The sequence below is a fragment of the Chiloscyllium plagiosum genome, unplaced genomic scaffold (genome assembly GCF_037043375.1).
Source record: "Chiloscyllium plagiosum isolate Xiang-an unplaced genomic scaffold, Cpla_swu_hap1 HiC_scaffold_6, whole genome shotgun sequence".
NCBI lineage: Eukaryota > Metazoa > Chordata > Chondrichthyes > Orectolobiformes > Hemiscylliidae > Chiloscyllium > Chiloscyllium plagiosum.
In genome coordinates, this window is record NW_028270144.1 from 65003761 (window position 1) to 65068230 (window position 64470).

The 64470-nt window shown below is 41.0% G+C and overlaps 1 protein-coding gene across 2 annotated transcripts; it reads right to left on the reverse strand.

The window, feature by feature from the left end:
* Positions 1-3671: 3671 nt before the first annotated feature.
* LOC122550614 (ankyrin repeat domain-containing protein 42-like) lies at positions 3672-43528 on the reverse strand. 2 transcript variants are annotated; one of them, XM_043691634.2, is made up of 12 exons: positions 43394-43528; positions 40400-40560; positions 32676-32783; positions 29609-29728; positions 26140-26275; positions 19191-19391; positions 18371-18496; positions 12852-12957; positions 10873-11042; positions 10165-10291; positions 8880-9012; positions 3672-4277 (listed from the first exon to the last, which is right to left on the reverse strand). In XM_043691634.2, exons 1-12 carry the CDS (start codon positions 43419-43421, stop codon positions 4092-4094), a joined length of 1602 nt encoding a protein of 533 aa, XP_043547569.2. In that variant the 5' UTR covers positions 43422-43528; the 3' UTR covers positions 3672-4091. The 2 variants fall into 2 exon arrangements, with proteins under 2 accessions (XP_043547569.2, XP_087844190.1); XM_087988064.1 differs by having other exon boundaries at positions 26098-26275.
* Between the last annotated feature and the right edge of the window lie 20942 nt (positions 43529-64470).

Below are 64470 nucleotides of genomic sequence, written 5' to 3' on the forward strand. Positions count from 1 at the left end.
TTCCAAATCAATAACTGAACCCTAGCCACATTTCAAGAAAGGCTTTGCTCTGTATTTTCACGTTAGGATGGATGTCCGGCTTTACAATATCACTTTGAGCAAAAGACTGCAGTTGCCTCGAGAGATTGAAGAAGTTGAGATTGTTCTCATTGGAACAGAGAAAGTTAATGGGCAATTTTAATAGAAATGTTCAAAATCATGAAAGTTCTGATAGAGAAAATTTGAAAGTATTGCAAAAACTTGAGGAGGGAGGCCTGATTTTTCTTTTTTACACAGCAAATTATAATCTGAAATGCAATCCCTAAAACAGTGATTCAAGCGTAACTTGCTGTCAGCATCACAGATGTCAATCGACAAAGAAACACAATAAAAATATCGAGCACCGTTGTCAAATTGCATGCATCAGGTGGCATTCCATAGTTCTGAGACTTCAATGGTACATTCTTCTGGTAAAAGGTGAATTTATAATGAAAGAAAAGGAGGAAATATTACATTAACTTTGCTTCTGCACTATCATAATAATTGCTATCTGTCCTTTCCAGATAGCGTTCACTGTGAGCCCACCTTTACAGCTGCTGTTTTTCTCCTGGCTGTCAGCTAGTTGCTTGTATTTGAATATTAGCTGCAGTGATAGTCAACACACCAGCTAGCCCATTGACCCATAAGACACCTGTGCTCAAAATGTTTTCCAATTTAAAAATTGTGTTGCACCAATAGTGAGAACACATTCCCTTCCCTCCCCATGCCCCTTTTGTTCTCTCCCATACTCTCCCCTTCGCAACTTCTTTCACTGCTTCACTTTTCCTCCCTTCTCCATTTCTCCCCACATCTACCCATGACCATTCATCCTCCTTGTTTTTTGTTCTCCTTCCTGCGTTCTACTCATCCTTCTTGACGCAGGCCCTCCACTAAAGGCCAGCAAACTAGAATTAGAAAAATCAAGTCTTCACATCATCAGAACTCAAAACAGCATTGCTAAAGCTTTACAAGCAACATGGCATGTTACACAGAAATTTTTAATTATTTTCAAAATATAAATTAAAATGTCTTTCATCATTTTCAAATATTAATATTTATGAAAATATCAAGTTTTGACAGTTAAATAATTCTGCATCTAAATTAATAGCACAGTTCAAAATAGATTTCTAAGCACATTTGATTCACATTATGAGTGCAAGTGACCTGCTGTAGAAGTACTTTGATTGTGTTCCAAACTCTCAAATGTAAACATTGGGCTGGATTTTTCTGGTGGAAGAAAGAAAGTTGGGTTGATAAACTTCCTGGCTAGGACATGTCTTCTTTTAAAGAGGTCACACCCATTTTACCTTCATTCCACGGGAGGTCGGCTGAGTACTATTGGGCTTGCTTTTCCAGCCACAGACCAGAAGTGGTAACAGGAAGCCAGATGAGGTGGTTGGAAATTCCTGCCATTGTTCATTTGGACTTTGGTCTAATCTTAAAGGTGAACGATGATGCCTCAAATCCATATACCTGTTCCACACTACATACCTACATTTGCTCCTTCATAAACTCTGATCACCCATTCCCCCTTCTTTGACCCTTCATTGTACCATGATCCTTCTTAAACCAAGGCATCCTCCATAGGCACCCACACAGTATCCACTGTGGGCAGAGCTCAGTCAATAAAATGTATATTAGCATATGAACATATGAATTAAGAGCAGTTATAGAACATATAGCCCCTTGAGCCTGCACTACAATTCAATCAATCATCAGAGCCATACATACTGGAGAGAATCTAACCATTGCCCCTCAACAAGGGGGCAGCACAGTGGCTCAGTGGTTAGTACTGTTGCCTCACAGTGCCAGGGACCCAGGTTCGATTTCAGCCTCAGGTGACTGTCTATGTGAAGTTTGCACATTCCCCCCATGTCTGTGAGGATTTCTTCCAGGTGCTCCGGTTTCCTCCCACAGTGTGCATTAATCAGAGGGAAATGGGTCTGGGTGGGTTACTCTTTGGAAGGTCGGTGTAGACTTGTTGGGCCGAAGGGCCTGTTTCCACACTAAGTAATCTAATCAAACATTCAATGACATTACCACCACTGAATCCCATGTTCTCAATATGCTGGGGGTTACTATTGACCAGAAATTGAACTAGACCTGTAATTAAAAAAAAACCGTGGTTACAACAACAGGTCAGAGGCTCGGCGTCTACAGCGAGTAACATACTTTCTGATTCTCCAAAGTCTGTACAAGTCAGGAGTGTGATGGAATAGTCTCCATTTGCCTGAATGAGTGCAGATCCAACAACAATCAAGAAGCTTAACATCATCCAGGAAAAAGCAGCTTTTAAGACCAATGCTCATTAGCAGCAATGTGTACACTTATAAGATGCACTGCAGAGTTTCACTAAAGCTCCTGAGGCAACATTTTCCAAGCCTGTACCACTACTATCTAGAAGACCAAAATATATGGGAGCACCACCAGCTGCAAATTCCCCTCTGAACCACTCCGCATCCTGATTTGAATGTTTACATCCCCTGAATGAATTTTTAAAAATCGAAGCTGATCTATTTGTGTTTCAAATTCCCCATTCCCAGTTACCTCCAATAATCCTAGATTCCTTAGCCTAACAAGAGTTTATAAATCTCCTCCCAGAAAAATGAAATGACACCATTTCTGTTGTGTCTTCCAAGGTACAAAGTTTCAAAGTCACACAACACTCACAGAAACAAAAATTCTCTTGACTTCTGTCCTAAAAGGACGACTCTTAATTTTTGAACGGTGTCCCCTCATTCTGCACTCACCCAGGACAGGAAACATCCTTTCCAGCTGGTCAATGCATTCAGGATCTTATACACGTCAATCAAGTCACTATCACTATTCTAAACTCCAATGCAAACAAGCTCAGCGTCTCCAACTTATCATCATGTGACAACTTGCTGATTCCAGGTATCAATCCAATAAACTTCCTCTGAACTACCTCTAATATTGTCACACCCTTAAATAAGGAGATGAAAACTGCAGCTAAGAAATATAGTCTCAATTCTGCTGCAAGAGTTCCAAACATGTTATGTTTTTTACACAGAGAGTGGTAGGAGTCTCGAAGGCACTGCCAAGTGTGGTGGTGGAGGCAGTTACAATAGGGGTGTTTAAGGAGCTTTTAGATAAATGCATGAATATGCAAGGAAAGGAGGGATATGGACGAAGGTCAAGTGAAAGGGATTACTTTAGTTTGGCGTCATGTTTGGCACAACACCTGTGCTAGCTTCACTGCTCTGTGTTCTATGTTCTATGCAGCACATACTTAAGAAGGACAATGAAATTCTAGCCTTTGTTACAAGAGGAATTGAACATAAATGTAAGGATGTTATGCTTCAGTAATACAGGAATTATTGAGACTATATCTAGATTAGATTAGATTCACTTTCACTGATGAAGGGCTTTTGCCCGGAATGTCGATTTTCCTGCTCCTCGGATGCTGCCTGAACTGCCAGCACCACTCTAATCCAAAATCTAGTTTCAAGCATCTGCAGTCCTTGTTTTTACCTATCTTGCATATAGTATCTAACTATTGAAACTGAACAATTTATTTTATGCATTTTACCGCCTAACAACAACAGAATTACAGGAGCAACTGGATAATTATTTTTGGCTTCTCACACAGGACAGGGGATTCCTCACGATGAATGACTCCTGAGGTGCCATGAATCACGAATACTTGCACAACAAAATGCAGAAATATTTAAACTGTTTATTCCCCAAAGGAACCTGCAAGGGTGGGAGAGCTACCTATACCTTAACCTGCAGCAACTAACATTTCAGGAAAACTGGATGGAAATCCCAGAATCAAGCCCCAAACCCCATTTTTATAAGGAGCTCTCAAGTGAGTCTGACTGAACAAAACATTTGAGTTAAACTGTCTAATCAATCAGTGTAAAATTGTTGATTTAAAAGTGGAACAAATACCAAAGATATACATAAGAATAAAAAAATCAGGAAAAGAATATTTTCAACCAGCAATAGAATTATTTCCAAAATTTTCACCCACATTATGAAATAGTACAATGATAGCAGTCAGTTTTTCTATAATTAGAGACAATATGAGAGCAATATATGTGCAGGTAAGTTTATGGTCTAGATTTGATTACAGATTTAAACGTGCCTATGGCAAAGGGTTCTGGAGTATCAGAGTGGTCTGGGTTTGGCACTGTTCCTGTCAAAGGAACACGTCGCACAAACACACCTCCAGAATTGGTCACCTGTTTCTTTTTTCCTTTTCTTTTCCCTTTAACAGGCTCTTCCAAAGTTTCTTCCTGTGTAAGACAAAGAGAAAAATGTCTAAACTTTTTTTGGGAAAAGTAATGATTTTAGGAAAATTAAAAAAGGGCTATTCTGCTCTAGCAAGCATCATCTGTCTTTGCAATAACAGTGGTGTGCATCAGTACAAGTGTAAAGTCATTACATAATTAAGTGCTGTACAACGTAAAATCTAGTACACTATGGGTTAGCGTCAGGGAAAATGACCATCAAAACACTAAGGTTACTTAAAACAAGCAATTAGTTAATTAGTGCCCTACAAGTGAGGAACCCTGCCACACCAAACCAATCTAGATACTGACATATGCTTGTCTCTTAATACATCCTAAGATGGCCTACCAGGACATTTTAACAAAGCAATCACTGTGGAACTCAGGACGACCAAATCCAGTGAATTCAGTCAAATTTAGGAACTGCTGCCTAGTTTGGTAGAAATTTCCCATGGATTACTCAAGGCTTAACCTGACAATCATCTCACAGAGAACACTTATTAAACAACATCTCAGAACCTCCTTCAGTATCCCTGGCATATCCTTCCCAATCACAGAGGTCGATTGATCAGAGCTAGTGGCTAAAAGATATACAGTTGGGAGTCCTCAACATAGACTCTAAACCTCATTACATCCCAAAAGCTTCATGGGATCAAACAAGATAAATTGCTAATGTAAAAATACAAAGTAGTAGAAAAACGCAGCTAGTATGGCTGCATCCTGTGAAGAGAGAAACATTTAAAGTTTTGAGTTCAATGTGGACTTTTTTTTTATTTGTTCACAGAATACGAGCAAAACTGGCTAGTCATGCAGTTATTGCCCATCTCTAGTTACTGCAATGCATCTTATAAATGATACACAACTGCTGTCACTGTGTATTGGTGGATGGAGTTCAGTTTTATGAGTGTCGATGGAGCTGCTAAGCAAATGAAATATTTTCCATCATAATCTTGACTTGTAGGGGTAGTGAACAAATCTAAGGGAAGCAGGGGGTGAGTTACTCCCTTCAGAATTCCCCGCCTCAGCTCTTGTATTCATAATATTTATGTGGCAAGTCCAGTTCAGTTTCTGGTCAATCATAACTTCCAATGATAACTTTTGGCAGTGGAAAATTTAGCAATGGTAATGCTATTGAATATCAAACGATGATGGTTAAATTCTCTCTTGGACAAGATGGCCATTGTCTTGCGCTTGTGTAGCATGAGTCTAAGCCTGGTTATTGTCCAGGTTTTTGTTTCAGTACCTAAATGATGCTGAACATTGTACAATCATCAGTGAACAACCCAATTCTGACCTCATGATGAGCAGCAGATGATGGTTGGACCTGGGACACTGCCTTGAGGAACTCCTGCAGTGAGGTCCTGTGGCTGAGGTGACTGATCTCTAACAACCAAACCATGAATACTATTGAGAAAAACACATTTTGTTGCTGCTTTTCATCTTCCACTTAATCAGACAATGCACAAGAATTGTGTGGCACTGAAAAAGCACAGCAAGTCAGGCCCGAAACGTCTACTCTCCTGCTCCTCGGATGTTGCCTGACCTGCTGTGCTTTTTCAGCACCACACTTTTCGACTCTGACTCTCTAGCATCTGCAGTCCTCATTTTCTCCTAATTCACAAGAATAGTATTGTCATGGAAAAACAAACACTTGCATTGTTGGAGAGGGGGTAATGATTGGTTGATAAATAGAATCTAATTAGTGGAGGCATAGCCATGAACGATGCACCAATTAGTTGATGACTAACAGCTAACTGACAGGCTTCGTATTAAATTTTAAACAAAGCAGGTTGTCTCTGATTTGCTAATTCCTCAGGGCAATGTCTTGACCAGAGAATGGCTCTCATTTATTTTGCTGGGATGAAACACATGCTGTGTCTAAGATATACACAGTACTGTCTATGCTTGTGTGTGTTTTGTCTGCAAAGAACAAGATCCTGCGTATTAACCCTTACATTAATTATCACCATTGCTCTTTAACATTCCCTTGGCCTTTCCTTCTTTTCCACTTGCTCTTCTCCAACTTTGCTTTTACAATAAAATATCAATCATTTTCCCATTTCTCTCTTCAGTTCTAAAGAATCATCATACTCAATTAGATACATTAACTCTGTTTCTCTCACCAAAGTTGCTGCAAAACCTGCCGAGTTTCACAAGAACTTTCTTTTTTTTTAATTTATGATTTCTGCATCTGCAGCATTTTGCTTTTGTTTTAGAGACCAATTACTATCAACAGACCCCACCACAATCAACTGATCAATCATTATTCCTCAACATTGAAACCCATTTGAGGGAGAACCAAACAAAAGGTACACGAAATACCATGGACACAGAATTTCAAGCACCAATACCATAAGTAGTTAATTAGAATATTACTGATACATGACTGACAAAGCTGGAAAACCTAGCCTCCAACAAATGGTGAGTGCACTAACATGAGTAAGCAAGCTAGCTGACCTCATTCTCACCAACCTAGCTATTGAAAGAGAGGAAGAGCATAGATGAACATTTCAGAAACTAAATTTGGCACACTTTAAAATGAGGCATCAATCCATCGAGTCTGCAACATGGGGTTCCCAGTATGATCGAAGACAAAAGCAGCAGGATAGAGAACACTATGTTCCACAACCAAAATCAGAACAAAAGTGCTATAGTCCTGCAATACCAAGTCATGAATAATGTCACACAAATCATACAGCTAACAGAAGGAAAACTGAGTTCACGAACATTCCCATAAATGATGATGATGGAACCTAGTATCTCATTGCAAAAGCCAATTTGAAGTGTTTTTAAAGATCTTAAGAAAATTGCACCAAATAGATGATGCTACTTAGCACCTTTCTGAGAGATAACCATCATTATATTTGTGTGCAGACCATTTGTTTCATTCTTTAGTGACATGAAGCCAAGTGTACTGGATACATCAATCACTGTGGGTCTGCACAAAATCTCAGCCAGATTGTCCATGTCCTGCATATCAGAACTAAGCATTCTGCATAACCATGATTATGAAGATCGGAAGGTTCACTAACATCCTTTTGGGAAGGCAATCTGCTGTCCTTATCCAGTTGGGCCTACATTTGATTCCAGATCCACAGAATCACAGAAATGTGATGGACTCTCAATGGCTTTCTGAAATGTCTTCAGAGAGCCAATCAATTCAAGGGCAATTAGAGATGTGCAACATATACAGGGGCATCCATATCCCATGGGAGAATAAAAAAGGTAGGAAGGCAGCTAGGAGAGCAATGGAATAGCCATGTTAAGAGAAAACAAATGCTTGGATGAAAGTTTCAGCAGATTAATTGAAATAGGAACTAACCATTCCCCAAAGCCTGTTGTTCAAATGCAGATGTGACATGAGAATTAATTAACAATTTTTAACTTGGATCAGGTAAGTTCCTTTGCATGGAAGGAATATGAGAAATCTAACCTCATGAAAACATCAAAGAAAGCAAATAGAAGGCACAAAATAAAACCATTGGCAAGTAAAAGCAAAGACTTTTTAAAAATTACACACTTTTGAGAGAAGAACATTTCCCTAGAAGAATTCAACCAATTAAAGACCAAATGGGTAATGTGTGTGGTGGCAGAAGATGAGAGCTTGGTTCTTAATAAATATTTGGGTCATCCTTCATAAAAAGGGGACAAATTGCAGACACTGTAGATCAGGCAGAGTGTAAATACTGCACTGTATTGATATATTGAAACAGGAGATATTAAGAGATGTGACATCTTTGAAACAATATACCAGTTCCTGTTGAACAATACCTCTGGGCTGTTAGGAGGACCAAGGGTAATAGCAGAGACTCTAACCATCATTTTCTAATTTTTTTCAGGTTGGTATCATGGTGTCAGAGGATAGGAGGTCAGCTAATAAACCATTGCTTAAAAACAGAGAAGGGGCTTGATCAAATAATTACTGGTTAATCAGCCCAGCTGCAGGAAAATCCTGAGGTGTGATATAAATCATCATGTAGAAAATCATTAATTAATCAAGGACAAGGATCTGGGAAATAGTAGGAAGGCTAATGAGAGCAGCACATTTGACTTAGTCGACATGGTTCTTAACAGGGTTTTTGACAAGTTCACACAATGGCAAACAGAAAGTGTCAAGTTGAATCTGAAATTGGGTCACTGCTAGTTATTAAAGGGTAATTAATGTTAAATGGTGTTGTTTTGGTATCGGAAGGTTGTTTCCAGTGTGGTTCAGTGAGGCTCAGTTCTGTTTATGGTATACACCAATTATTTCGACTTAAAGGTAGGGGGTCTCAAAAGACAGTTTGAAGATAACACCAAAATTTGATCTCTAATTGATAGTGAAGAAGAAAGCTGTAGACTGCAGAAGATTAAGCTTAGGGTCTGTCAGAACCATTTAACTCCAGACCTCATAACAGTCTGAGCTCAAGCACAGATGCAAGGACTAATTGCCAAATGAGAGATGAAAGGAACTACTTTTTCAGTAGATTCATTCATTTCAATAATGACAGAAACAATTACTGATTTCAGAACTCAATTTGTTAAAGGTCTCCTAAAAGACTAAATAAAGTAACACTAAAATACTGAAAACTGATCATTAAACTAGCTGAACTAATATAACCCTCTCACCACAGAGCCATCAGATGTCTTCAGTTTTTCCAGACACTGATTTAGGTGGCCTATCTCGGCTCGACAATCATCCAGCTGGCACTCCAGCTTCTCCCGGCGAAGACGTTCATACTCCAGTTGAGCCTGCAACACTCTGTATGAAGAAAAATGCCAATCTGTATCATCCTTTCGTTACACCACAAGTATGTCTCACTACATAATAAAAATAATGAGAACATTGGTAGTGATACCTCACACAACCCCCTCCTTCTCAAACAGAATTACAGAAGTCATCTGTCATTGATACTCAGGAAGAACAAATACGTGTGGACTTTGCTGTGCAATGACCAAGGGTGGAAGTCTTGCTGACTTTTTCTTTCTTAGCCAAATGTTGCTGCTATAAATTGTAATATCCAAAATTCTATCTTGACTGTCTCCTTACAGTGAAAGGAAACAGCAGATTCATACAGAAGCAAAAGGGAATGTGCATGGTCATTTGCATTACAGACCCTCAACGACAGGTAACTGTCGTTTAGTCTAGCTGCTCACCTTGCAAAATAAAGTGATCATCAATTAAAATCAAGGTTGGGCTCCAAATGCTTTCCTCCACCCTAATGAGGTTCATTTATCAATGTAGATTGCAAACTAGAAATTAAATTCAATTTGGTGCTTTTGGAAACCATGGAAATCTTGTTTTTTAAGTGCTGTATTAACAATAAGACAGCCATGCAATGGCAATATTTTCCTTATCTGTGTCTAGTGGAGGTTTGCAGCACTACCAAGTGACATTCATCAGGTTCAATAAAGCTTTTTCAGCACTTTAGTGTGAGAAGGTTTTCTCCTATAACTGAAAAATACAGCTGAGCTGACGAACTAGTGACAGATGACACATGAGGTCACATCCTACTACAACTGCTTAGGAGCAGCTGGAAATTGCACTCTTATAGTATTCAACTCAGTCCATCTGAGTTAGAACAATGAAGAGAGGCAGCATTGCATCATATAAAATTTAAATTAAAAGTTAACTAAATTACAGTTGGCTCAGCTTCTCAAATAGCTATGCTAAATAACAAATTATTTAATTAACAAGAGAATGAATAAATAAACTTTAGCTTAATATTACATGTTCAGCAACATGTTTCTGGTGAGAAACCTCAATTTGATTCCCATCTATTTAATTCAATGGACCGGAAGTTTTGGGTAGTCTAGCCCCTATTTCTTGACATGCAGCAAGTGACATTCTTTGCTGACAGAACATACTGTGAAAATTATTTCATAGCAATAAAAAGTTGCACTTGACAGCTACCTTTCTGCTTCTTTCTCTTCCTTCTGCCGGAGGTGATCTTCCTCCTGCATGCCTCCAAGTTGTCTGTAGTTGCTTTTTGCAATTTCTAATAACCGTTCAAATTTTTCAATCTTTTCATAGGCCCTCACTGCATGGGTGAACACAAGATGTTGAGTAAGCATAAAATACTGATTTGTAGCATGAGAGTAGGAAATACTGAAATTAGGTCTTAAAATAAAGACCAATATGTATTTGAGAAAGACAAGAAAGTATGAATGTATTGGGGGAGATGACAGCATACTGGTAATGACCCTGGACTGGTAATCCAGGGATCCAAACTAATAACCAACATTATCTTTGTATCTACTCTGCGCAGAGCTGAAGGGGGTATAGTGAAGACTTGGGGAAGACAACAACATCAGAGTTCATTACATGACTTGAAGCAGGGGAGAGGTGAGAAAAGACAGCAGAGGGGAACATAACTTCTGCTAAAACAAGTAGAGAAGGTAGTGTCTATATTACAAAGGGCTGCAAATTGATTGATGATACATTTGCACTTTTTTTCCTGGACAGTTTTTAAATTATTTAAATGTCATGTCAATAACTCACTTTAGAATAAAGTGGGATAAACTGGCATGCCCCCAGTGAAAGCGTAACACAACCTGATAACGTTCCAACATAATCCGATTATATACTGCTTAATGAAGCACACAAAGAATATCAACTTACTCCTTGCTTCCTTCTTCTGAGCCCCACTCAGGTTAATGTTATCCTGATTATCTGTACTTGATTCTATAACATGTTGGTGAAAGAAGTTGAGATTGTCTTTACTCAGTTCTTCATCAGAATCATCATCTATGCCTCCACCCAGAAGATTAACTGCTGCCAACTGGGAAAATCTGTAATGCAGTAATCCAAGGATTAGTTTGTGCTCGACCTGCCCTATACAAGCATAAGAATTGTTTACGGTTTGAACCCAACTTGCACAATTACTACCAGGTCACCCAGGAAACCAGGTACAGCTGCTCTGTTCTTATAGGATATCTGTAAAGATCATGTTTGGCACTCAAATTCTTGATGTTCCACGACAAGACCTTGATAAAGAATTTCTAAGTGTGTACTACACCACCAGTCAGCCAGAGGGCCAAGTCTAATTAGAAATGCCTATGTCAATATAAGCAAGACAATAATGAAGGCCCAGAAAATACACACTCCAATTTTCAGGATCCTATTCCATTTTATAAGAGCATGGGTGGAGTCAAGCAGACAATCTCCATCCACAAGATTTCCTGAAAACATGAGCATTTTGATTGTCTCTAGATTTTGGCCTAACTTTCGACTGTTGATGAATGCTAAGATTGTAAGGTAAAAGACAATATATATTTGAGAAAACAAAGATGGGGAAATGGTTGCATTGAACTAATAATCCAGAGGCCTAGACGAATGCTGTGGTCCAGATCACGACAGCAGGTGGAATTTGAACTCATGCTGTTTTGCTGAATATCCATGGATTTTCAAAGCCATGAAGTAAAATCAAATCACAACTGCTAATAGTGGCAATTTCTCAACTCTCCAAACAGGAAACGTTTAGTTTCAAAATAACATACATTCCCAACTGTTATCTTTTTCTAGATTTATTTCTGTAACATTATGTCAACTGAAATAATAGACGATTTGGACAATCAGGTGATGGCTTTTGTTGAGCATTAACATTCAGCAATACAACAGTCTGTTTAAAGATGAGAAACAGAAACAGCAAATAGAATTTGAGTTATGTAATAGTGATTTGAGACATCCATTTCCATGCCTTTTTAATCAAAGGTTACTCTTGCAGTGTAACTGCAACCATTGAAGTACTGACCACTTTTCCTTTTAAGTTAAGTATCGTCAAATGTTATACAGTCATAGAGATGTACTGCATGGAAACAGACCCTTCGGTCCAACCCGTCTATGCCGACCAGATACCCCAACCCAATCTAGTCCCACCTGCCAGCACCCGGCTTATATCCCTCTGAACCCTTCCTATTCATATACCCATTCCAACAAGTCAGCTCTTTAAATATTAGACCCAAAAGAGGAATGTCATCTCCAAACGTCAGGCTATTCTGCTGAGTATGTTGCACAGAAGAGTGGCCTGCAAGTACCTAATATCATCCCCTTAAGACTGGGCAACAAGCAACCTATTGGTACCTTCTGCATGCATACAAGTAAAGCTGTATGGAAATCTGATGAAACTGTCATACAATCTAATCACATGCACTTCATTAACAAACCTATTTGGACACATGAATGAATTATGCTTACTGGCTGGGACTCTATGAAGTCAGTTCAAGAGTTTAGATTCTGCACATATTACCTAATCATTGTAACTGTAAAAGGTCACCACCTATTTCAGTTTGTTATTAAAGTAACTTAAATAATTAAAATAAGGTAACATAAAAAATGAAACGTTTGGCAGAGACTAAGCAAAGACGATCTTAAAATTCGCAAACAAAACCAGAACTTGTTGGAGAAACTCAGCAGGTCTGGCAGCATCTCTGGGAAGAAAGTTAATGTTTCAAGTTCAATGACTGTTAAAATTCTCATATTGCTGAACATGGCAAAGATATGGTTCACCACCAAGTTGAAAGTCTGCCCCATCATTGCAGATGAAATTAAAAGATCGAACATTTTTAAAGGTACTACAGTTTTAACAACTAATTGATTACCTCTTAGCCACATCCTTTGGTGTCTCTCCAGCATCATTTCTGATGTGATGGTCTGCTCCCATTTCTATAAGCCATTGCAGGCAACCAATGTGTCCTTGCCCAGCAGCTAAGAATTGTACAGACTAGTGTCAGTCACATTTAATTCAATTTTACCATTAAGAAAAAAAAACATAATTTTTGTCCAAGAATTGTTACTGACCCTGTATCTTCTGTAAGAGAGCTATTTAGTATTAATTAATGATGTTCAAACTAATATTATTGCGACTCAAGGTTTACAGCTATGGAAGTAAGCGTTTCAAGGCAATCTTATGGTGGCATTTTAACGTTGCTGCTCTCTTGAGGAACTGAGAAGCCTGACAACATTTGTAAATCATTAACATTAACTGAGTGGGACCTGATAACCTTAGCATACACTCAGCAGAGGACCTATCTAGTCTGTAGCTTGCCTTTGTAATAATCAGAGGAACAGAGATTATTCACCGGGCCCTACAAAGAAAACTTGGGCACTTCTGCCTGAGTTCTCCACTTAACTATTTCCTAAAACCTAAAAACCTTCCCTCCATAACTAACATGGCTGCCAGGTTACCTTAAGCCACCCAATCTTAGTCATCCTGAAGCAAGCAAACTGCTTCTGGATTCTTTTTCAAGAAGTTGTTGTCAAGCCAACCAGCAGGATGTTAATGAGACTTAGTCATTAGAATGAACAGGCTGAGTGTCCTGCTTTAACTTCTGCACTGATGGAGTATCTCATTGGAAGCCCACTCAGATTTTAAACTCACTTGATTATTTATTTTAACGAAATGGTCTGCAATAGTAGTCGCAACAATGCTTGTAATGTTCCGGATTACAGCAACAGAAAGCAAAGAGAAAGTTTATTTCCCTGGATTACTACCTAGGCCTGAGCAAACTGACGTAGAATTAAGATGATCAAAAGCTGGATGCATTGCTCTATGATTGCTGTGGGAGATATAGGTTTAATTCATGTTGCACTGGCGCCAGCACTGGTGAAAGGGGAAACTGTTCCATTGGGCCAAATTTCACTTGAATTATGTTGAGACCAGTGACAATGGTGGCCTATTGGCATTGCTGGATGCCAAGGTGTGGAAAGTGCTTATCAAATTCCAGAATCTCTCCTTCAGAATACATGAAAGGTGGAATATTTGGTTGACTATGTGTGGTTTGATATATGTTTGCAATACTCAAGGATAGGCTAACTTTGTCATATACAGAGTTGAAGACATCATAATTGACTTGAAAATCTGGTACAAAGTGGGCAATCATCAGTAAACCTTGGATTCTGTATATCAATGATGGTCAATTTAATGGCAGGGAGCCAAGTGATGTTAAAGAATTTACTGTCCAGCCAGTATTTAGTATTGACAGTAATGGATCATTAACCTTTGATCAGGTGAACAGTTACCAAAAGCCATACTGTGAACAATATCGAGGTTATTCACACAGCCTTGTTTGATCCTGATCCTGATTTTTCAAAACCAAAACCAGAAATTGCTGGAAAATCTCAGCAGATCTGGCAGCATCTGTGGAGAGAAATCAGAGTTAACGTTTCAGGTCCAGTGACCCTTCCTCAGAACAGTTCCAGCAATTTCTGTTTTGGTTTCTGATTTCAGACATCCATGGTTCTTTCAGTTTTTATCCTGATTTTTCAGATTTCCCTATAAAGTTCCAGGTCTTTTTCCTCCTAAATCCATAGAATGAGTGCATGGACTCGACAAACAGACCCTGGTGAAAGCCTCTGTGTAATTTGTTTTTTTGTGGGGACCAGGGATGGCTTTTGTGAGCAAATGTCTGTCAATTTGATTACCTCAGCTGGAATACCATTTTGTTGTTTTTAATCCATTTAATTGCTTGTTGCAGCTCCCCCAATGATGGTGGCCCACCCATAGATTCTACCACAAGTTACTGGGGGATAGCTTGGACAGTATCAGCTGTTGTTGGCAATTCACCATTTGAAAAAAGCTTCACATGTCAAAACGGTTAATGCATTGTTGGATCTCTTGGGTTTTCTACTTCCACCACATGTTCTTTATCCTAGACATTTGCTTTTGAGTGTCTGCCTTATTCTGATGTGGTATTGCTTTCTTAACTTGCAACCTTGTTTTGTTGTGCCAGGCAAAGAGTTTGCTTGTTTTAGTTCAAGTTTGTCACATAACTGACACTAACAATGCTAATGATGATGATGATGCTTGAACCCAGTGGTCAAGCCCCATAGGCATCTAGGTATCTATTTGACTTTATTTGATGTCACTGTTCTGGAATCATGTTAGATGTGTGAAGATTATCCAAACTGATCTTGAGCTGCACGTGGAATTCTTTTGCTCAATGGGGCTACTTCATGACTGAGACATTCACCATCTGCTTTTGAACTTGCAGCCCTTCAATTCTTAAACCTATCCAGGTGGACATTCATTACCATGCAATCAAGTCTATTATTTGTCCAGCTAGCACATTTGTATTATGAATCAAATGATACAAACATCACTTAGCTATTTCACCCAAATGACATTATTCAGGAGATGAAATGCCTTGATTTAACATGTTGCCATCGGGTTTTGTATTTATACTTTGGAAAAAGATGAGATCATGCTGAGCACATTTTGACAGTGGGTGGATACATTTTGCATTCATTTTTCCCCAGTTCTGTTTTCCAAGGATTCTGCTTCCTACATCAGAGTCCCAGCCAACTCAGGTATTAAAGCTCCCCAGATGGATGATCCTTTATTCTTTTGAGATGGTAATGAGAACTTTATCAAGAAGAGGAGTACAGCTTTTCCTTACAATTTCTGTAAGAGTCAAGGATCAGTACATTCAAGCTGATGATTGCGACATATTAATTTCTATTGAGTTGGAGGCAGTTTCATCAGCCTCCTAATAATACAATTGGGAAGTTCTGCCAGTGCAAACAAGATCCCATTCAAAATGGCAAAACCCAACTCCACGAGTACATTGGTTACTGTCGGTTTTGCCTTTCCAGCAAGAGATATGTGACTTTGCTTATTCCTTCAGCTGACGCATCCTTGTGAGGGGGTCTTTATGATAGCTAACATGATTTTACCACAGGTCTTTCTTTTTTGAATGTCGCTCTTGAGATTATGAGTGTTCAGACATTCCAACTTGCAAAACATAATAAATTCTCTTTCAGTACTGTTGAAGAAAGACATTTTTCAAAGCTTTTCATTTCAAAAGAATACAAACCCAAGAGGAAAACCAACAGTTATATTTTTTTTTTTCTTTTTTTTTTCCCACCACCAGGAAGATAGGAAAACACCCGGGTGGCCAGTGACAAACACTGCCCTTCACATCAAGGGACAGTGCTGTGTGATCAAAACAGTGAGGGGGAGGGTAGGGACTAAATCAAAATAGAATTGGAGGGAGAAATGATGCACTCCACTCCGAACCAACAGTTATATTCCATTAGAAGACATTGTTGATTGGTTAGAAAGTGAATTCTGATTGGCGGAAGCCTTCATTAATATTAATTGACACTTATCAGCCAGGCCTTGTTTAATTTTAAACCAGGCAGGTGACCCTGATTATCAGAGTTTTGCTATTGTTGTGAGATGTTCTGGTGAGTGTAAGATGAAAAGCTTCATCAAAAGATGTTGTTTTTCATCAATACTCAAGTTCTCTACTACCAAGCAACTAAGTTTTCTTTCTTTGACCACAAAGATTGTGATCTTGCAGGATGTGTTTCTCTAGCCAAGAAAAGTTGGGATAGCCTGTTTTAAAGGCACTTTATTATAAAGATACTTTGAGCTCAGTCGGAGCAGCAGAAGGAGATATATATGAGATCAACGAGGTCAATTATAAGAGGTATACACAGAGTAGATCATGAGAATTTTTCCTCATGGTAGACCACCGGACATTAGTGAAAGGTGAGGAGCCAGTGGTTTAAATGAGATATAAAGAAAATATTTTTCTCCCGGTGGATGGTAAATATATGGAACATGCTGCCTGAGAGGATTGTGGAGGCAAGTACTCTTGCAACATCTAAAAAGCAACCGTATGAGTACTTAAATGCCAATGTATAGGAGGCTATGGACTAAGTATAGGTAAATGGCATTAATGAAGTTTGCTGTTTGTTGGTCAGCATAGACAAAGTGGGCTAAATGGTTGTTTATATGCTGCATGACTCTATGACACTTCTTCTATCATAGAGTATCTGCTACCCAAAGAAACCTCTGTTCCAGCATAAATATCCAATAAACCTCCTGCATCTGATGCCTGTGGACACCTTCTTAGGTCTGAGATTCACTCACTGTCCCCATCACCAATCCACTACTTTTAGAGGTCTTGACAAATTGACCCTGCTGAAATCTCTACATGAGTTTGTTTAATTTGGAGACCTTGGGGGTTCCACCACTGTCCAAAAAACAGGTTCTCAAAGGAATAACAAGCAAGATTATGCATCTCACTACACAACTATATTCATGATCAATCCTTCAGTAAACCCTGGTATAGTTCTGACGAATCTGAAGTGTACTGAACTCCAAGAACAATGTGATTTTCCAAATCTTTCATGCCAAAACTTGAATACATTGCTCAGATGGAGTATGATTAAACTTCCTCACTTTGAATTTGAACACTTTTGATTTAAAGGCCTACATTCAATTAGACTTTTTGATGATTGTTGATCTGAGTATTAGCTTTTGGTGATATTTACCTTGGCTTACAAATCTATTTGTTTCTCCACAGCTCCTAGTCTCTCACCACTAAGAATGAAAACCTTATTTTGACTAATTTTGTTGTGGCTGACATAATTAGGATGATCCATAAAAGCATAAATAAATGGACTCATTGTTCATTTTCTTCTATTTAGTCTATGAATTTGGGCTACTGAACAGTATGCATTTTCAGATTAAACTTCTGCATAGATCACGGGAGTTCTATTTCTTTCACAGTTGCTTGGTTACATTTTGTTGCTAATTTTCATCCAGCTCCAAATACCAGAACCAATAGAGCCTTGATTCTGATATTCCGCCTCAATAAGGTGCCTGAAGAAAACACTTCCAAAAACATCATCTTATGAATCAGTAGGAAGTTTTCCACTTAAATCCCCGTCACAACCACTCCTACACTATTTAATTGCTAATGTTGCCAAAATATTGGAAGGTTGAGTTGAGTGGAGACTGGTACAGTAAATAGTCAAAACAGTTTACTACTGAAAATGTGTTGCTGGAAAAGCGCTGCAGGTCAGGCAGCATCCAAGGAGCAGGAGAATCGACGTTTTGGGCATGAGCCCTTCTTCAGGAATCCCGAAGAAGGCTCATGCCCGAAACGTCGATTCTCCTGCTCCGTGGATGCTGCCTGACCTGCAGTGCTTTTCCAGCAACACATTTTTAGCTCTGATCTCCAGCATCTGCAGTCCTCACTTTCTCCTAAAACAGTTTACTAGTTGGCAGAGGCTTTTACCATATCAGTTTTCAAGACGTTGAAGAAATAAAATACAAAAATGCTAACAATTCTTATTGCAACCAATGTCATAGACTCATGGGGATTACCTTTATGCATGGGGGTGGAACCCTTATCATCTCTTTCATTGATGTTAATTACTCCAGATTCGACTAGCTGTCTCAGAGTCTCATGATCTCCTTTGAATGCACTTACATGAGCTGGAAATGCGAGATCTAAGAAAGGAGCAGGAAGCAGAAAAACAATAGCAGGGCATTTATCCACAATTTTTTGAATCATTACCTTCTACCCACTTAGATATGTCCACAGTTTTCCTTCATTTCACAATCAGAAGGGTAAATACATGCTGCAAGGTAATAATCCTATTCCTGAAGCAACCATCTGGGAGGTTTTAATGATAAGATCAACTCAAGCGATATCTGATTTGTTCAACATATGGCAGCACATTTTTTTTTCATCCTTTATCTCCTCTTCTTTATTTCTCATTGCGATCGCCTTAATGGAATGCCTCAGCTGTAGGCTCTCTCAGATTCTGGTCAACTACATGAGCTTTACACAACTTCACCGCATAGGAACAGGGCTAAAAAATGACAGAATATTCTGCTTCATTTGAAACACTTATATTGCTGGTTAACTTCTATTAATATCAGTTATGTAGAAGCCCATCTAGGTATTCTGCATTATTTTTATAAGGTTGGTTTTCAAAGTGTTCTGCATACTGAAATATTTTATTCATTCATCCTTCTCTGTAACATTTTTATCTGATCATCTAAGAGCTACCATTATTATACAGTGAAATAAAGAATGTTGTGTTCTGCAAAGCTGTATTTAATGTTAACAAACCACTTCTATAAACAGCACCACAATCTATAGCAACAGGCAGCGACAGCATCATTTTGTCCTGCTTACTTTCTTGATCAACTGGATGATCCCGTTCACGTTCCACAGCTAAAATGTACTGCACTATGTTGTCCTTGTAGAATCTCTTTGCAAGATCCTTTGGGGTTTCACCTTGATCATTCCTAGCCCCCAGTATCTCGGTCATGCTGTCTCCATGGCAGACAAGAAACTTAAAGCAATGCAAGTGTCCTTCCATGGCTGCAAGATGAACTATCATTAAAAGAATAACAAGATTCATTAGAAGTAGACAACATTACTGCCTTTACAATAACTCAAATATGCAACAACCAAACTGTCAATAGTACCCAGTGTCATTCACTCAACAGTATCTTAACAGTACGGCTGCATTTATTATACACAACAATTCAAATTGGTCAAGGTCTTGCCACTGCTCCATGTGCAGTGAAACCTATTGAAAAGTGCAAGTATATGGGGATTATACAAGATTGGATGCCTTCAAAATTGGATGATGAACTGGCACTCGGTCAGAGTTTTAGAGTTTTATCTCCACATTATGCATAACTTGCCTTTGAAGCATTTCCTACCCAGGGATCAGCCACACTGATAGGCTTGGCTTCCAGCCAGATACGACAGCTCCACAGTAAGCTCCAGGATCAGGTAAATCAGACCTCTGACCTTGACAGTGGGAGATGATTCTGAATAAACCTTGACACTGGGCAAGTGGCATTGTCCCAGAAGTTGGGAACACTTCTGTCCTTATTTACAACATTGTTTGAGGGCAATATGAATGGTGGTGCAGGCCCAAACGGCCGAATCGTCTACATCTGCAGCTATTTTCTTTATTTCTAATATGTCACCTAAGAGGTTGGATAGGATCTCAGCTTACTGTCTCATCTGAAAAACTGAGTCTCTGACAATGTAGCTGGTGCATTGAGGGCTAGCCTAGATTTTTGTACTCAAGTTCCGGAGCAGTCTTTGACCCAAAACTTGCTGACTCAAGCAATTATAACGCTACCAGCTGACACGTCCGCAGATTGTAGTGTCATGGTAGCATGGCTGTAACAGTGAGGGAACAATACAAAAGACTAGAACCAAACAGTTGGAATGCTCAGGCTCTGGTGGCGTAGGGTTTTTTTTTGATTGTGAGGCTTGTGGAAGTTATATGGATGACAAGGGCTGAGAACCTGATGGTGATTTTAGTTTTGAGACACTGGGCAACAGGGAGTAAATGTTGGTCAGCAAAGAAATGTTGAAAAGTAAGCAAGTTTATTAGGGGACAGCAAAGTTGCAGCAGCATTTTAGATGAACTATGTGGGTGCTATTCAGGTTCATTAGCAAGTTAGCCCTGGCTCCTGCCTGCTTCAATCAATAAATCGTTTATGCAAAATATATTGTTGTTTCAATTGAGTGCTCCACTGGACTTCACAAAAATCTCCCAGCTGCTGTTGGCCCACCACATACACAAGTTCCCTTTTCTGTAGTCAAAATTCTGACAGCACATTCAGAAGAGACAATTTCCAGCTTGACTTCGTGGTAAAGCCACCAAGTATTTTGTCCACTGTTCTTAGTTCAGCAACCTGCCTTCTTTTTCTTTACTCTAAGTCTCTGGCTATGCCAGCATTTGTTATTCATCCCTAAATGTCCTGGAGAAGGTACCAATGAGCCATCTTCTTGAACTACTGTAGTCCATAAGATGTAGGTATACCTAGAATGCTGTTAGAAAGACAGTGCAGGATTTTGACTTAATGACCGTAATATGGTTCCAAGTCATGGTGATGTGTGATTTATAGAGTCTTAGAGATTAGCGAGTTTTAAGAAGATTTGTAGCTCAGGTTGAGGTTTTGGATGTAGGTTTGCTTGCTGAGCTAAAAGGTTCATTTCCAGACATTTCGTTACCCTACGAGGTAACATCTTCAGTGGACCTCATGCGAAGCAATACTGAAAATTCCTGCTTTCTATTTATATGTTTGGGTTTCTTTGGGTTGGTGATGTCATTTCCTGTGGTGACATCACTTCCTGTTTCTTTTCTCAGGGGGTGGTAGATGGGGTCTAACTCGATGTGTTTGTTGATAAAGTTCCGATTGGAAAGCCATGCTTCTAGGAATTCTTGTGCGTGTTTTTGTTTGGCTTGTCCTAGGATGGATGTGTTGCCCCAGTCGAAATGGTGTCTTTCCTCATCTGTATGAGAGGATACTAGTGAGAGAGGGTCATGTCTTTTTGTGGCTAGTTGGTGTTCATGTATCCTGGTGGCTAGTTTTCTGCCTGTTTGTCCAATGTAGTGTTTGTTACAGTCTTTGCACAGTATTTTGTAAATGACGTTAGTTTTGCTCAGTCTGTATAGGGTCTTTCAATTTCATTAGCTGCTGTTTTAGTTTGTTACAGTCCTTGCACGGTATTTTGTAAATGACGTTAGTTTTACTCATTGTCTGTATAGAGTCTTTCAAGTTCATTAGCTGCTGTTTTAGTATTTACAAAATACCGTGCAAGGACTGTATCAAACTAAAACAGCAGCTAATGAACTTGAAAAACCCTATATAGACAATGAGCAAAACTAATGTCATTTACAAAATACTGTGCAAGGACTGTAACAAACACTACATTGGACAAACAGGCATTAAACTAGCCATCAGGATATATAAACACCTACTAGCCACAAAAAGACATGACCCTCTCTCACTAGTATCCTCACATACGGATGAGGAAGGACACCACTTCGACTGAGACAACACATCCATCCTAGGACAAGCCAAACAAAGACATGCATGAGAATTCCTAGAAGCATGGCATTCCAACCGGAACTCTATCAACAAACACATTGAGTTACATCCCATCTACATCCCCCTGAGAAAAGGAACCGGAAGTGATATCACCACAGGAAATGACATCACCAAACCAAAGAAACTGAAACATATAAATAGAAAGCAGGAATTTTCAGCATTGCATCGCATGAGGTCCACTGAAGATATTACCTGGTAAGGTAACGAAACATCTGGAAATCAACCTTTCAGCTCAGCGAGCAAACCTACATCCAAAAGTCTTAGAGATGTACAGCACAAAACAGACCCTTTGGTCCAACTCGCCCATGCTGACCAAATTAATCTCGTCTCATTTGCCAGCACTTGTCTATTTACCCTATCCATGTCCCTCATGATTTTATAAACCTCTATAAGGACACCCTTCAGCCTCCAATGGTCCAGGGAAAACAGCCCCAGCCTATTCAGCCTCTCCCTATATAGTTCAACACTCCAACCCTGGCAATATTCTTGTAAATCTTTCTGAACCGTTTCAAATTTCACAACATCCTTCCTATAGGAGAGAGACCAGAATTGCACACAATATTCCAAAAGTGGTCTAACCAATGTTATGGACAGCTGCAACATGACCTCACAACTCCTGTACTCAATGTTCTGACCAGTAAAGGAAAGCTAGCAAAGGTCTTCTTCACTATCCTATCTACCTGCGACTCCACTTTCAAGAAACTATGAACCTGCACTCTAAGGTCTCTTTGTTCAGCAATACTCCCCAGGACTTTACCATTTGGTGTATAAGTCCTGCCATGATTTCCCTTTGCAAAGTGTAGCAACTCACATTTATCTAATTTAAACACCATCTGCTACTTCCCGGAACACTGGCCCATCTGATCAAGATCCCATTGTACTCGGAGGTAATCTTCGCTATCCACTACACCTCCAACTTTAGTGTCATCTACAAACTTACTAACTATAACTCCTCTGTTCATATCCAAATTATTTAAAAAGAGATGACAAAAAGCAATGGACCCAGCACCGATCTTCGTGGCACATCACTGGTCATAGACCTCCAGTCTAAAAAGTAACTCTCCACCCCCTCTGTCTTGTACTTCCAACCCAGTTCTGTATCCAGATGGCTAGTTTTCCTTGTAGTATAAGTGATCTAGCGCAGCAGGTCAGACAGCATCCAAGGAGCAGGAGAATTGACGTTTCGGGCATGAGCCCTTCTTCAGAAATGATTCCTGAAGAAGGGCTCATGCCTGAAATGTTGATTCTCCTGCTCCTTCGATGCTGCCTGACCTGCTGCACTTTTCCAGCAACACATTTTCAGCTCTGATCTCCAGCATCTGCAGTCCTCACTTTCTCCTCTCTTATAAGTGATCTAACCTTGCCAACTAGCTAACATGAGGAATCTTCTTGAATGCCTTACTGAAGTCCATATTGATCACGTCTACCGCTATGTCCTCATCAATCCTCTTTGTTACTTCTTCAAAAAACTCAATCAAGTTAGTGAGACATGATTTCCCATGCATAATGCCATGTGGACTATCCCTAATCAGACCTTGCCTTTCCAAAACATGTAAATCCTGTCCCTCAGGATTCCCTCCAACAACTTGCCCATCACTGGTCTATAGTTCCATGGCTTGTCCTTACCACCTTTCTTAAACAGTAGCACCACATTAGCCAACCTCCAGTCTTCCAGCACCTCACCTGTGACTATCAATGATACAAATATCCCAGCAAGGGGCCCAGTAATCACTTCCCTAGCTTCCCACAGAGTTCTAGGTTACACCTGATCAGGTCCAGGGGATTTATCCACCTTTATGCGTTTTAAGATATCCAGCACCTCCTCCCCTAAAATATAGCCATTTTTCAAGATGTCACCATCTATTTCCCCACAATCTATATCTCCCATGTTCTCCTCAAATGTAAAACTAATGCAAAATACCCATTTAGTATCTCCCCCATCTCCTGCTGTTCCACACATAGGCTGCCTTGCTGATCTTTGAGGGGCCCTATTCTCTCCCTAGTTACCCTTTTGTCCTTAATGTATTTATAGAATCCCTTTAATCATCCTTACCCCTATTTCATGTTCCCTTTTTGCCCTCCTGATTTCCCTCATTAGTATACTCCTACTGCCTGTACACTCGATTCACTCGATCTCTGCTGTCTATACCTGACGTATGCTTCCTTCTTTTTCTTAACCAAAACCTCAATTTCTCTAATCATCCAGTATTCCCTACACCTACCAGCCTTGCCCTTCACCCTAACAGGAATATACTGTCTCTGGATACTCGTTGTCTCACTCCTGCAGGCCTACCGTTTTAAAGCTGTCCTCTTACCTGCGAACATCTGCCCCCAATCAACTTTTGAAAGTTCTTCCCTAATACCGGCAAAATTAGTCTTCCTCCAATTTAGAACTTCAACTTTTAGATCCAATCTATCCTTTTCCATCACTATTTTAAAACTAATAGAATTATGGTCGCTGGCCCCAAAGTGCTCCCCCACTGACATCTCAGTCACTTGCCCTGCCTGATTTCCCAAGAGTAATTCGAGTTTTGCACCTTCTCTAGTAGGTACATCCACATACTTAATCGGGAAATTTTCTTGTACACACTTTAATTCCTCTCCATCTAAACTCTTAACACTTCAGCAGTCCCAATCCATGTTTGAAAAGTTAAAATCCCCTACCATTACCACCCTATTATTCTTACAGATAACTGAGATCTCCTTACAAATCTATTTCGCAATTTCCTGCTGACCACGAGGGGGTTTATAGTACAATCCCAATATGGTGATCATCACTTTCCTTTTTCTCAGTTCTACCCAAAATAACTTCCCTGGATGTATTCCCTGGAATATCTTCCTTAAGTACAGCCATAATGTTATCCCTCAACAAAAACGCTACTCTCTCTCCTCTCTTACCCCTCTTTCTATCCCTTGCTATAGCATTTGTATCCTGGAACAATAAGCTGCCAGTCCTGTCCATCCCAGATCCACGTCTCTGTAAATGCTGTGATATTATAGAGTCATTGAGTCATACAGCACAGAAAGAGACTCTTCAGTCCAATCAGTCCATGCTGACCATAATCCCAAACTGAACTAGTCCCTAGTTCAGTTTGCCTGAACCTGCCTACTCCTGCCCCATATCTCTCCAAACCTTTCTATTCACATACTCATCCAAATATCTTTTAAAGGTTGCATCCATCACTTGCTCTGGAAGTTCATTCCACACACGAACCACCCTCTGTGTAAAAGATTTCCCCTTCATGTCTTTTTTAAATCTCTCTCCTCTCTGCTTAAAAATGTGCCTTCAAGTCTTGAAATTCCCCCATCTTACATTAAAGGCAACTACCACTAACGCTACACCCCTCATTATTTTATAATGTGGAAGTGCCAGTGTTGGACTGGGGTAGACAAAGTCAGAAGTCACATGACACTAGGTTATAGTCCAACAAGTTTATTTGAAATCACAAGCTTTCGAAGCACTTCACCTGGCGAGAGAGCAATGCTCCAAAAACTTGTGATTTCAAATAAACCTGTTGGACTATAACTCAGCGTCATGTGACTTCTGACTTCCATTATTTTTATAAAGTTCGTATTTATTAGGGATCGGTGTTCCCATGCAACTGATCTTGTCCTTCCCCTACCTTTAGAAAGTGTGATTGAAGGAACCATGGAGGGTTGTTGAAGTGCACCTTGTATTTGGTACACTGTTGTCATTGAAACATCTGTAGAACATGTGCTGATCAAAGCCAGTAATGTTTAGACTCTGCCATGAAATCAAGAGATACTAGGCAGTCCACAAACATTCTCAAGTAATCGATGTGACTCAGATCAACTCCAAGTTCACAGAGGGATCTCAAACCAAGAGGCCATTCCTAGCATTCACAAAAAGCTGTAATATTATCGTCTAAATCACAGAATGCCTCATAGCCCCTGACTCAGCCAAATACCAGCCCACCTCATGAGCACAACTATACCAACAACACTAAATAGTTTAATCTAAATCTTTGCAGAACAAAATATATGCTTATAAGAACAATAGTACAAAAGATACTTTACTGTACAATGCATTTGAACAGGAGACACATTATAGTGGACTTCAATACATCTGGTTGCTGGCTCGCAATTTATTTACAGCACTGTAATGTTACTTGAATAGCAGGTGTGGACGAAGAATTTTTTTTTTGCCAAAACCTCACCAAGTATAATTTGATGCTTTGGATACCAGGGGTTTACAGTACCTGGTAAATTGCCATCACGGTCCACCTCACTCACATCCGCTCCCCATCTGACGAGAAGCTGCAAGCAGCCCAGCCTGCCATGAAAAGCTGCATAATGGACACTCCTCCAACCAGTTTTGTCTGTTGAATTTGTGTCCTAGGAGCAAAACAAACAGAAAAATGCTATTCAATGACAAATTTCAGCAAACCTTGAGTGTATTTTGTGACCTAGCGTATCCAACTGCAGCCCTGAAAAATAAATTAGGTAATAATTTCCACAATTGTGTTCAAAATAAATGAAATCAATTCAATTTACCAAAGAACACTTAGCTAGCCAATAAAATAAGCAGCAGTTATTTTCAAAAACTATTGCACTTTCTGGGTGTCTATTTTGCTTTGTGAATACATGAATGATTATCGTTTTTCCAGAGACCATGAAATTTTCTGTAATAAAATCAACCTTAATAGTTACTTAAAGCTTCCTTACCAATGGGAAAGAGTAACACCAGTAGTGGTGATAAATGCAGGACAGAGGTGATAGGAACATGGAGGGGAGCAGCAGGAAAGACTGAACAACTGGGATAAAGGCAGCATATTGGTGAAGGGACCACAATGAGGGATGGGGGAATACAGTGGGCACGGCAACTGTCATCAGGATGCCAACTCAAGGAGTGACGTCACAAAGAAGCCCTTAGGTGATTGGCCGGATGAGATACAGCGAGGACAAAGATGGACCCGACCAGTTAATAAAATGGTGGAAAGGAGCTCCAGAGCCCGAATGATGGGTTCTGTGGCAGAAATGTCTCTTTGTTGATATTACAAGGGCCCATGGATATGAAGCATATATTGTGCTTTGACATTGACCTACAAACTATCATGACTGGAGCTCCCAGGATGGGACAATTGGGGCAAAAAGTATTCATTTTAGTTCCCATTCATCCAGTTGGAGTCTAATCGTCTCAATTATTCCCACCCTAGGTCAAAGATCTTGCTCCATCAAGACCGAAGGATAGTTAGTGAGCAACAGCCATCTCACCTTAAAAGATGTATGCACAGGTAGCTTTACATTTTCAAAGTGAATTTTAGATTTGCACGAGTTGTCTCATGGGTAATCCTAGCTGCAATAGGCCTGAATATTGCACTACCACTAACATCACTATAACAGCACTCCGGCACTATAGCATCACCAACATTGCCCTGAGTGATACACAGTTGAAATCAAGAAGCAGAATCAACTGATTTCCCTTTGGGACATGGGACAGCCGTTTATCAAGGCTGGAGGTAGAAAGCCTCCTTGGCTTCATCTGTTGCATCTAGGGTTGGTGCTATGCATTGATGGTATATATGGTGTACTGTTTCTGGGTTAGGATGAACCAAAGCGTCTCGAAGAAATTGCTTCTTTCACACGGGCTTTCTGAGACAATAGATTTTTGTTTTGTGGCAAAACCAATTTCACAAAACTGGTGGCCTACCTCAGATATACCTTCTTGAGCTGATCACGCGCGCCATGACAGCAGCTGATCATTATCTCATCCTGTCTTGTATCTCCATCAGCCCTGCCCATTAACAGCAGCAGCAGTAGAATCATTCCATAGGAAATTCAATATCAATGGATTCAAGGATTCTGTAAAGACTTTGAGAATCTCCTCAGCCACAATGAATGAATGCACTAGACCACAGCCTGCAGCATGCTACTTGTTACCATGTCATCCCAACCCTAACCTGACATGAGGCTGAAAGGCTGAGAACCAAAAAGGTTGCCAGCACAGGTGGAAATACTGGAAATGGCAGAAAATTGCTCTTGGCTTGTTTATATAGTCTCAACTGGAGAGAGGAGAGGCAGCCAGGGATATCCAAAACATTGAATCTGTAACAGCAAATACAGAGGTGTTTCCCTGCTGTCTGTCACAGGCAAGACCATTGCAAAAATCCTCCTCAGCCACTGGGAACATGAAACTGAAGAGCTCTTCTTGGAGTCACAGGACTTCCATCCATAAAACAGCACATAACTGGGAACATACCACCTACATGTTCCTCACTGTTGTGACATGGAAATATACTACAGTTCCTTCAGTATTACTGGGTCAAAATCCCGGAACTCCTTCCTTGATAGCATCATGGGTCTACCTACAGCACATGGATTGCAATGGTCAAAAAGGCAGCTCACCACTACCTTCTCAAGGACAACAAAGGGATGGACAATAAATGCTGGCCCAGTTAATGCCACCCACATAGCATGAGTGTATTTTAAAAAAGCTACATTCCCTCAGATTTTTCATACTGCCACTGCAGATCTCTGAAGTTGTGCCCAACAGTGACTTCCAGAACCACCAGTCAATGTGAACGGCATTGTGTACTCTCTAAATGGCTGCACAGCTGAGAGGGAATATTAACATCTAGAGGCAGAGTGGATGAGACCTGCAAGACAAATTCAAGAAAAATGCAGAGAGCTTTAGCAAAATCTATAAATGGCCTCCCTTGACCTCTTGCTGTCAACTGAGAGAGACCATGGACCATCCTCCTTCAAAATTAGTTCCCGACAGAAATTCACCACCATTCTCTACCAGCTGCACAACAGCATGCAAGCAGTGATCCTTATCAATAGGTCCATCACAGATCCAATGCATAATATCATAATGTCATGCTCTTCTCTATCTTCCTTCTCACAGTATTGCAAGCTCTGCACTGGTGTGAGGCTTAACTACACAAATAAGCAGGAACATGTTGAACCTACATCCAGAACAGTGAAGACCCCAAGTCCTGTTGCAAGCTGCTGCATGCAAATAATGCTTGCATGTGTGCACACTCAGAGGCTGAGTTCCAACTTATCATCGGTGTGTCCACTGAGACAAATAGGAGGGTGGACCTTAGGTTAAATAAGACAAAGGGCTTCTACCAGCCTTCTCCCATTACACAACATTGCCACAGCAAGTCTTTGGACAATTTAGATTAATTCTTCTACTTTTGGAGCCTCCTCTCATTGAGAGGAGACATTGACGATTAAATTCAACATTGGCTCCAGTGTGTCAATGCAGCTTTTGGTTATCTGAGGAACAGAGTGTTTTAAAGCCAAAGACTTCAAAACCAGCAACACACTGATGATCTACAAGGCAGCAGTATTACTAGCCCTTTTGTATATGTCAGCTGTGTGGACAATGTACAGCAGACACCTCAAACACCTTGAAAAATATTATCAATGATGCCTCCATAAAATTCTGCAATTCCAGTGACAGGGTGGGCATTCCAATATCAAAGTTCTCAGCACTTAAAATTTTGAAATCAATTCAAGTTACCTAATGCATCTTACCTGGCTATTGAAATAAACAATTTAAAAAAAAATACTTTTAAAAGTTTTTAAATGTTTACATAATCTATAGCATCTATTTTGCTTTCTACAATGAATGCTTGAATGGCCATCTTTCTTTTCCTAAAGACTCTGACATTTTCTTTCAGTAAAATCAACCCATATAGCTTAGTAACAGTTCCTTACCACCCCACTGCGAAGAATAGTCTGAAGTGTGTAGGAATGTCCATGGGCAGCAGCCAAATGCAGTGGAGTACAGCCTCTATCATCCTTTGCTGTTAAATTGACACCATTTGTTACCAGGGCCTGTGGACCAATACATGAAGACATTATACTATGCTTCTCATTGTGAAATAGAAATTTAGAAAGATTGTGGCACCAAGGAAGCCAATTGTCTGTGCTGGTTGAGGAATTCCAACCTAATCTTAATTTTAACTTTTTGGTTCATAGTCCTGTAGGTTTCAGATTTCAAATTTACATCCAAGTATTTTTAAGTGTAACTTTAGAATATTGAACATTAGAGCGCAGTACAGGTCTTCAGCCCTCGATGTTGCACCAACCTGTGAAATCAATCTGAAGCCCACCTAATCTACATCGTTCAATTTTATCTATATGTCTATCCAATGACCATTTAAATGTCGTTAACTTTGATGAGTCTACGACAGTTGCAGGCAGTGAGTTCCATGCCCCTACTAATCTCTAAGTAAAGAAACTACCTCTGACATCTGTCCTATATCTATTACCCCTCAATTTAAAGCTATGTCCTCCCGTGCTAGCCATCACCATCCGAGGAAAAAGGCTCTCATTGGTACCGTGTCTAACCCTCAGATTATCTTATATGGCTCAATTAAGTCACCTCTCAACCTTCTTCTCTCTAAGGAAAACAGCCTCAAGTCCCTCAGCCTTTCTCGTAAGACCTTCCCTCCATACCAGGCAACATCTACTAAATCTCCTCTGAACCCTTTCCAAAGCTTCCACATCCTTCCGATAATGCGGTGACCAGAACTGTACACAATACTCCAAGTGCGGCCGCACCAGAGTTCTGTACAACTGCAACATGACCTCATGGTTCCAAAACCCAATCCCTCTGCCAATAAAAGCTAACACACCGTATGCTTTCTTAACAACCCTGGGTGGCAATTTTCAGGGATCTATGTACATGGATACTGAGATCTCTCTATTCATCTACACTACCAAGAATTTGACCATTAGCCCACTACTCTTTATTCCTGTTGCTCCTTCCAAAGTGAAGCACCTCATACTTTTCTGCATTAAACCCCATTTGCCACCTCTCAGCCCAGCTCTGCAGCTTATCTATGTCCCTGCATAACCAACAACATTCTTCAGCATCATCCACAACTCTACCGACCTTCGTGTCATTCACAAATTTACCAACCTTCCTTCCACACCCTCAACCAGGTATTTATAAAAATGACAAACAGCAGTGGCCCCAAAACAGATCCTTGCAGTACACCACTAGTAACTGAATTCCAGAATGAACATTTCCCATCAACCACCACCCTCTGTCTCCTTTCAGCTAGCCAATTTCTGATCCAAACCGCGAAATCACCCTCAATCTATGTCTCCGTATTTTGTGCAATAGCTGACTGTCGGGGAACTTCATCAAACGCCTTACTGAAATCCATATGTACCACATCAACTGCTTTACCCTCATTCACCTGCTTGGTCACCTTCTCAAAGAACTCTATAAGGTTTGTAAGGCACAACCTACCCTTCACAAAACCATGTGGACTATCCCTAATCAACTTATTCCTCTCTAGATAATTATAAATCCTATCTCTTATAACCTGTTCCAACATTTTACTCACAATTGAAGGAAGGCTCACTGGTCTAAAATTAGCAGGGTTGTCTCTACTCCCCTTTTTGAACAAGGGCTCAACATTTGCTATCCTCCAGTCTTCTGGCACTCTTCCTGTAGACAATGACGACATAAAGATCAAAGCCAAAGGGCTCGGCAATCTCCTCCCTGGTTTCCCAGAGAATCCTAGGATAAATCCCATCCAGCCCAGGGGACTTATCTATTTTCACACTTTCCAGAAGTGCTAACATCTCCTCCTTGTGCATCTCAATCTCATCTACTCTAGTAGCCAGTATCTTAGTGTTCTCCTCGACAACATTGTCTTTTTCCAGTGTGAATACTAACGAAAAGTTTTCATTTAGCGCTTCCCCTATCTCTTCTGACTCCACACACGACTTCCCACTGACATCTCATGTCCTCTCCTGGCTCTTCCTAGCTCTCTCTTTAGATCTTTCCTGGTTAATTTGTAACTCTCAAGCGCCCTAACTGAGCCTTCACATCTCATCCCAACAAAAGCTGCCTTTTTCCTCTTGAATACTTCTTTAGTAAACCACGGCTCCCTTGCTCGACAACTTCTACCCTGCCTAACAGGTACATACTTATCAAAGACACAAAGTAGCTGTTCCTTGAATAAGCTCCACATTTCAACTGTGCCCATCCCCTGCAGTTTCCTTCCCATACTATGCATCCCAAATCTTGCCTAAATGTATCATAATTGCCTTTCCCTCAGCTAAAACTCTTGCCCTGCGGTATACACCTATTCCTTTTCATTACTCAAGTAAACATAACCAAATTGTGGTCACTATCACCAAAATGCTCACCTACCTCCAAATCGAACACCTGGCCGGGTTCATTACCCCGTACCAAATCTAATGTGGCCTCCCCCCTTGTTGGCCTGTCTACATACTGTGTCAGGAAACCCTCCTGCACGCATTGGACAACACTGAGCCATCTAAAGTACTCAAACTATAGTATTCCCAGTCAATATTTGGAAAGTTAAAATCCCCCATAACAACTACCCTGTCGCTCTCGCTCCTATCAAGAATCATCTTTGCTATCCTTTCTTCTACATCTCTGGAACTATTCAGAGGCCTATAGAAAATTCCCAATAGGGTGACCTCTCCTTTCCTGTTTCTAACCTCAGCCTAGACTACCTCAGCATGACCTTTCTGCTTTACAGAAAGGAATTAGGGATAAATGACGTGGAGATCTGAGAGGTGGTAAAGAGATGTGAACTTCAACCTGTTTACTGGATTGAAATAACATTTATGATTTGAAAGATTCTATTCAGTCATCCTCTCTCCTCTTCAAATTACACCTTAGCAGAAAAATGCATATAACATATGCTTGAGATTAAACCTAATTTTTCAAAATTTTGCATGGATTGAAATATTTATTTTGGGTCAGAAGAACACAAAAATAAAATTAACTTACCTGCATACAGGCATCGTGACCCCTGATGGCTGCGATATGTGCTGCTGTCCAGCCCCTGGAAGTTACATCTGTCAGATCAGCACCATGCCAAAGCAACCAGTGCAGACACTGTAATATCAAAATTGAACTGTAAATATTTGGCTTCTTTTTAATAAGGTTAGAACATATTTCTAATTTTATAATAAGTAAGGCTGGTAATGAATATCTGGATGATTATTTAAATTTTAACCATACAACAATTAATTCATTGGCAAAACAGAAATTAAAAATACTATTGAACCTTGACTATCCCAAACATATTTTAAAAAAAGATTTTTTTCCCAAAATTAACAGATAAGATGACTGATTCTTGTCCCTGTATCACCCAACCAACTCAGTCTCTTAGTATTTACACGTTAACATATGTAAAGCTAGCAATGATTTACATAATTTAACACCATTGATCAGAAATTTGGTAAAAACAGGAGATACCAGGGAGAATGAGAATGAGAAAAGCACAGCATAAGCTTTGGTTGCAGTTTTAGTGCATGTTGTAAGTTGACAATAGTAGTAATGAACATTTCTTATAATGTTATATATGAAATAAGAACAGGAATAGGCCATTTAGCCCTTTGCAACTTCCTGTCATTTAATATGATCCATCTTAGTTTTCTGCTCCTGCTTTGTCCTCATACTCTTTTATCCCCTTAGCCCTTAGAAATATATCGAACTTGTTCTTGAAAACATTCAATGTTTTGGCTTTATCCATTTCCCGTAGCAGAGAATTCCATAGGCTCACCACTCTCTGTACAAGAGGTTTCTCCTCATCTTAGTCCTAAATGGCCTACTCATATCCTTAGACTCCTATTTTTAATCCTATGCTGTGTGTTCAGGTTCAACTCTTCAATAATTTCTGCCTCCCTCGTATCTTTTTTTACATCTCCACTCTTGTGATTTGCAAACATTTTTTCTGAGAATCTCTAATATATAGTTAGTTTCTGATTCTTTACCCAATTTTTACAGGAAGGTGGGTAAGGGACCAGAAACTCAACACCGAGGATTGGCTCAGATGGGAATTGAGTGGATGGTGAGTAGGGTGATGACAGGGAGGACTGTTAGCTGGAGAGAAAGAAAGAGAGGTAATTTGCCTGGACACTTTATTCCAGGAGACCCCTTAGAATAACTCTTTTGATTTGGTCAGTGGTCAGGGACAGGAATGTGTGACTGGAAGTGAGGCAGGCAAGGGGAAGACAAGGGTCTTTGCAATTGTTCAACAACTTTGATGTTTTCCAGCACGTTTGAATGAGACAGAGGGCCATAGGGTTTGTGAAAACTGGCCATGGCATTGTGATAGAGAAAGCCTTTCAAGAGGGGGAGCAAAAAGAAATGTAGTGGTAGGAGGGAGCAGTACAGTGTGAGGGATTGGTACTATCCTCTGCAAAGAGTGGGAGTCCAGAAGGCTGTGTTATGGTTTGGAATGTCAGCTCTGGGCTGAGGTAGAACACACAGTGAAAAGGGAAGAATCTGATGGCTGGTACAAACAACATACGTAGAACAGGAAAGAAGTTTTGCTGAGGGACGATGAGAAGTGAGGTGCTAAATTAAAAAGCAAAACCTCAAATCTAATAATTTCTGGATTGCTACTAGAGTCATGTTTAAATTAGTATTATATAAATAACATTATATAAGTGAATGCATGGCTCAAAGACTGATGTAGGAGAAGTGGGTTTCAGCCTTGAGGTATTAGTATCAGTACTGGGAAAATGGAAGCACTATTGGTGGGATAGTCTACACCTGAATCGTCTGGCATTGGTGTTTTTGCCAGCCACATCACTAGGGAAGAGGACTTTAAACTGAACAATGCCAGGGAGAGTCAAGCAAATCAAGATAGAACAGCAAAATATTAATATAGAAAATGAAGATCAGAGAAGGGCAGGAAGGGGCAGAGAGCAAAAAAAAAACTAAGAATATGCCAGCAAGAGTAATAGGATTGGGTCTTGAAAATTAAGGAGTATATAACATTCAAGGAAATAGGAATACAGGTAAAGGTAAAAGAATAGCACTTCTAATTAAAGATGCTTTCGTACAATAGTTAGAAATCAGGATTTAGAATCTATGTTGGCGAAAATGAGGAATAGGAGGGGGACAAAGTCACAAGTGGGAGTGATCCTCATCTTGCAAACAGTAACTACAACATAGGAAGAAGAATTATACAAGCTGCTTGTAATAAATCTACATTATTATCTACATATAAACTGAAAAAATCAGATTGAAAATATTAGCTGTGAGGAGTTTATAGAATATTTGAAGTAGTTTTTTTTTAAATCAATATTTTTATTGAAAACCTTTTTAAATCTTTTACAAAACATCTATGTACAAAAAAAATAACACTATCAAAACTAAAAAAAGGCAGTACAACAAAGCCATAACACAGCACTATTATTAATGAACAATCCACCTTTCTACCAGAACATATCTACTTAACTTAAACTAAACTCTAAACATATTAAATAAATACTAATTTAAATTAAATTATATCTCACTACTTTATTCTATCTCACTCATCACACCTCCACTGAGGCTCCCATCTCTGGTATCCCTCCCATCTATAGTAGCCATATTCTTTTTCCCCCCGTCTCCTCCTCACGGGGACCCACAGGCACCCATACTGATTTCCATGGCTATACCATGGCTCTAATTAATATTGCTGATAAGTCAGAGTCAATACAATTTGAAAGGGCAGCCATGTCTTGTAAAACTGCTCCATTTTGTGGTGCACCACATTTGCGAGGTAGTCTTGGGGAGATGCTCCATCACCAGCCTACGCCACCCCTTAAGACCTGGTGGTTTTTCTGACATCCAATTCACTAGAATGTTCTTCCTCGCAGAATGGGTAAAAATGTTACACAATCTCTTCCTGTGTTCCCAGAGAGAGGGCAAATTTGGCAACCCCAAAAGAAGAAATACCGGATCCACGTTAATTTCAATCCCCGGAATGTCCTTTAACTTCCTTACTATAGCACTCTCTAGATTTTACATGACCAGTAGCAGTGTGAGAGAGTGCCTAGACTAATGTTACATTTGGAAAACCCTGATGACGTTCCTCTCTTGAACTTAGCTAGCCTCTCTAGTGCCATATAAGCCCTGTGTAATATCTTCCATTGCATGGCCTGTACTCTGTTACATACTGAAAATTTTCTTATATTTCCCCATATGTCTTCCCATACCTCCAATGAAATATCCTCTCCTAACTCTCAATTCCTCGATCTACAGAGTCCTTCCACGTCCCCCAGGGCACGACCTTTCTGTAAATGATATAAAGTGCTCCTATACACCGGAGTACTCTTTTCTCCACATCTGATTTGGAATACTGGACCAGGAGCGTGGTCTTCCTCTGTATATAGTTCCTTATCTGAAAGTATCGGAAAAGGTCCCTGAAAGACAATCCATATTTCTGACTTAACTGACTAAATGACATTAGGACGTCTCCCTCGAATAAATCTCCCAGACAGGAGATTCCCTTATTCTCCCATGCCTTAAAGCCGGAGTCCGTTGCCCCTAGTTTAAATACTTGGGATCCCACCAAAAGGGTAAATGGTGAGAGCTTAGACTAATTGCCCTCATCTTGCTGTAATATCCTCCAGGCTCTCACCGTATTTAAAATAATTGGGCTCTTACATTGCTGGGTCACGGATTTCATCTTATCCATAAATAATAAATTAGTTAAAGGACATCTCGACTGCAAAGCTTCAATATCAAGCCAAATCGACTCCGAATTTGCCCGTACCCAGTTTCCATCATATGTTAACAGGGCACTTATTTGGTATTTCTTCAAATCCGGAAGATCCACCCCTCCCTTACCTTGCGAAAGCTACAAATTAGTGAATTTCATTAGAGGGTGCCTGTGGCACCAAATAAAGGACCCTAGCCAACCACTGAGCCTCCATAACACTTGTCTGGTAACAACAATGGGAGCATTCTCATGGGGTACAGCAGGTGGGGAAGAACATTCATCTTAATCAGGGCTATTCGGTCCAACCATGATAACGGTAACCCCTGCCACCACTGCAAATCCTATTTTATCCTCTCTAGTAGTTGTACATAGTTAGCTTTATACAGGTGGTGGAAGGAAGAAGTAATAAAAATTCCCAAGTACAAAAAACCTTTTGACAACCATCTAAATGGGAACTGCATTCCATCCTTCAGATTAGGCACCTGCACTAATCTCCCTACTGGCATGGTTTCTGATTTTGTAAAATTGATCCTGTAACCCGAGAAACTACCATATGAATTAATTGTTTGCATCAGTCGAGGAACAGACTTCTCCGGAATGGCCAAAATCAAAAGGATGTTGTCAGCATATAGGGTGATATTATGCTCCCCCATGCCCACCCTTGGCACTACTATTTCAGGAGCCCTCCTAATAGCTTCGGCTAATGGCTCAATCACCAAGGTAAATAACAGCAGTGATTAAGGACGCCCTGAACTCTCTTCTAATATACTCAACAAATTTGCTGTCTCCTAACAAAATGGATCCATGCACCAGTGACGTGCATCCATTCCACTACCCTTGATTTTAACATCTAGATACACTGGTGCATGATCTGAAACAGCTATATTCCCAATTTTGCACGCCAATGTTCTGTCCAAACTATCAGCCGGCATAAAAAACATGTCAATTCACATATGGCACTTGTGTGGGTTGGAGTAGAATGTAAAGTCCCTTCCATTAGGGTGGATGTACCTCCACATATCCACTAGTCCCAACTCTTCACACATGTCCACCAACTGCTTAGACTGCGCGTACCTGCCAGGCCTTTTGGCACCCTGTCAACCTCTGGGTCTATTAGGTAATTAAAATCCCCTCTTATAGTCATACAGCACACCCCAAGATTCATTAATTTAGCCACTGCATCAATTAGAAATTTAAGAGGATGCACCAGGTGACAATATATATTCAAGATGCCATACTCTTCTCCATGTACGAGGGCTTTAAGAATGATAAACCGTACATGTTCATCCTTAATCTGCTCCGTTACCTGGAAAGGGAGGTTCCTTCTTACAAGTATAGCTACTCCTCTACTCTTAGAGCTGAAGGTGGAGAAAAATACCGTCATAACACCCCTGCTGCAGTTTCAGATGCTCCTCTTCAGTTAGATGCGTCTCCTGCAACAGGGCAATGTCCACTCTTTCCTTCCTAAGGCTTGATAACATCTTCTTATTTCTTTTAATAGGAGAATGGCTTCCTTTTATATTCCAGGTGCACCACCTGAGCAAATCACTAGCCATGGTCATCCAGGGCAGCCCGTGGTTTCCCAAGAGGAGGGAGCTTATCTGAGGTGTGATGAGCTACAGAGACATTAACTCTATGAGATCTAAAACCTATTCCTCTAAAAACTACTACAACTAAAAAAACCCACTACATTTAACTGAAATGAATACCCAAATAACCCCCAATTCGCTCGAGGTCTACCCCTTGCCTGTAGGGGGTACCCCTCCCAATCCTTACTACCATCTTAACTCAATCTAGCTCAGGCCGTGCCTTAGCCCCAAATGAAGAAAATCTGTTATTTACATTCTAAAAAGCTAACAATGGATGCCCATTGCCCGACCTCCACTCATCTTAACCACAGATACAGCCACCCCAATACAAAATCAAAAGGACAGCAGTTAAAAAAAAAGGAGCCTTAGATAATACCCAACCGACCGATATGTAAAAATAATTCCAATTTTACAACAGAGCTGTACATATAAAACCAATAACCACAAAAAGAAAGGGGGAGAGAGAGGTTAAAAAAGGGGCAATAAAAAAACTCATACTATTGTCCACAATGATGCCCCCTCCTCTCCCACTCCGACTCAGGTCTTTCAATTCAAAGACTTCACAAAGTCCTTCGCCTTTTCTGCGGAGTCAAAGTTATATATCGTCCCCTCATGGTTGATAAAAACTCGGCCAGGTACCTCAAGGAATATTGAATGTTCAGGTCCCTTAATTCTTTCTTGACTTCATCAAATGTCCTTCTCTTCTTAATTAGGGCTCCTGAAAAGTCCTGAAAAAATATTATCGTTCAGCCTTTGTGCTTTAAAGCTTGTGAATTCCTTCCCAGTCTTCTTGCTGTTTCAACTATTAATTGTTTTTCTTTCTCATGCAGGAGCTGCACTAGGACCGTGCAGGGGCGCAGGTCCGGGCTGCAATCCGTTGGGCCCCCTCCACGTTTAAGAAGAGCTTATGCCCGTAACATCGATTCTCCTGCTCCTTGGATGCTGCCTGACCTGCTGTGCTTTTCCAGCAACACATTTTTCAGCTCTGATCTCCAGCATCTGCAGTCCTCACTTTCCTCTCCACGTTTACCAGGCCCGACTCCAACTCCAGCCCCAGGAACTTTGGGAGCCACCCCTGCAAGAAGCCAACGAGGTCCTCGCCTTCCTGAAGACCCACTATCCGTAAGTTTTTCCTTCTATTTTTATTTTCCAGGTTGCAACTTGATCCTGAAGGACCCAAACCTGGTCTTCCAACGTTCGGATCTTTCCTCCTGAAACCTCCGCCACGGTCTCTGATGCCGCGGTCCTCTCCTCCACTGCCTCCATTCTTCGTTCCTGCAGCTGGATTTCCTGCTAATGCTTTTTCAGCATGGCAGATAGTGGCTCAACTGCTGCTTGAATCTTGGCAAACTCCAAGATTAAATGCTGTTGTCCAGTTAGATCCAAAGGGGCTGCCCCGGGAGTTTGAGCACTGGCTGCAGGCACCCTGGATGCAGTAGGGGAGTGTACTGTCTGCTGTACTCCTTTAGGTCCGTTTCCTTTATTCAATTTCATCCTGGCCTTAAAGCTTTCATACACAATTTCAGCAGCTCCAAATGATCAGCAGGTTTAAATTAATACTTTTTTCTCCCGGGGGGGGGTAAAGGTCCACCTTGCCTGGGGATATGGCACAGAGCCCAGCACAGCAGACCACTCAGACTGCCACCATCTTGGATCTCTGATGTAGTTTTTTAAAGCAGCACATTCTAGAATTGACCAAGAGTAGGTATATTATATTTGGTCATGTGACAGGATTAGTTAATGATCTTAGAGTAAAGGTAGGTCTAAGTAGCAGCAATTCTAATATGGACTGAAGAGTAGGTCTAAGATTGGATTTTAAACATAAATAACTATATGTGCACGACAGCTGAGCTGAAGTGAACTAGCATGCAAGTTGAGGAGATAAATCATTGTGAAAGCATCAGTAGACTTTTAAAGGGATATTTCATTGTACTTAGAATAAGTGCATTTCCACAATTAAGAAAAATTCCAAGTGGAGGATCCGCCATCTGTGGTTAAGCGAAGAAATCAAGGAACATATGAAACTTAAGGAAAAAGTATCTAATTACACAAAGCTAAGTGGCAGGTTAGATGACTGGTCAGATTATAAGTAACTGGAGAGAATGGCCCAAACATTAATTAGGACAAAAAAATTAGAGCATGACAGGAAATGTGAAAACAGATAGCAAATTGCAGGGAGGTAGATCATGGCTGGTTTAACTGTGGGACCGGGAAAGCAATCCTGCTCCTCCTGGCTGAGAAGCAACTATGTCAGAACACTGATCCACTCAATCCAACAACTCATTTCTCTTTAGCTGTCATTACTGACACTGGAAAACTCAACTGATAGCTGTTACATCCAATTCACTGACAAAATTTGGGGTGTACAATCTGCTGAAATTATCTAGATGCACTTATTTTAACAGACAGAAATAGTTCTTCACCTCTAAACTGTCTGAGTGCACCGCCCATTGCAATGGAGTGAATTTGTGAATGGGATCAACTTCATTAATGCTGGCTCCATTTTTTACCATCAGCTCGAGCTCCTTCACATCACCGGCTTTCACTGCATCATGAATACTGGCAAAAGACTTCTTCCTTGTAGCTGTCAAACAAAAAACAATTTCAAACAATAAATGCACAAATTATTGGCAATTAACCAACTGACTGAAGGTGGTGGCTCCATAAATATGTCCACCCTCAATGATGTGGGAGCCCAGCACATCAGTGCAAAGGACAAGGCTGAAGCATTTGCAATCATTTTCAGTCCCAAGTCCCAAGTGACTGATCCATCTCTGTTTTCTGAAGTCCCCATCATTATAGATACCTGTCTTCAACGGATTTGATTCATTCAATGTGATGTCAAAAATCAGCAGAAATCATTGAATTTGCAAAGACTATTAGCCCTAACACCCTTCTGCAGTTTAGATGATGATGATGTGGAGGTAGCCTGGGATAGAATGTACATTTAAACATGGGTATCTACACAACAATGTGGAAAATTGCCCAGGTTCCTCTTATGCATAAAACATCGGACAATTCTAACTTGACACATAACCACCCAAACTCCCCAGTCTACTTTTGATCATCAAACGGATGGCGGTACCAAAAGCACAAGTTGGGAGTGTGTTCAAACATCTCCACCTCCCTGGATGAATGCAGCTCCAATGGGCGGCATGGTGGCTCAGTGGTTAGCACTGTTGCCTCGCAGCGGTGGGGACCTGGGTTCAATTCCTGTTGTCTGGACTTTGTATATTCTCCCCGTGTTTGTATGGGTTTCCTCCGTTGTTCCAGTTTCCTCCCACAGTCCAAAGATATGCAGGTGAATTGGTGTGAATTGGTCATGCTAAATTGCCCATAGTGTTCAGGAATGTGTAGGCCAGGTACATTAATCTGGGGTAAATGTAGAGTAATAGGGTAGGGGAATGGGTCTGGGTGGGTTAATTTTCAGAAGGTCAGTGTGGACTTGTTGGATCAAACGGCCTGTTTTCCCACTGTAGGGATTCTATGAATGTTCAAGACGTTTGACAACATGCAGTTACAAAGCCGTCTGCTTCATTGCCATCTCAACCCCCACCTTTGAAAAGTCACTCCTTCCACCACAAATATGATACACACCAGTAACTCATCAAGGCTCTTCAACAACACTTTCAAACCTGTGGCATCGAGAAATTAAAAGGACAAGGGCAGCAGACACATTGGAACACTCTCACTTGCAAGTTTCCCGTGAAGTCATGCACCATCTATAATCACCGTTTCTTCCCAGTCACTAGGTCAAAATCCTAGATTCTCTTGCTAATAGCACAATAAGAGTATCTACATTATATGGACTGCAGCAATTCAAGGACATGGCACACCACAATTTCAATTAGGAATAGGTAATAATAGCCAGCAATAGCTCTATCCCATTAAATGTTTTTTTAAAAAATCATAATAGCACTTTAATCCCATTGGGCATCTTAGCATTTATGCTTTGCTCAAGTAGTACTCATCAGTTGTGCCAAGTGAAATAATTTGGAAGTTCTCATTGAGTGGGAACAGCTTTACGGATGTCTGATGCAGTCAGTCACCCAGGATTCTGTGGTTGGATAGCTTTGTGATCAAAAGTCAGCAAAAGAGCCATGGTGTTAGGCAGGCTTTCTGCAAGCAGTGAAATGAGAGTGGAGTGCAGCCACGTCTTAAACAATGCATAGTGGGGTGAGCAGCATGGAGAGTAGCGGGAAGATAACCTGATGGATACACAGTTAGCAAGGCTAGTGCTGGCTGGCAGGCGATTCAACCTTGTCCAAGAGAAAATGGTTTTTATTTGCCTTTAAGTATAATACTTTAAGTATTACATTCTTAAAATCAAAGAAAAAAAACTGTTCTGAAAAAGAACTATTAAAACACTTTTTATGTGTAGCACATCCTTGTTACGGGTTTTAAACAGCATTATAACTTAATTCAGGAGACTATGAAGTGCAAGTCTAAAGATAATGACCAGATACTGCAAAGTTGGATGAAGCTGGTTAACTCATTTATGGGTTGCACATACACTACGAACCAAATGGCCTCTTTCTGTAATTATACTGCAGTTGTATAAACACTACTGAAAGATAACATGGAATTCAGACTCACAGCAGAAAAGTCAGTCTGAAACAAAATCATTAGTTATAGCTGGTAACTAAATTTTAAACAAAAATACCTAGTTAACATTATGTATAAAAAGGTCTGCATTCAATACAAAGCTAGATTTTTGTATTTTTTTTCAAAAAAGAATTAGGAGCAGAAGGCCAGAGTTCAAGTTCCACCTGCTCCAGAGATGTGTAATAGCATCTCTGAACAGGTCGACTGGAAAATATCTATTTAAGAAAAATCTACCTTCTCTCGGCAAGTACTTATGATCCCGCGTCCATCATTCTCTGAGGGAAGAGAGTGCCAAAGACTGAAGACAAATTTAACAATTCCTACAGGAAGGCAAGCGGACAATCTTGCTTGTGTTCGCTACCTGCTCATTCCCCATTCCAAATTCGGTTGCTAGGGAGGAAGTTACACTCGTAATTTCTAGTTTTTTTTATAGATATTTTTATTGAAAATTTAACATATTTTTACAAGTTTACAAATTTTAAAACCCAAGTAAAAACCCCATTGATATACAATTAAATCTTAAATAAATAATAACCAAAATTTATCGAACAGAAAAAAGAGATCCTAGAAAAAAACTCAACTAATTACTAATCTAACCTACAACTAACCAGAATGTTCTAGGTATTATCTAAATGTACGTTTATTTCTGAAACTTTTTTCGTTTTTTTTTCACCAGAAGACAATTGTAATGTTTCAGATCTCACTCCATTCATGGCAAATGCCAACCCTTGAACATTTTTTCATATTACCGCTCACACAGGGTTCCTCTAAAGATCCCTTCTTTGCCCTCACACTCCAAATCATTGTATTACCTAGGACGGCTGCAGAGATCGCAGGCATAGCTGCAGCTTGCTCCTAGTTCAATGAAACCGGATTAAATGTTCACTAACAACCTCCCAACGCGGCGTAAGGTGACGACTTCATTAGCAACAGGAATAAACTTCCGGTGTCACTTGAATTGAAGATAAGAAGTTGCTTTCATTTCCGGAATGTCGAGGAACAAAATATTAGGAGATATATTGATGGGAAATGTAACTAAGGGGGAAGGTGGTTTAGGATAAAGCAGAGAATGGAACACAGGCAGACAATGTGAATGAAAGCAAATATCGTGAGGTTGTGGAGCTAATAAATAGAGGAACCTTCGGAATCATGTAGGAAAAGGAGTTGCATTATTTTAAATTGGCGGCATTATAGGTCTGCAAGAATATAAGGAATGAATTGACAGGGTTTTGTGCATTGTAGAATGTGGACTGCAGAATGTTGGATGAAGTGAAGCTTGAAACATGGGGAGCGTTTAGGATCTGTTCGCATTTCTTTGGATGACACCGTGGAAGTTCAGCATATGGTGAAGGGTGGTCAGGTTACAAATCGTGGGTGGCGGGGGGTAGAGAGGTGTCTTTCCCCGAACTGACCTAGCTGTGATTTAATAAAAATCAAGCGTTGGCAGTCGACTGAACTGGAAAAAATGTTGGTAAAGAATGCTGTGGGAGGTTAAAGATTGTAAGAAGAGCTGAGGGGTGAAGTGCACACTATCTTCCATGGAAGATTAGAATTATATTTTATTGTCACTTGAGCTAAAGTACAAGGATACAAGAGTACGGTGAAAGTTTACAAAGTCGCCATTCTCTGCGCCGTCTTGGGTATAAAGGTATCCCCTGTGCAAAATCTTAGGTACAGAGTAGAAAAGAAAGAAATAAAGTTACAAGTTCAACATTAAAGCCCTTCTTAGGCGCTTAGCCAGGCTGGCCTCGCAATCCCCACAATGGCTGAATCACTCCCGCGCAGATGCTGCGAGACCTCCAGCTGCCTATGCACACCATCCCTTCAGACAGCCTGCACTTACCACTGCCTCAGGCTGCTTGCTCACACCATCCCTTCAGACTGCCTGCACTTACCACTGCCTCAGGCTGCTTGCTCACACCATCCCTTCAGACTGCCTGCACTTACCACTGCCTCAGGCTGCTTGCTCACACCATCCCTTCAGACTGCCTGCACGTACCACTGCCTCAGGCTGTCTGCTTTTGCCACCACCTCCAGCTGCCTGTTCTCACCGCCGCTGGGTGACCTCTCTCTCTGCCATGCTGGCTCAATCTCCATGCTGCACAAACAAGCTCTCCAGTGAAGGTAAATAGATTAAAGTAAGTACAAAAGAGCAGTGAATGAAGATTTTTAAAAATAAAGTAAAAGCAGATCACACTGTGCTGCTACTCTCTCTGAGATACTATTTGTGAGTTGGAGGGTCAGTTTCAGTTCAGTAAAATGTCTTTTATCACATGGTTTGATGCTAAACTATGAATTTGCACTTAGGAACAGGCTGATGAAGAAGAAACAAAGTCTTGAACTGTCTTCAGGCTGAGCCTTCAAAGTAAAACTGTTTATTATAGATTATACTTAATACATGATGATTGTCACAACCCATGTGTGAAAGTGTACTGATGCCCAAACCCAATTACTCAAAGTTTCCCAGTTTAGATGAATGATCGACTAAGATAAACAGAAAACACTGAATAGGTTACTCCACTTACCAAAACAACTATTTATTACAAAGAAATCAGTTCCAACCCAGGAAAATAAAACTAATTATCTGCTAACCTAAGCTCTGTCCCTTTCTTAAACTCCTAGACACTTGCAGACAGTCAAAAGAAGAAAGAAACAAACAGACATAGATTTCATGCGTGGAGGGAAATATACTGGGCAAACACTCCTAAATTGTATCTGTCTGCAGAATATGGTTAGGAGTTCATTTTGCTTCTTGCAAGTTCTTGTTATTTCCAGAAACTTTCAATTTGATTTTGATTTGATTTATTATTGTCACATGTACCTGGGAAAAGTGAAAAAAATTGTTTTGCATGCAGTTAGATTATATTATACAAAGTGATCTACAGTATTTGAACAGACCAAACAATACAACGTTATGGCTGCGGAGGAGCAAGATCAACATTAAATTTAAATTTGGGAGGTCCACTCAGAACTCTAATAACATCAGGAAAGATGCTGATCTTGAATCTGTTGATATGTGTGTCTAAGTTTTTGTATCTTCTGCCTGACAGAGGAGTTTGGAAGAGGTTGTAACTGGGGTGAGAGGTATCTTTGATTATGTTGGCTGCCTTCCTAAGACAGCAAGAAGTACAGATGGAGTGAAAGGATAGAAGGTTGGCTTGCGTGATGGTCTGGGCTGTATTCACAACTTTCCTTAGTTTCTTACAGTCCTGGGCAGAACAGTTGCTGTACCAAGCCATGATTCATTGAATAAAATGCTTTCTGGGATGAATCTATAAAAATTGGTTAGAGTCTTTATGAACATAACAAATTTCCTTAGCCTCCTGAGGAAGTAGAGGGATTATTGTGCTTTCTTGACCAGAGCACCAACATGCGTGGACCAGGACAGATTGTTGGTGAACACCACTCCCAGAAACTTGTTGCCGTTGACCATCTCCACCTCAGCATCGTTATTGTAGAGGGGGTCGTTGAAGTCAATGACCAGCTCTTTTGTTTCGCTGATGTTCAGGGAGAGATTGTTATCTTTACACCATGCCACCAATCACTCTATCTCTGTCCTATACTCTGTCTCATTCAGATCCTATCAGTTCTTTGCTGAAGACACCGGGTGGCTGACACATTACCTGTTCAATCTCTCAGTCACTGATTAGAGAAAACAACCTACAGCAACTAGTGGGAGAAAATAGCCAGCTGTCTTTCTATTTTTGGTTATTTTCTGCAGAGAGGCTGAGGGATTCTATCTCTTACAGCTTGGAGATGTTCTGCCTCACATACAATATGTTCACCTGTCCAGGAGCCAAACAGAGTTATTGTCATCTAAATGATCATTGCCCTCCTCAACCGTGGGTTCTAGGCAAAGCTTGCTCTGCAAACACACCCATGGTGTCATGATGTCAAGAACATCTTGCCCACTCTCTATCTAATTCTTCTATAAGATCATAGAATCCCTACAATTTGGAAGCAGGCCAGTCTGTCCTTTGAGTCCACACCAACCCTCCGTACAGTATCCTATCCAGACCTGCCCCCCAACCTTATCCCTGTAACCCTGTATTTCCCATGGTCAATCCACCTAACCTGCACATCTTTGGGCTGTGGAAGGAAACTGGAGTACCCAGAGGAAACTCACTCAGACTCTGGGAGAATGTGCAAGCTCCACACAGACAGTCCCCAAGGCTGGAATCAAACATGGGTGCCTGATGCTGTGAGGCAGTAGTGCTAATCACTGAGCCCATGCTACCCCTCATTCTTTGCACTTTATTTGCCCCTCATTCTTCTAAACATATTGAGTATTGTCCTGACTGATTCAGTGTCTCTTCAAACATTAGTTCTGCCATCCCAGGAATAAATCTGGTAAACCTTTGTGGAATCCCCCATAAACCGGAACAACCTTGCTCAGGGAAGGAGACCTAAAGGACATCCTTTTACATAATACCTTTATACATAATACAAAATACTTGGTCTCAGCAAGGTTCTGTACAATTACAGCAAGACATCCTTGCTCCTGTGATGAAATCCTTTCAACAGTCCGATGCTTGCTTCTTTCCTGCTTGTTGCACCTGTGTGCTTACTTTCAGCAACTGGGGTATAAGGATGCTTAGGTCTCATTATAGCTCCCCCTTTCCGACCCTATTGTCGTTCAAATAATAATCTGCCTTCCTGTTTTTGCTACCAAAGTGGATAATCTCACACTTACTCACATTATACTTTACTTGCCATGCATTTGCCCACTCCCTCAACTTGTTTAATTTGCTTCTCTTCTATGAGTCTGTTTTATTATTCTCACTCTCGCAGTATTTATCAATTACCTTTTCAAAAAGAAATGCTCCAGTCTACTTTTAATACTTGTCCTTAATGCATCCAAGTTTCAACTTGTAATATACTGAACTTGTACTGCTTGACCTAGCTACCTGATATTTAACTATTTCCCATCCCTGGTACCTGTGACTCTTTTTTTCCCCGAACACAATCTGGGCTTCACCCTCGTTCATTCTAGTCTCCAACTCAACAGCATTATATTTGAGTTTTTATATTCAACAAGGTTAATCTTTATGAAATGTTTTCATTCCTTCTAATCACTTTCATTTGTTCTGTTTGATTATCCAGACAATGATCTAGCATCCTGTCCTTCCTCATTATGTATGCAACATGCTCGTGGGAATTCAAAAAGAAAGTTGTTGGGAATATTAAAATTAACTAAGTTTTTTATAATTAGTTTGGGAAAGGATAGTCAAGGATAGTGTGAGCATTTTTTAAAAATTCTGCCCAGTCATTAAAAATATTGTTGCTACAAGAGCAAGTCAAAGGCTCCAGATCCTGCAAATAAATTACTTCCTGACTTCCGAAGGCACATCCATCTATAAATTATTATTCGGTGATGTGATGCAAAAATTTCTACCTGACTGTTAAGTGCATCGCCAATAAAAGTTAAGAAGGACAAAGAAGTCTGCTTGAATTTCAACTCATCAACCTCCTTCAACATTCACTCATCTAACCTGTAGTGTGTAACATCTACGAGATGCACTAATTCACCATTGCTCATTCAACAGCACTTTCCAACCCTGTGACTTCTAGAAGGACAAGAGCAACATATATGCAAGAGCGCTACAACCTGAAGCTTCTTTTCTAAGCCATGTTCCAACCTGACTTGGAAATCTATTGCTATTCCTTCACCATCACTGGTTAAATGTCCTGGAACTGCCTTCTTATCAATTATGCTTGTGCACATACATCACCTGGACTTTAGTAGTTGGAGAACATGGTATTTTCTCAAGGGCAATTATGGACACATAAGTGACACTCCTTCCATAGCTAGAGCTTTAAACTGAATAGTGGGCAGATGGGTTCAGTTTTGTTGAAAATTACAGTAGAGATTATTAAAGTTTCCAGAACAAGTAATAAGTCACACAGTATGTAAAAGGTCAGGCATCTAACTTCAAGTACAGCAGATAAGGAGACAACTATGAGAAGAGAAGGGCAGCCAACATAGGACTGAGAGTGTTTTAACTAAAGACATGTAGTATACAAAACAAGGTAAGCAAGCTTAGTAGCTTATTTAGATAGTGCAGATTGAAATTTGAAGGTAAAATGTTGTAGGTATCACAGAGGCATGGCTACAAGGGGATCAGAGCTGGGAACTAAATATCCAAGGATACACCCCTATCAAAAGGACAGGCAGATGGGCAGAGTGGGAGGGATTGCCTTGTTGTTAAGAAATTAAGTTAAGGCCCCAACGGAATTGTATTCAGGCTTTCTAACAGTTCTCAGGATGTGGAGAAGAAAATAAATAGAAAATAGCAAAAGAAAAGGCATGTAAGAAAGGCACTAATATAATAATCATGGGGGACTTCAATATGCAGGTGCCTGGGAAAATCATATTGGTAGCAAATCTTAAGAAAAGGAATTTGTGGAATGCCTTTGAGATGGTTTTTGGAGCAGCTTGTGTTATAGCCCAGTAGGGAATAATTTTGGATTTAGTGATGTGTAATGAGGCAGACTTGTTTAGGGAGCTGAAAGTGAAGGGACCCCTAGGGACCAGTGACTATAATACAATAGAATTCACCCTGTAGCTGAGAGGGAGAAGAATGAATCAGATGTAATGGTATTACAGTTGAGTAAAGGTAACTATACAGACATGAGGGAGGAGCTGGCTCAAATTAATTGGAAAGGGAGCCTAGCAGGGAAGACAATGGAGCAGCAACGGGGATGTGGGAGGGAGGGGAGGGAGGTTTCTGGGGTAATTTGTGTGGCAAATAGAAGAAACTTGCTAAGGGTAGGTTTAGGCAACCATGGCTGATGAGAAAAGTAGATAGCATAAAAGCAAAAGAAAATGCATACAGTGTGGTGAAGATTAGTGGTAAGTCAGAGGACTGTAAAGCCTTTAAAAACAGGAGAGGATAACTACAGCCACAGAGTCATACAGCACAGAAACAGACCCATCGTTCCAACTCATCCATACCAACCAAATTTCCCAACTAAACTATTTCTACTTGCCTGTGTTTGGCCCATATCCCTTGACACCTTTCCTATTCAAGTACTTACTGAAATGTCTTTTAAATGTTGTAGCTATATCTGCATCTAATACTTCCTCTAGCAATTAATTCCACACATGAACCACCTTCTGTGTGAAAAAGTTGTCCGTCAGGTCTCTTTTAAATCTTTCTCCTCTCATCTTAAAAAATACCCCCTAGTTTTGAAATCACCCGCCCTAAGGAAAAGACCTTAGCTATTCACCTTGTCTATGACCCCCATGATTTTATAAAACTCTATAAGGTCGCCCCTTAACTCCTACGCTCCTGTGACAAAGGTCCCAGCCTATCCAGCTTCCTCTTATATTTCAAACCTTCCAGTCCCAGTGACGACCTCGTAAATCTTTTCTAAACCCTCTCTAATTTAATAATATCCTTCCTATTACAGGGTGACCAGACCTGTACACAATACTCCAAAAATGGCCTCCCTGACATTGTGTACCAGTTGAACATGATGTCCCAACTCATGTACTCAATAGTCTGGGCAATGAAGACAAATGTGCTAAATGCCTGTTTAACCATTCTGTATGGAGAAAGTGAGGACTGCAGATGCTGGATATCAGAGCTGAAAATGTGTTGCTGGAAAAGTGCAGCAGGTCAGGCAGCATCCAAGGAGCAGGAGAATTTATCATTTCGGGCATGAGCCCTTGTTCAGGAATGAGGAAAGTGTGCCAAGCAGGCTAAGATAAAAGATAGGGAGGAGGGACTTGGGGGAGGGGGCGTTGGAAATGCGATAGGTGGAAGGAGGTTAAGGTGAGGGTGATAGGCTGGAGTGGGGGTGGGGGCGGTGAGGTCAGGAAGAAGATTGCAGGTTAGGAAAGTGGTGCTGAGTTCGAGGGTTGGGACTGAGACAAGGTGGGGGGAGGGGAAATGAGGAAGGTGGAGAAATCTGAGTTTATCTCTTGTGGTTGGAGGGTTCCTAGGCGGAAGATGAGGCGCTCTTCCTCCAGCCGTCGTGTTGCTATGGTCTGGCGATGGAGGAGTCCAAGGACCTGCATGTCCTTGGTGGAGTGGGAGGGGGAGTTGAAGTGTTGAGCCACGGGGTGGTTGGGTTGGTTGGTGCGGGTGTCCCAGAGGTCTTCTCTGAAACGTTCCGCAAGTAGGCGGCCTGTCTCCCCAATATCGAGGAGGCCACATCGGGTGCAGCGGATGCAGTAAATGATGTGTGTGGAGGTGCAGGTGAATTTGTGGTGAATATGGAAGGATCCCTTGGGGCCTTGGAGGGAAGTAAGGGGGGAGGTGTGGGCGCAAGTTTTGCATTTCTTGCAGTTGCAGGGGAAGGTGCTGGGAGTGGAGGTTGGGTTGGTGGGCGTATGGACCTGACGAGGGAGTCACGGAGGGAGAGGTCTTTTCGGAACGCTGATAGGGGAGGGGAGGGAAATATATTCCTGGTGGTGGGGTCTGTTTGGAGGTGGCGGAAATGATGACGGATGATACGATGTGTATGGAGGTTGGTGGGGTGGTAGGTGAGGACCAGTGGGGTTCTGTCCTGGTGGCAATTGGAGGGGCGGGACTCAAGGGCGGAGGAGCGGAAAGTGGAGGAGATGCGGTGGAGAGCATTGTCAATCACGTCTGGGGGGAAATTGTGGTCTTTGAAGAAGGAGGCCATCTGGGTTGTTCGGTATTGGAACTGGTCCTCCTGGGAGCACATGTGGCGGAGACAAAGGAATTGGGAATATGGGATGGCGTTTTTTACAGGGGGCAGGGTGGGAGGAGGTGTAGTCTAGGTAGCTGTGGGAGTCAGTCGGTTTATAGTAAATGTCCGTGTTGATTCGGTCACCCAAGATAGAAATGGAGAGGTCTAGGAAGGGGAGGGAGGAGTCTGAGATGGTCCAGGTAAATTTGAGGTCAGGGTGGAAGGTCTTGATAAAGTGGATGAACTGTTCAACCTCCTCGTGGACATTGGTTGCCGAAAAATTAGGCTGCAGAAGTGATAACAGAAAATAAAGAAATTATTTGGTATTTGCATCAGTTTTCACAGCAGAAGATACCAGCCACATTGCAGAACTTCAAGAGAGTTGGGGGGCACATGTGAGTGTAGTGGTCACCTCTAAGGAGAAGGTGCTGGGGAAGCTGAAAAGTCTGAAGGCAATAAATCACTCAGACTGGATGGGCTACACCTCAGCATTTTGAAGAAAATAGGTGAGGAGGTGGTAAAGGCATTGGTGGTGATCTTTCAGCAATCACTGAAGTCAGGGAGGGTCCTAAAGAATGGGAAATGGATAATGTAACAGACCTGCTTAAGAAAGGAAGGAGGTAGAAGACAGAAGCTATAGGCCAGTTAGCCTGAGCTTGACCTTTGATAAGATTTTAGAGTCAATTAATAAGGATGAGATTGCAGAATACTTTGAAATGTATGGCAAAATAGGGCAAGTCAGCATAACTTTGTCAAGGGGAAATCATGCTTGTCAAATCTGTTAGAATTCTTTGAGAAGGTAACAAGCAAGGTAGAAAAAGAGAGCCAGTGGACATGATTTATTTGGATTGCCTGAAGGCTTTTGACAAGGTACCAGACAGGAGGCTGCTAAACAAGATAAGAACCTACGGCGCTTGGGGCAAGTTACTGGCATGTATAGAGGATTAGCTGATTAGCAGAAAGCAGAGAATAGAGATAAAAGGGTCTTTCTCAGGACGGCAACTAGTGACTAAAGGAGTTCCGCAGGGGTCAGTTTTGGGACCATAACTATTCACAACATACATTGACAATCTGGAGGAAAGAACTGAGGACATTGTTGTTAAGTTTGCAGGAATGCACAAAGATAGGTGGAGGTTCAGGTAGTATTGAGGAAGTGGAGAGGCTGCAGAAGGACTTGGACATGCTAGGTGAGTGGGCAAAGAGATGGCAGATGGAATATAATGTGGAAAAGTGTGAGGTTATGCACTTTGGGAGGAAGAATTAATACATGCACTATTTTCTGAATGGGAAAGGCTTCAGAAATCTGAAGCACAAAAGGACTTGGGAATCCTAATTCAGGATTCTTTTCGGTTTAACATGCAGGTTCAGTTACGTAGGAAGGCAAGTGAAATGTTAGCATTCATTTCAAGAGGGCTAGAATACAAGAGCAGAGATGTACTTCTGAGGTAGTATAAAGATCAACTAAGATCACATTTGTAATATTGTGATCAGTTTTGGGCCCCGAATCTAAGAAAGGACTTACTGGTGTTGGAGGGAATCCAGAGGAGGTTTAAAAGAATGATCCCATTGATGATAGGCTTGTCACCTGAGGAGCAGTTGAGCACTCTAGGTCTATACTCTATGCAGTTTAAAGGGGATCTGTTTGAAGCTTACAGAATACTGAGAGATTTGGGTACAGTGAATGTAGAAAAGATATTTTCATTATTAGGAGAGTCTAGAACCCAGGGGCACAGCCTCAGAGTGAAGGTACAAACCTTTTACACTGAGATAAAGAGGAATTTCTTCAACCAGAGGTGGTGAATCTGTGAAACTCATTGCTGCAGAAGGCTGTGGAGTATAAGTCATTGAGTGTATTTAAAACAGAGATAGATAGATTCTTGATTAGTAAGGAGATCATGGTTTTGGGGAGAAGGCATGAGACTGGGGTTAAGAAACATATCAGCCATGATTGAATGGCAGAGCAGGCTTGATGGGCTGAATGGCCTAACTCTGCTCCTATATCTTATGGTCTTCTGGTCTTATGGCAATAAATGGAAAAGAGGTTAATGTTGGAAATGAAAGTGAGGAAATGACAAACTTACAAGCACATAAAGAATGACATAAATATATATTGACTGCAAAAATTAAAAGGGAAAAATTAATGTAGAGGAGGAATTCATTGAATATTTTGGAACAATTTCTTAGGCCAGCATGTCATAGCACCAGCCATAGAGCAGACTCGACTTGGCCTGGTTTTGCCCAGTGAGATGAGATTAGTCACTAACCTAAGGAAATTGTCCCTGGGTAGCATTTTATGTACAGATTACAGGACAGCAGTATGGATCCAAGCTAACTATTTTGAATTTAAACAAAAGCAATTATGAGGACATGAAGGCAGAACTAGCGGAGGTTAACTGGAAATTTAGGTCAAGGGATAGTCAATAGAGATGCAGTGGCAAACATTTAAGGAGGTATCCCAGAAAAAGCAGATTAGATACATGCCAACAAATAAGAAATATTCTAAGGGACAGACCCCACCTCTTAAGTAAATAAAGTCAAAAATAGAATCAAACTCAAAGACAAGACATGTAATTATGCAAAGATAGGTGACAGGTCAGCAGATTGAACAGAATTTTTAAAATAGCAAAGAATCACTAAAAGATTAATAAGAAGGAAACATTACAGTGCAAGAGAATTTTAACCAAAAATATAAAAACAGATATGAAACATTTTCTCAGGATTTTAAAAAAAAGAGAGACTTAATAAAATAAATGTTGGTCCTAAGAAAATGAGTCCGGGGAATTAGTGATGGAAGATAAAGAGATGGCAGGCAAATCGAACAGGTATTTTAAATCAATGTTCACAAGTAGCATCCCGGAAATAACTGAAAACTGGGAATTGAAAAGAGTGAGGAATTCAAGAAAAATCATAGTTACCGATGAAAGAGTACTGAATAAACTGTTGAATCCGTGAATTGACAAGTTCTTGAATCCTAATCCTAGGGCCTTAAAATAAGTAGTTGGTGAAATAGTTGATGCATTGCTTTTAATTTTCCAAAATTCAGTGAAGATTCCTTTAGATTGGAAAATAATTAATGTAACTCCTTTATTCAAAAAGACAGAAAGCAGAAAACTAGAGGACAGCTAGCTGTCCTATGGAGAATGTTAGGAGCTATTTTTAAAGACATTATAACTTGGATAGTTTTGAGCTAATCAGACAGAGCCAACATGTTTTTTTCAAAGGGAAATCATGTTTCCTAATTTATTGACATTTTAAAAGAAGTAACTTGTGTTTTAGATAAGGGCAACCAGTGGGTGTATTGTATTTAGATTTTCAAAAAGCATTTGTTAAGGTGCCACATCGAAGATTATTGTGAAAAATAAAAGTTCATGACGTTGGTGGTAACAAATTGGCATGAAAATTGGTTGAATAGCAGGAAGCAGAGTCACTATAAATGGATCTTTTTCAAGCCGGCAGAATGTCACAAGTCATGTGTCAGGGGGTCAGTGCTGAGGCCTCATCTTTCACAATTTATATGAATGATTTGAATGAAAGGGTCAAAAGTATGATAATCAAATTTGTTGATGACACAAAGATACCTAGTTGTGAAGGGGACATAAGGAGCCTACAAAGGAATGTAGATGGGTCAAATGAGTGAGCAAAATTCTGGAAAATGGGAAAATACAAAATTGTCCATTTTGCCAGAAAGAATGAAAAAAAAACATATTATCGAAATGGTGAGAAGTTGTAGAGCTCTGAGATGCAGAGAGGTCTGAGTGTCCCACTGCATGAATCACAGAAGATTAGTATGCAGGTACTCATCAGGAAATCATGTAATCAAGAAAGCTAACAGACTGTCATGTTTTACTGCGATGGATTTCAATGCAAGAGTAGGGCAGTTATACAGGGAATTGGTGAGACCACATCTGAATATCATGTACAGTACTGGTAACCATGGTTATGGATGAATGTTAATGCATTGGAAGCAGAGAAGGTTTATTAAACTAATACCTAGAATGAACAGATTACTTTATGAAGACAGGAAAGGCCTCTGGAGTTTTGAGTAGTCTGAGGTGACTTAATTGAAACATAAGCCCCCTGTGGGGGCTTGGCTGGGTAGATGTCGAAAGGATTTTCCCTCTTGCCAGAGAATCCAGAACGAGGGATCATAGTTTAAAAATAAGGGTCTGCTCAACACAGATAGGAAACATATTGTCTTTCAGTTCTGTATGTCTTTGTAATTCCCTTCTTCAAAAGGCAATAGATGTAGAATCATTAAAGAATTTTAAGCCAGAGAGAGAGAGATTCTTGATTATCAATGGAACAAAAGATTATCAGGGATTTTCAGGAATATGGTATTGAGGTTAAAATCAGATCAGTCATTTGCTTGTTGAACAGCAAAGCAGGCACAAAGGGCCAAGGGGCTTACTCTTATTCCTTGATTGTATGTTTGTAATGATGGCTAGGTAAGGATGCTCTGGTCTGTACAATCTGTTTCACGTAATTGTAATATACTGTGTATCACAATTTGAACTATTAACCATCCAAAACCACATGATTTCACAGGTGGTATAATAAAGCAGATGAAAAAAAACATTATAATGTTAGGAAAGTGTCTTATGAAGTTTCTCTACTGTCAATCTTGTGGTGCAGTGGCAGTGTCCCTACCTCTGACGGGAAACCAGATTCCAGCCCCAGCTGCTTCAGAGCTGTCTAATAACTTCTCTGAACAGGTTGATTATAAAAATCTCTCAGAAGAATGAGAAAGAAAAGAAGGGATTAGCCATTCCAACAAAACCTGAGATATGTGATTCAGGGGTCTGCAACTGTGGATGAGCAAACGGTCTACTAAATGACAGGGTATCCAAGGTGTTGCAGCTTTTAAAAAATTCATTTATGGGATGTGGGTATCACTGGCTGGTCAGCATTTATTGCGCGTCCCTAGTTGCCCTTGAGAAAGTGGTGATGAGCTGCCTTCTTGATCCACTGCAGTCCATCTGCTGTGGGTTTACCCCAATGCCATTATGGAGGGAATTCCAGGATTTTGATCCAGGGACAGTGAAGGAACCACAAAATATTCCCAAGTCAGAATGGTAAGTAGCTCGAAAGGGAGCTTTAGTTAGTGGCGTTCCCATATATCTGCTCCTCTTGTCTTTCTAGATGAAAGTGGTCATGGATTTGCAAGGTGCCGTCTAATGATCTTTGGTGAATTTCTGTAGCACATCTTGTAGATAGCACACACTGCTGCTACTAATTGTCGCTGGTGAGGGAGTGGATGTTTGTGGATGTGGTGCCAATCAAGCCGACTGCTTTGTCCTGGATGAGGTCAAGCCTCTTGAGTGTTTTTGGGGCTGCACTCATCCATGCAAGTGGGGGGTATTCCATCAACTTGTAGATGGTTGATGGGTTTTGGAGAGTCAGGAGGTGAGCTACTTGCTGCAGTATTCCTAGATGCTGACCTGCTCTTATAACCACCATGTTTATGTGGCAAGTCCAGTTGAGTTTCTGGTCAATGGTAAACCCAAGGATGTTGATATTGGAAGATTCAGTGATGGTAACACCATTAAATGGCAAGGGTATTTTATTTGAAATGGTATTGCCTGGCATTTTAATGGTGTGAATGTTACTTGCCACTTGTCAGCTCAAGCCTGGATATTGTCCAAATCTTGTTGCATTAGAACATGGACTTTTGACTATCTGAGTAGTCGTAAATGGTGCTGAACATTGTGCAGTCATCAGCGAACATCCTCACTTCTGACCTTATGATGGAGAGAAGGTAATTGATGAAGCAGCTGATGGCCTCAGATACTAGCCTGGGGAACTCCTGCAGAAATGTCCTGAAGCTGAGATGACTGACCTCCAACAACCACAATCATCTTCCTGTGTGTGAGGTATGACTCCAACCAGTGTTGACGTTTGCCCCCGGATACCCATTGACTCCAGTTTTTCCACAGCTGTTTGATGCTACACCAGGTCAAAGATGGCCTTGATATCAAGGACTGTCACTCTCACCTCACCTCTGGAATTCAGCTCTTCTGTCCATGTTTGAACCAAAGCTGGAATGAGGTCAGGAGCTGAATGACCCTGGTGGAACCCAAATTGAGCATCACTGAGCAGGTTATTGCTGAGCAGAGTTGATCACCTTCCATCACTTTACTGATGATTGTGAGTAGGCTGATGGGATGGTATTGGTTGTGTTAGATTGCTCCTGCTTTTTACAACGCGGCCCGGTGACTCAGTGGTAATCACTGCTGCCTTACAGCACCAGGGTCCCAGGTTCGATTCCAGCCTTGGGTGACTGTCTGTGTGGAGTTTGCACATTCTCCCTGTGTCTATGCGGGTTTTCTTCGGGTATTCCGGTTTCCTCCCACAGTCCAAAGATGTGCAGGTCAGGTGAATTGGCCATGCTAAATAGGTGCATTTGTCAGAGGGACTGGGTGGGTTACTCTTCGGAGGGTCGGTGTGGACTTGTTAGGCCGTAGGGCCTGTTTCCACACTGTAGGGAATCTAGTCTAATCTTTATATACAGGAGGTACCTGGACAATTTTCTCCAATGTCAGGTACATGCCAACCACATGTAATTTCACTGAAACAACTTGGCAAGGGGAGCAACAAATTCTAGAGCACAAATCTTCATTACTATTGCTGGAATGTTGTCAGGGCCCATAGCCTTTGCAGTATCCAGTGCCTCCAACCATTTCTTAATATCACGTGGAGTGAAACAAATTGGCTGAAGACAGGTATCTGTAAAGCTGCATACCTCTGGGGGATACTGAGATAAATTATCCACTTAGCACTCCTGGCTGAAGATTGCTGCAAATGTTTCAACCTTTTCTTTTACACTGATGTATTTGTCTCTTCCATCATGGAGGATGGGGATATTGTGGAGCATCCTCCTCCTCCAGTGAGTTAAATATCCACACTATTCATGACTGGATGCAGCAGGACTGCAGAGTTTAGATCTTTTTTTAGATTAGATTACTTACAGTGTGGAAACAGGCCCTTCGGCCCAACAAGTCCATACTGCCCCGCCGAAGCGCAACCCACCCATACCCCTACATTTACCCCTTACCTAACACTACGGGCAATTTAGCATGGCCAATTCACCTGACCTGCACATCTTTGGACCGGAGCACCCGGAGGAAACCCACGCAGACACGGGGAGAATGTGCAAACTCCACACAGTCAGTCGCCTGAGGCGGGAATTGAACCTGGGTCTCTGGCGCTGTGAGGCAGCAGTGCTAACCACTGTGCCACTGTGCCGCCTTGATCTGTTGATTGTGGGATCTCTAAGATCTGCCTATCATATCCTGCTTATGCCATTTGGCATGGAAATAATTCTGTTTGGTATCTTCATCAGGGTTGACACGTCAGCTTAGATCTCCCTGGCACTGCTCCTGGCATGCCCTCCTGCACTCTGCATTGAACCAGGGTTGATCCTCTGGCTTGATGGTAATGGTTAAGTGGGGATATGCCAGGCCATGAGGTTACAGATTGTACTGGAGTACAATTCTGCTGCTGTTGATGGCCCACAGTGCTTCATGGATGCCCAGTTTCAAGTTGCTAACTGAGTTCAAATGTCTGTTCCATTTAGCACAGTGATAGTGCCACGCATCATTTTGGAGGGTATTGTCAAGGTGAAAATGGGGCTTTGTCTCCACAAACACTGTGCAGTGGTCACTCTTACTGATACTGTCATGGATAGATGTATCTACAATCAGCAGATTGATATGGATGAGGTCAAGTATGTTTTTCCCTCATGTTGGTTCCCTCAGCACCTACCGCAGATCCAGTCTAACAGTTCCATCACGTAAGACCTGACCAGCTTGATCAGTGCCATCGAGCCATTCTTGGTGGCATAGTTAGAATCCCCCACCCAGAGTACATTTGCATCCTTGCCATCCTCTGTACTTCCTCAAAGTGTTGTTTAACATTGAGGAGTACCTGATTCATCAGCTGAGGAGTACAGTATGTGGTAATCAGTAGGAAGTGTCCTTGCACATATTTAACCTGAAACATGTTTAACCCATGCTTGACCTCATGGTGTCTGAAGGCAATGTTGAATATTCCCAGGGCAAGTCCCCCCTGACTGTATACTACTGTGTCATAACCTCTGCTGGGTCATAACCCAGTGAGACAGGACACATCCAGGGATAGGGATGGTGTGTTTGGTGTATTGACTGTAAAGTATGAATTCATGAATATGATGTCAGGCTGTTGCTTGTGATACAGTCCTTCCAATTTTGGCACTGGCCCCTAGATGTTAATAAAGTGGGCTCTGCAAGGTCGACAGGGCTATTTTGGCCATTGTCTTTTCCATTCCTAGGTTGATGCCAGGAGGTCTGTCCAAATCTATTTCCTTCATAGAGTCATTGAGACGTACAGCACGGAAACAGGCCCTTTGGTCCAACTCGTCCATACCGACCAGATATCCCAACCCAATCCAGTCACACCTGCCAGCACCTGGCCCATATCCCTCCAAACCCTTCCTATCCGGATGCCTTTTAAATGTTGCAATTGTACTAGCCTCCAACACTTCCTCTGGCAACTCATTCCATACACGTACACCCTCTGAGTGAAAATATTGCCTCTTAGGTCTCTTTTGTATCTTTTCCCTCTCACCCTAAACCTATGCCCTCTAGTTCTGGATTCCCCCACTCTAAGGAAAAGACTTTGTCTATTTATCCTATCCATGCCCCTCATGATTTTGTAAACCTCTATAAGGTCACCCCTCAGCCTCCGACGCTCCAGGGAAAACAGCCCCAGCCTATTCAACCTCTCCCTATAGCTCAAATCCTCCAACCTTGGCAACATCCTTGTAAATATTTTCTGAACCCTTTCACAACATCCTTCCGATAGGAAGGAGAACAGAATTGCACGCAATATTCCAACAGTGGCCTAACCAATGTCCAGTACAGCCGCAACATGACCTCCCAGCTCCTGTACTCAATACTCTGACTGATAAAGGAAAGCATAACAAACGTCTTCTTCACTATCCTATCTATCTGCAACTCCACTTTCAAGGAGCTATGAACCTGCACTCCAAAGTTGCTTTGTTCAGCAACACTCCCTAGGACCTTACCATTAAGTGTATAAGACCTGCTAAGATTTGCTTTCCCAAAATGCGCACCTCACATTTATCTCAATTAAACTCCCTCTGCCACTTCTCAGCCCATTTGCCCATCTGATCAAGATCTCGTTGTAATCTGAGGTAACCTCATCACTACACCTCCAATTTTGGTGTCATCAGCAAACGTACTAACTAAACCTCTTATCCGCACATCCAAATCATTTATATAATTGCTGAAAAGTAGCAGACCCAGCACCGATCCTTGTGGCACTCCACTGGTCACAGGCCTCCAGTCTGAGAAACAACCCTCCAGCAACAGCCTCTGTCTTCTACCTTTGAGGCAGTTCTGTATCCAAATGGCGAGTTCTCCCTGTATTCCATGAGATCTAACCTTGCTCACCAGTCTCCCATGGTGAACCTTGTTGAACACCTTACTGAAGTCCATATAGATCACATCTACCGCTCTGCTCTCATCAATCTTCTTTGTTACTTCTTCAAAACACTCAATCAAGTTTGTGAGACATGATTTCCCACACACAAAGCCATGTTGGCTATCCCTAATCAGTCCTTGCCTTTCCAAATACATGTTCATCCTGTCCCTCAGGATTCCCTCAACAACTTGCCCACCTCCGAGGTCAGGCTCACCGGTCTATAGTTCCCTGACTTGTCCTTACTGCCCTTCTTAAACAGTGGCACCACGTTTGCCAACCTCCAGTCTTCCGACACCTCACCTGTGACTATCGATGATACAAATATCTCAGCAAGAGGCCCAGCAATCACTTCCCCAGCTTCCCACAGAGTTCTAGGGTACACCTGATCAGGTCCTGGGAATGTATCCATTTTTATGCGTTTGAAGACATCCAACAATTCCTCCTTTGTAATGTGGACATTTTTCAAGATGTCACCATCTATTTCCCTACATTCTAAATCTTCCATGTCCTTTTCCATAGTAAATACTGATGCAAAATACTCATTTAGTATCTGCCCCATCTCCTGCGGGTCCGCACAAAGGCCGCCTTGCTGATCTTTGAGGGGCCCTATACTCTCCCTAGTTACCCTTTTGCCCTTAACGTATTTGTAAATACCCTTTGGATTCTCATTTACTCTATTTGCCAAAGCTATCTCATGTCCCCTTATTTGCCCTCCTGATTTCTCTCTTAAGTATGCTCCTATTGCCTTTATACTCTTCTACCCTGTCTATACCAGACATATGCTTCCTGTTTTTTCCTATCCAAACCCTCAACTCTTTTAGTCATCCAGCATTCCCTATACCTACCAGCCTTTCCTTTCACCCTAACAGGAATATACTGTCTCTGGACTCTTGTTATCTCATTTCTGAAGGCTTCCCATTTTCCGGCTGTCCCTTTACCTGTGAACATCTGTGCCCAATCAGCTTTAGAAAGATCTTGCCTAATACCGTAAAAATTGACCTTCTTCCAATTTAGTACTTCAACTTTTAGATCTGGTCTATCCTTTCCCATCACTATTTTAAAACTAATAGAATTATGGTCGCTGGCCCCAAAGCGCTCCCCAACTCACACCTCAGTCACCTGCCCTGCCTTATTTCCCGAGAGTAGGTCAAATTTTGTACCTTTTCCAGTAGGTACATCCACATACTGAATCAGAAATTTTTCTTGTACACACTTAACAAATTCCTCTCCATCTAAACTCTTAACACCATGGCAGTCCCAGTCTATGTTTGGAAAGTTAAAATCCCCTACAATAACCACCCTATTATTCTTACTGATAACTGAGATCTCCTTACAAATTTGTTTCTCAATTTCCCTCTGACTATTAGGGGGTCTATAATCCAATCCCAAAAAGGTGATCATCCCATTCTTATTTCTCAGTTCCACCCAAATAATTTCCCTGGATGTATTTCCAGGAATATCCTCTCAAATTACAACTGTAATGCTATCCCTTATCAAAAACGCCATTCACCCTTCTCTCTTGCCTCACTTTCTGTCCTTCCTGTAGCATTTGTATCCTGGAACATTAAGCTGCCAGTCCTGTCCATCCCTGAGCCACGTCTCTGTAATTGCTATGATATCCCAGTCCCATGTTCCTAACCAAGCCCTGAGTTCATCTGCCTTCCCTGTTAGGCCTCTTGCATTGAAATAAATGCAGTTTAATTTATCAGTCGTACCTTGTTCTCTGCTTTGTTCCTGCTTGCCTTGACTGTTTGACTCACCTTTGTTCTCAACTGTACCAGTCTCAGATTGAAATCTCTCCTCACTATCTCCTTGGGTCCCCCCCCCCCCCCCCTCCCCCCCCTCCCGAGCAGCTCGAGCAAATCTCCCTGGCAGTTTATTAGTCCCCTTCCGATTCAGGTGCAATCTGTCCTTCTTGTACAGGTCACTTCTACCACAAAACAGCTTCCAATGATCCAAACACATGAATCCTTCTCCCATACACCAGCTCCTCAGCCATGTTGAGACTTTGATGTGATTGACATAACTGAGTGGCTTGCTAAGTCATTTCAGAGGGTAGTTGAGAGTCAATCAAATTGCTCTAAGTATGGAGTCCTTCTAGCCCAGATCAGGAAAGGATGGAACATTCACTGCATTAGTGAACTGGATGGTTTTTCCAACAGTCATTAGTAGTTTCTTAATTCCAGATATCTTTTATTAAAATTAAATTCCATCATCTGCCTTAGCAGGATTCTAACTCAGCTCCCAAATTAGCTGAATTTCTGAATTTTGGATTCTTGCGAAAATCACCTTCCTTTCAATCTCCCAGCAGTTTGCTGAAAGGCAATGCTGGAGGTGGCTTTGCATGACTAGAGAAGCTGTCATCTACATCTGTCACCTCTAGAAGGCAAAATGCTTGGGAGGCAGCACTATGTCTGTGGCGCTAAAGATCACAGCTATAATGAACTTGCTTGCCACTGGCTCCTTTCAAATCTCAACCAGTGACACATATGGCATCTCCCAATTAGCAGCCTTCAAGTGAATTAGTGAGTTCACTGATGCCCTTTATAGAAAAGTGATATAATTTGTCCAGTTCACCATGGATCATGACAGTCAAGGTGATTGAACTGTCAGATCTGTAGCTTTTGCTGGGTTTCCTCAAATGCCAGGGACCATTGACTGCACATATGATGTTCAGAGTCCTATGACATAATTCAGCTAAATTCCAAAACGAGAAGGAATTTCACTCAGTATCCAACTGGTTGTGACCACGTGCAACATTCCTATGGTTGTGTGCTCATTATCCAGAGAGCTGTCAACAAGTTTACATATTATCTCTAGGAAGCCCATGCAGGCAATGAAGATGCAGAGAAATCCAGGACTGTAATTAATTAAGGCAGATAGAACTTGGTAGTGGCTAGATTTGAAGGTAAATCACTTTAACTGAATGTTTGTAGACACTCAGAACTATGAACGAATTATGGTGTACAGTTGTTGTTGGAATGTTTAGTTTATAACTTTAAATATTGAGCTGATGTAATTGGCATAGATTGTAAGTGCATTAACTTCCTGTTCAGTTTTCTGCTCAGCCCATATGTATGGAGTTATGCAGGATGCTTAGGGCTTTGTTTTGTTTGCAAAGGGCATTCGTCTGTTACAGACATGTAGAGGGGCTAATCTACAATGATTGACTTTTAAAGCCATTGAGTTATAACCATCAAGCTATAAGTTCCCACTTGCTAGAGGTTATCTCCCTCCTTGAGGGCATCAGTGAATGAGAGCCTCAGCACTCTTTATATTCATGCACAAAATGTGCATGTGATCATTTAGGGTGATCATCATCCCTCAAGGTAGTCTATAAAGAAAACATACACAGTCATGTCTGAGCAGAATAGCAGAATCAAATCAATTTTTTAGACACAGCGTTCTGACGTTTGCAATCATAGGCTGGTTGGGCACAGTCAGCATGCAGTTCATTGGTGAAAGGGACATTTTATTTGGTACAGTCTGCCTATATAGGGCTTATATAAATGGCCTCACCCTGGTACTAAAACTCATATATTACATTCCTTATTTATGTAGTAGACAAAATCTCTTTCTGGCTTGACAGCATTATCTTGTGGAAAGTACCGCTTGTATTTTTAATATAGTTTGCTGCACCACTGTTCTCAAAAAAATCTTTCTGTGGATGTAGGTTTGCTCGCTGAGCTGGAAGGTTCGTTGAAAATCTGTCTCACTGGGATAAACCTTTTCTGAAAGCTATTTAATA

Bases quoted from the DNA above. Each gene is read 5' to 3' on its own strand.
- LOC122550614 (XM_087988064.1), bottom strand. From the start codon at position 43,421: ATGCCTGCGATCTCTGCAGCCGTCCTAG. The intron at 32,784-40,399 runs GTGAAGAACTAT...TTGATATTACAG, and splicing joins TGCACTCAGACAGTTTAGAG to TGTCTGCACTGGTTGCTTTG. The intron at 4,278-8,879 runs GTGAGAGGGTTA...TGTCTTACACAG, and splicing joins AGACATCTGATGGCTCTGTG to GAAGAAACTTTGGAAGAGCC.